General features: G+C 48.8%; 7 protein-coding genes, 2 non-coding genes and 1 pseudogene across 9 annotated transcripts; 5 read left to right on the forward strand and 5 right to left on the reverse strand.

Moving 5' to 3' along the window:
• Nucleotides 1–11114: 11114 nt before the first annotated feature.
• TRNAS-CGA (transfer RNA serine (anticodon CGA)) lies at nt 11115–11196 on the reverse strand. The gene has a single exon. It is a non-coding gene; the product is annotated as a tRNA-Ser (tRNA).
• A 2710-nt stretch (nt 11197–13906) lies between these two features.
• LOC142183090 (uncharacterized) lies at nt 13907–14596 on the forward strand. The gene has a single exon (XM_075258000.1). It carries the CDS (start codon nt 13907–13909, stop codon nt 14594–14596), a length of 690 nt encoding a protein of 229 aa, XP_075114101.1.
• A 1925-nt stretch (nt 14597–16521) lies between these two features.
• On the reverse strand, nt 16522–16991 carry LOC142183419 (histone H2B type 1-O-like). Its single transcript, XM_075258501.1, has one exon. It carries the CDS (start codon nt 16971–16973, stop codon nt 16593–16595), a length of 381 nt encoding a protein of 126 aa, XP_075114602.1. The 5' UTR covers nt 16974–16991; the 3' UTR covers nt 16522–16592.
• Nucleotides 16992–17478: 487 nt separating this feature from the next.
• LOC142183541 (histone H3) lies at nt 17479–17978 on the forward strand. Its single transcript, XM_075258665.1, has one exon. The coding sequence runs from the start codon at nt 17479–17481 to the stop codon at nt 17887–17889; it is 411 nt and encodes a 136-aa protein (XP_075114766.1). The 3' UTR covers nt 17890–17978.
• Nucleotides 17979–19310: 1332 nt separating this feature from the next.
• Nucleotides 19311–19837, reverse strand: LOC142183250 (histone H2A type 2-B). The gene has a single exon (XM_075258276.1). The coding sequence runs from the start codon at nt 19807–19809 to the stop codon at nt 19417–19419; it is 393 nt and encodes a 130-aa protein (XP_075114377.1). The 5' UTR covers nt 19810–19837; the 3' UTR covers nt 19311–19416.
• A 278-nt stretch (nt 19838–20115) lies between these two features.
• LOC142183446 (histone H2B type 1-O-like) lies at nt 20116–20675 on the forward strand. The gene has a single exon (XM_075258533.1). The coding sequence runs from the start codon at nt 20139–20141 to the stop codon at nt 20517–20519; it is 381 nt and encodes a 126-aa protein (XP_075114634.1). The 5' UTR covers nt 20116–20138; the 3' UTR covers nt 20520–20675.
• A 5518-nt stretch (nt 20676–26193) lies between these two features.
• On the forward strand, nt 26194–26637 carry LOC142183454 (histone H2A type 1). Its single transcript, XM_075258544.1, has one exon. The coding sequence runs from the start codon at nt 26195–26197 to the stop codon at nt 26585–26587; it is 393 nt and encodes a 130-aa protein (XP_075114645.1). The 5' UTR covers nt 26194; the 3' UTR covers nt 26588–26637.
• Nucleotides 26638–27310: 673 nt separating this feature from the next.
• LOC142183543 (histone H3) lies at nt 27311–27857 on the reverse strand. The gene has a single exon (XM_075258667.1). It carries the CDS (start codon nt 27800–27802, stop codon nt 27392–27394), a length of 411 nt encoding a protein of 136 aa, XP_075114768.1. The 5' UTR covers nt 27803–27857; the 3' UTR covers nt 27311–27391.
• A 12652-nt stretch (nt 27858–40509) lies between these two features.
• Nucleotides 40510–40615, forward strand: LOC142183622 (U6 spliceosomal RNA). The gene has a single exon (XR_012711783.1). It is a non-coding gene; the product is annotated as a U6 spliceosomal RNA (small nuclear RNA).
• Nucleotides 40616–46226: 5611 nt separating this feature from the next.
• On the reverse strand, nt 46227–50070 carry LOC142219212 (E3 ubiquitin-protein ligase Mdm2-like; annotated as a pseudogene).
• Nucleotides 50071–70273: the final 20203 nt, after the last annotated feature.

A 70273-nucleotide genomic window follows, 5' to 3' on the forward strand; every position in this document is an offset into this window, starting at 1 on the left:
ATAGTGAGGTGCCACAGTTGCCATCAGGTCCGGGAAGGCGGGAGTTTCAACAAGCCGGAACGCCAACCTCTCCTGGGCCAGCAGTTTAGCGATGTTGGCGTTCTAGGCTTGCGTGGGTGGGTGGTTAGCGGTGTATTTCTGCCGGCGCTCCAATGTCTGAGAGATGGTGGGTTGTTGTAAAGAAGCGCCTGATGGTGCCTTTGATGGTGCAGGAGAAGGAGATAAGACAGAAACAGGAGAGGATGAAGGAGAAGTCAACAAAGTGGCGGAGGCAAATGAAGTGATGTCCTGGCTCGTCCTCTGGAGTGCATCGCCAGCACTGTGAGCAGAGGCAGTGGCATGAACGGCGGGCGACGTTTGTCCTGCCGTTGCTGCCTGCCACTGATTCCAGTGCTTGGATTCCAAATGACGGTGCATTGAAGTGGTGGACAGGTTGCTCTTCTCAGGGCCCCTACTCGATTTCGAGAGGCAAATTGTGTAGACGACACTATATCTGTCCTCGGCGCATTCCTTGAAAAAACTCTACACCTTCGAGAAACGTGCCCTCGATGGGGGAGTTTTTCTGGGCTGGGTACAAAAGGGAACATCTTCGGACATTCCGGGTCTGGCCTGGCTTCGGCAAAGCTGTTGACCTCTGCCTCTAGCTACCCTTTTTGGTGCTGCACCTGCCTCAACATCCACACTACTTTCCCAGCTTGACATCCGCCTTGTCCAGGTGGGGTCGGTGTCCTCGTCGTCCACCACCTCCTCTTCCAACTCCTGTCTCGCCTCCTCCTCCTGCACAATGCGCATGTCAACTGGCTGCCCTGACAGCAACTGCATCTCATCGTCGTCGATGAGGGTGGGTTGCTGGTCATCCGCCACCAAATCAACCGGAGATGGAGGAGACTCTAGTGTTTGAGCATCTGGACACAGATACTCGTCTGTTAGGTCCGTGGAATCGCGAAATGGAGGGGCAGGTTGCGGTACAGTCAAAGGAAGGGAGAACAGCTCTGGGGAGCAGGGACAGTTGGGGTTATTGTTCTGGGAAGATTGATAATTTTGGGTGGAAGGAGGACAAGACTGTTGGGTAAGAGGAGGTAGAGGCTGACTGGCTGGTGGACAATGTGCTTTAAGCGTTATCCGACAGCCATTGCAAGACCTGTTCCTGGTTCTCGGGCCTACTAAGGCTACTAAGGTTAATGTTGAACTTTTGTGCAAAGTGCAGAACTTAGGGCCCGCCTGATGTTAAGGGACACACGCTGGTACAAGGCTCAACTCACCCTAAGTGCCAAAAACACTGCTGGTGCAAGGCTCTACTCATGCCAAGGGCCTCAATCTCTGCTGGTAGCTCAGCTTAAGGTCCTGTAACTTTGTTTGGAAGGGCTCATGTTAAGGGCTAGAAAAGTGAATTTTGGAAGGTCTTACCACATCACACACACACACACACACACACACACACACACACACTCAAAATGACAGTTAAGGGTGAGGGCTTTTGGATTTTCCATTGTCTATTCCATCCGTGGTTGTCATGGGTAACATGATTTAAAGGGGTGGTTGTTACTGTTTGTTGAGCTTAAATTGGGGTTTGTGTTCATCCATTTGGGGAGTAAAGAAGGTTTCCAGGTATTTTCCCACTTTGATAGAGGTTTTTTGGAATGTGGAAAGTGTGTAGTTGTTATGTGATGGACTGTGATGTTGGAGAAATAGAGGGTCTTTGTTGTGTTAGATGCCCCCAGACATGCTTCCCCTGCTGTCCCAGTGTCATTCCAGAGGTGTTGGCATCATTTCCTGGGGTGTCATAGTGGACTTGGTGACCCTCCAGACACGGATTTGGGTTTCCCCCTTAACGAGTATATGTTCCCCATAGACTATAATGGGGTTCGAAACCCATTCGAACACACGAACAGTGAGCGGCTGTTCGAATCGAATTTCGAACCTCGAACATTTTAGTGTTCGCTCATCTCTAGTGATGGCTCATAAGGTTTTGTTTGTGTAATGACAGTAACCTCTATTACAAAAGTGTCTGAATACTGTATAAGCAATGCCGCCCCTGCTACCTCTTGTGTCACCCCCTCTACCTCATAGATTGTAAGCTCTTGTGAGCAGGGCCCTCAGTCCCATTGTGTGAAATGACGTTCTTTGTTATGTATCTGTCTGTATTTGAACCCTACAAAATGTACAGTGCTGCGGAATATGTTGGCGATATATAAATAAAATTTATTATTATTATTATTATTATTATTATTATTATTATTATTATTATTATTATTATTATTATTATTATTATTATTATTCAAGAGGATTAAGGCAGACAAGGCTGGAGGATCCGATGGGATAAGCACAAGAGTTCTTAAAATGTGCAGTGACCAGCTGTGTGGTATTATTACGCAATATGTACAATATGAGTCTAAAGCTGGGAGTGGTACCTCAACGGTGGAAAACATCTTGTGTGGTACCAGTCCCAAAGAAACCCAACCCAATGGTCTACAATGACTACCGACCTGTAGCACTGACATCCCAATTGATGAAGGTCCTAGAGAGACTGGTCCTGACACACCTACGCCCCCTAGTGTGCTCCGCTGTGGACCCTCTCCAGTTTGCCTATCGGCCAGGCATTGGGGTAGATGACGCCATCATCCACCTTCTTCACAAAGCTCTCTCTCACCTGGAGAAACCCGGGGACACTGTGAGAATATTGTTCTTTGATTTCTCCAGTGCGTTCAACACCATTCAGCCAGGGCTACTGAGGGAGAAGTTGAACCTTGCTGGTGTGGACAATCACCTGTCCAACTGGACCCTAGACTACCTGACAACCTGCCCTCAGTATGTGAGAGCCCGGGACTGTGTGTCTGACACTGTGATCTGTAGTACGGGGGCACCACAAGGTCCAGTTCTTGCCCCATTTCTCTTCGCACGGTACACTGCTGACTTCAGGCACAACTCATCCAGCTGTTACTTACAGAAGTCCTCCGATGACTCTGCTATAGTCGGCCTTATCACTGATGGCGACGATACGGAATACAGAGACTTAAACCTGGACTTTGTTGAATGGTGCCAGCGGAACCAGCTCAGGATTAATGCTGGGAAGACCAAGGAGATGGTGGTGGACTTTGGGAAACGGAGGAGTGCTCCGACCCCGGTGGAGATCCAGGGGACATGCATTGAGATAGTCAGGACCTATAAGTATCTGGGTGTGCTCCTCAATAATAAACTAGACTGGGCTGATCACCTGGAGGCGCTGCACAGAAAGGGCCACAGCAGACTCCACCTGCTCAGGAGGCTGAGGGCCGGGAGTCCAGGGGCCACTTCTTAGGGCTTTCTTCAACTCTGTGGTTGCTTCAGCCATCTTTTTCGGTGTGGCCTGCTGGGGGTGCAGTCCATCAACCAGGGACAGAAACAGACGTGACAGGCTGATCAGGAGGGCCAACTCTGTCCTGGGGAGCCCCCTGGACCCAGTACAGGTGGTGGGTGACAGAAGGATACTGTCTGTGGTGACCTACATGCGGGAGAACAAATCCCACCCCATGTATGGGACCTTGATGGGACTTGGCAGCACTGTAATTGACCGTCTGCTTCACCCCTATTGCAGGTCCTTCCTTCCAACCGCGACCAGGCTGTATAATCTACATCAAACCAAGCGAAGACACTCCGCACAGACAACTAAATGACTATGAATGTCCTCCTTCTTTCTTCTCTGTTCCTTAGCTGCTATGGACTCCTAGCAGCGCCGCACCTCCCATGAGGCGACCTGAAGCGACCGCTTCAGGCGGCGCTATGTCAGGGCCCCAGGGAGGGCAGCATTTTGCCTTACCTAAACCAGTCCAGGACAAGCTGTCCTGTCCTTCGCCTCGGGCGGTGAAAGGGGCAGGTTCACCCCTGACTCCTAGTATATCTTTCTCAGCATATGTGTGTCTACTTGTGTAATATATTACTGTGTATTATCCTGTATCTGTATTACTTTGCAGCTGTAACATACTGACATTTCCCCACTGTGGGACTATCAAAGGATTATCTTATCTTATCTTTGCTAAAAATGGCAGCTGATCTCTTTGAAGAATTCCTTGGCCCGAAAAGAACCTCATCCATTCGCATCGAACGCATCCACAGAGCATTATGGCCCAAACCCCAACAGGGTGAACCGCCCAGAGATGGACTTTTAGCGTATCCCGACGCAGCGGCTATTTTTGCAGCAGCTAGAAGTTGTCCTTCTATTCAACTAAGGGAGGGGGAGGTCTCTATATATCAGGACCCGGCTCCGTCAATCCTGGCCAAACGGTGCACGGTGCGCCCTCTTCTGGAATGTCTGAGGTCCAAGAGTATCCAATACGCATGGCTTTATCCGTTTGGGCTAGCCGTTAACTATAATGTGATCTGTAGTACGGGGCCACCACAAGGTACAGTTCTCGCCCCATTTCTCTTCACACTGTACACTGCTGACTTTAGGCTCAACTCATCCAGCTGTTACTTACAGAAGTACTCCGATGACTCTGCTATAGTCGGCCTTATCACTGATGGCGGCGATAGGGAATACAGAGACTTAAAGAGGACCTTTCACCACTTTTGGGCACATGCAGTGTCATATACTGCCAGAAAGCCGACAGTGCGCTGAGTTCAGCGCACTGTCAGCTTTCCCGATCTGTGCCCGGTGTAAAGAGCTTACGGTGCCGGTACTGTAGTGCTCTATGGTCAGAAGGGCGTTTCTGACCATTAGCCAGAGACGTCCTTCTGCCTGGCGGCGCCAATCGCGCTGTACTGTGGAGCAGGGAGGAACGCCCCCTCCCTCTGCTCACACAGCTCGTCCATAGACGAGCATTATCAGGAGAGGGAGGGGGCGTTCCTCCCCGCTCCACAGTACAGCGCGATTGGCGCCGCGAGGCAGAAGGACGTCTCTGGCTAATGGTCAGAAACGCCCTTCTGACCATAGAGCACTACGGTACCGGCACCGTAACTCAGCGCACTGTCGGCTTTCTGGCAGTATATGACACTGCATGTGCCCAAAAGTGGTAAAAGGTCCTCTTTAAATATAATCCTTTAATAGTCCCACAATGGGGAAATTTCAGTGATAGAAGTTTCAAAGATGGCACAGTAGTATATAACAAGAGAGAAAAACACATTCAAGCTCATGACAGATAGAGAAATACTAGGAATCATAGCAACTAAAAAAAAAAGAAACACAGGCACACTGCAGGATCATTTAGTTCTCTGTGTGAACGCCACAGGACATTCCATTTGATTTATAGTTGCTAATTCATAGTCCTAGTTTGCTTAGTTAGAGGATTCTTGAAGATACAGAGAAAAAGAGTGAAAATGGAAAGATAAAGGTTGCTGTCAGCTTGGAGCTCTGTAATCGAGGCAGCCACTAAAGGCGGCGCCAGGGCCCAAGTCCTTAAATCAGGACTTTTTAGACTGGTGCCAGCACAACCACCTCAGGATTAATGCTGGAAAGACCAAGAAGATGGTGGCGGACTTTAGTAAGCAGAGAAATGCTCAGATCCCCGGTGGAGATCCAAGGGACAGGCATTGAGATAGTCAGGACCTATACGTACCTGGGTGAGCTCCTCAATAATAAACTCGATTGGGCTGATCACCTGGAGGCGCTGCACAGAAAGGGTCACAGCAGGCTCTACCTGCTCAGGAGGCCGACGGCCTTCGGAGTCCAGGGGACACTACTTAGGGCCTTCTTTGACTCTGTGGTTGCTTCAGCCATCTTTTTCGGTGTGGCCTGCTGGGAGAGCAGTATATCAGCCAGGGACAGAAATAGACTTCACAGGCTGATCAGAAAGGCCAGCTCTGTCCTGGGGCGCCCCCCTCGACCTAGTACAGGTAGTGGGTGACAGAAGGACACTGTCCGTGGCGAGCTCCATGCTGGAGAACAACTCCCACCCCATGTATGGGACCTTAATGGCACTTAGCAGCACTGTAAGTGACCGTCTGCTTCACCCCAAGCGTTAGAAGGAGCTCTAAATGATCTGATTTGGCTTGCCTGAGTCAATGGCTGCTCCGGTCATAAATCTTTTATCTGTCATGATTTCTAACGATTGCCTTATTGCCTGGTAGGCACAGCTCAGGTTATAACACTTTTGCAGTACTGACTCCTCCACCTTCATTTCCTCTTTAGCTCCCATGAGGTACCCGTTTCCTTTGCATAGACTTAAGTAAGGTGGAGCGAGGGGTCGCTATGGCTGTTCTAGTTATAGTACAAGCCTCACATAAATGACAGTACAGTGCGTTCTGCTAATCTGACACCCAGTAGCCCTGAAGTCTGGATGGTCTAGGGTAACAGAATATACCTGATGGCGTGTTTCGGGATAGGCATAGGGAAAGTCAGACTCTTCAGATGAACAACGAGTGATTATGAAGATAATCTTGTTTCCCTTAGTCCTAACAGCGGCACAATGTGGGGTATTTCTGCCCCTGTGTGCTGGTAGGACAGGCGGATATTTAATTAGCCAATCAAATGCGTGGCAGGCCCTATAAGAGGGCACAAGAACCTCCCCTCTGCGTGTAAATACAAAAGTACCTCCATTACATTTATATACAGTTTTATACATAAGATATGATTCCCAGGGTGGGAAATCTTGTGCCGCTGTTAGGACTAAGGGAAACAAGATTATCTTCATAATCACTCGTTCCCTGTCGTCCTCAACAGCGGCACAATGTGGGGATATAGCAAGCAGGTCCCCAAGATGGGTGGGACAAACCCATGACCGATCTTAAACTGGTCTGGGCAAAGGCAGTGGAATCTGCCACTTGGTCCTTCAGTCGGTAATGCCGAATGAAGGTGGATTCAGATGCCCAAGAGGCAGCTGCATATATTTGGTCCACAGACAAAGCACTTCTTTCCCCGAGAAGTGGACACTGCCCTGGTTGAATGGGCATGAAGGAAAGATGGAGCCGACAGCCCTTGGGCTGGGATATTGTAGCTTTGGCGGCTTTGGCGCCCTTGTTTTTCCCCGTGTAGCTGACCAACAGGTTTTCAGTCCACCTAAAGGGGCGAGTGCGCTGCAAGTAGATCTGCAGGCATCTAACCACATCCAGCTTGTGCCATCTTTCTTCTTCAGCAGAAGAAGGGAACGGAAAAAATACTGGAAGGGAAATCAGTTGGTTCCTGTTTACAGCAGATGGCACCTTGGGACGAAACCCAGGGAGGAACCTAAGCTGTACATGGTCAGAGAAAAAGGTGGTATATGGCTCCTCAGCGGACAAAGCTTGTAGTTCACTAACGCGTTTGGCAGGTGTGACTGCCAATAGCAGCGCCATTTTGCCGGTTAGCGACTTGAGGGAGACCTCTTCCAGAGGTTCAAATGGCTGGCCACATAGGGCGTTCAGGACCGGAATAAGGTCCCATTGGTGGACAGGGGTGTTTACCACCGGTCTCAGCCTAGTTGCCCCTTTAATAAAGGTGCTCACTAAAGGATCCTGAGACAAACGCCCCCCAGATAGGCGGACAGGGCCGCTACGTGTACCTTGAGTGTGGCCGCAGCAAGACCTCTGTCTAGTCCGTCTTGAAGGAAGTCCAGGATCGCCTCCGTAGGGGGATCGGTGGAGTCCACTTGATGCTGCAGACACCAGGCATTAAAGATGTTACCTATTCGACGGTAGTTCCTGTTAGTCGAATCTGCTCTGGCGCTGGATAGGGTCTTCAAGACGGCTTGTGACAGTCCTCTATTTCTCAATAGGGACTGGTCAACCTCCAGGCTGTCAGGTTGAGTCTCCTCAGATCCTGGCATCTCAGCTCTCCTTGGGTTACCAGGTCTGGGAGTGGGGGAAGCCTCCAATATATGCCCTGACTCATTTGTATGAGCTGAGCAAACCAAGCCCTTTTTGGCCAGAACGGGATTATGGCTATTCCCGAGGCTTGGTCCTGTCTTATTTTTATCAATACCTTCGGTATGATTGGAATTGGAGGGAATATGTAAAACAGCCTGAACCTCCATGGGATGGACAGGGCATCCACCGCCAAGGGATTGTCCTCCTGGTACAGAGAGCAGAAGGTCCCCACCTTGGCGTTGAGTCGGGTAGCCATAAGATCGACCTCCGGGAGACCCCATCTCTGGACGATCTGTTGAAATACGTCTGGATTGAGAGACCATTCTCCTGATACGGTAATACCCTGACTCAGCTGATCCGCTACTATGTTCAGGGAGCCCTTTATGTGAACAGCGGATAACTGGACCAGATTCTTCTCCGCCTAGGCAAATATGAGATTTGTCTCTCTCAGCAAGGTTGGTGACCTGGTGCCCCCTTGTTTGTTTATATAGACTACCACCGTCATATTGTCTGACCGGTTTTTGACAGACTTGCCTTTCAATTCTGGGGCAAAGTGTACTAGGGCCAGGTACACTGCTCTGAGTTCCTTGAGATTGGATGACCCCAGCTCCGGACATCTCCATCATCCTTGTACAGTTTTGTCTTGACAATGGGCTCCCCATCCCCACTGGGATGCATCTGTTGTCAACAGGGTCCACACTGTCGGGACCGTGGACCTTCCGTCTTTCAGGTGTATCCACCATCTGAGGGAAAGACGGGTAGCGGGAGAAAGGCAGATCTTCTTGTGCAATCCCCGTGGAGACCTGTTCCAGGTTCTCAACACTTCCATCTGCAGGGGACGCAAATGCCATAAAGTCCAAGGCACCGCCCTGGCCGAGGATGACATCAGGCCCAGGACTCTCATGGCGGTCCGGATGGTTACCTGCCGAGTGCGCAATAGGAATCGTGCACTGGCTTGGATTCTTTCCTTCCTTGGACTGGAGAGGAAGATCTGCATCGCTTCTGAATCCACTATAAATCCGAGGAATTTTCTTCAGGTGGATGGAACGATTTCGGACTTCTCCCAATTGATAATCCTAACTCCTGTAGGAAGTTGATGGCAAGGTTGAGCTGCTGGAGGAGAGCAGCAGGAGACTGAGCTTTCAGTAGCCAGTCGTCTAGATAAGGGACGATGAAAAGACCCTGAAGTCTGAGGGCCGCGGCGACCGGAGAAATCACCTTGGTGAATACCAGTGGGGCGGATGTGCCGAATGGCAGAGCTGTGAATTGATAGTGCTCCCTGTGGCCGGCCATAGCGACGGCAATCCTGAGGAACTTCCTGTGGAAATGAGCAATGGGGACATGTAGATAGGCGTCCTTCAAATCGAGGTTAACCATCACCTCTCCTGGCTGAAGAAACACAGCCACGGAATCCACGGTTTCCATTCGAAATGACCTCTTCCTGATAAACCGATTGAGGTACCTCAGATCTATTATCATCCTCCAGCCCCCGGTGACCTTGGGGACCAGAAAGACGGGGGAGTAGACTCCCAGACCGAGGTCTGAGGCTGGTACCTTCTCCAGGGCGCCCTTGGTAACATATTCGGCAACCAAGGCTTCTAGACTGGCCTGCTGAGAAGGTGGAAGAGTTTGGGTGGAAACGAACCGATCTGGAGGTGGAAGATGAAAGTCGATGTGATACCCGTGTTGTATGATCTTCAACACCCATGGGTCTTGGATATGGGTGAACCATGCTCTGGAAAAGGAGGAAAGACGTCCTCCCAGGAAGGGGGGCCACAGGGAGCTGCCCCACGTCAAAACTCAGGCTTCCTCTTGGTGTCCTCCTTGGAAGCGCCACGACCAGCTCCCCTAGGGCGATATCTAAAACGCCGTTGTTGGGAAGGGCGTCTATAATTAGAGGAAGAACCTCTGCCTCTAGAGGGAGCACGTCTGCCCCTGGATGCTTGAGGTAGGGACCTTCCCCTACCTTCAGCTAATCCCTCCATAATGGCATCTAAGCTTTGGCCAGACACCCTTCCCGGCTCAAAGGGGAGAGCACAGAGTGCTGCTTTAGACGCAAAATCTGCCCGCCAAGGCTTTAGCCAAAGGGGTCTACGGGCCGCAGTAGACAACGCCATAGATTTGGCGGAGATTTTTAATTGATGGCAGGAGGATTCCGCCAAATAATCTGCAGCCCTATGAACTCTTTTCATAGAGGCCAGAATCTCATCTCTGTCTACGCCCAAGTCTATATCCCGCTCCAAGGCGGCTAAGCGGTTGCGCAAAAAGTCACCAACCATAGAGGAGGCTATGGCCACAGAGGCTTGCGCGGAGGAAGCTGAGTAGACCTTCTTCAGAACGGAGTCCGCCCTACGATCCAGAGGGTCCTGAAGATTTGAACCATCTTCCAAGGGCACCAGGGTTCTGCGGGACAGCTTTGCTACGGCCAAATCCACCTTCGGGGGAGGCCCCCAGGAATCCCACTGGGTAGTGTTAATAGGAAACAAACTCTTGAAGATCCTGGAAAGCGAATGTCCTTTCTCTGGCTGTTTCCACTGCTGCGCCATAAGGTCGGTCAGCGTGGCGTCCGCATGGAAGGCAATATGTCCCCCAGAGGCAGACGTGGAGGCTTCCCCGTCAACATCTCGGCCCACTGTAGACCGGATGGACTTCAGCAGCCTGCCCGTTTGTTCATAATGGAACGCAGTTCTGCTGGAATAACTGAGTCGTCCTCGGAGGAATCATCCTCTGCCACCCGCAGGTGTTACAAGGGGGGGGGGGGGGGGGAGAGACGAGGAACGGAGCTCAGAGCATGGTCTCCTGGTGAGCTGAGACAAGGTGCAATGGATCCCTTTGAGGGAATCATCCTGCAAAACAAAAAGGAGAGTACAAGCAAGGGAAAAACTATTTACCCAAGCGATGCCCAACCTCACCATCTCCTTGACCCATGCCATCATATCTCTGGGAGAGGGCTCCACAGGTGGAGGACCTCTGCACCCGCGACAACGGGCCCACTCATAGCCTGAAAATAGGCAAGTTATAGGACCAGTAGTACCCCGCAGGGCACAACCTTTCAAGCCGCTACCTACCATCAGGGAGCGGTGTGTCGCAATCGAAGCAGGAAAGATGTTTCCTCTTGGAAGAGGTTTTCCTCCTACCATCCCCAGGAGGGGTAGTAGAGGATGACATATCCTACAGAGAGAGATAATAGACCATGCAACACTGTCACCATGACATCATACCAGCTTTTAAAAAAAGGGTAAATCTTACCAGGTCCTGTAGACCGGACAGAGAGGTGACTTGGCGCCCAACGTGCGACCCGAACCCACGACCTTGAGATTAAGAGTCTCATGCTCTACCGACTGAGCTAGCCGGGCTGGCGCTGTGAACAGGATCTGAACCTGTGCGGGGAGACCCCATTGGATTTCGAGTCCAAAACCTTAACCACTCGGCCATCACAGCCGGTTCCCAATAAAGTTTGCAAACTGGAAAAGAGTTCAAGATCAATGAACACCACAATCGCACGCCTTCAGCAGATACTGCAGGGAGGTCTCTGACACCAGGCCAGCCAGCCTCTTAATTCTGGCCGGCTGGAAGTGGGCGGAGCCACAATCAAAGCAGGTGAGGCAACCTGCCCAGACAACTAACCCTGTAATCAGGGGTCTGCAAAGATATACATTCCCCCCCACCAAGAGGCCCTTAACACGGGCACTTACCCCCACATCTCCCCGTCTTTTCCGGCCTTTAATAAGGCCTGAATCTTCCCTGAGTGAGCGGCCGCCAGCGCCAGGCCGTTGCCATGGCGCTATGATACTTCCGGCGAAACCGGAAATGCGCGCTTACAGCGGCCGGCGGGGAACAGGATACACAACAGTGTGGTTCCACCCGCCGGCAGTCCACGCGGCCACCAGAGGCGGCATGCGGAGTCCCCGGACTCTCACCAAAATGTCAGGTAAGTCACAAGGAGCAGGGGAAGCGGAGGAGAGGGGGGGCAGGGGGGATAGAGGGGGGTAGCCACACATGGCTAACAAGCACCTTCTCCCCGCAGGGCACAGAAGGTGACAAGAAGAAAACAACCGCTCAGGAGGTGAGTGATCCTGCTGAGCTTCTCAAAGAGGACACAAGTCCTCCCACCTGTCCTCTATCCACACAGGACAGAAAAAAACACGCAGAGGGGAGGTTCTTGTGCCCTCTTATAGGGCCTGCCACGCATTTGATTGGCTAATTAAATATCCGCCTGTCCTACCAGCACACAGGGGCAGAAATACCCCACATTGTGCCGCTGTTGAGGACGACAGGGAACTTGGCTTATAACCACTAGTCTGCTGCCATGTTGGAATTGGTGCCTGTCCCCGGGGCTCTTGCTGTCCACTTTGGCTTATCTGTCTATTGGTGATGGTATGAACTATGTAGAGAATATCACATTGTCCTAAGGAGTATCACAGGATACAGCCCATACCATTGAATCCTCCTGCACCATGTGATGGTACCCAACAGCCCTGCCACTGCGAATGATACATCCTGTCACTGTTTTATGTCCACTAGTTTCAGGGCATGTCTGGCTGAGTAGGGGCAGTGCTGGGAGCTGTGACCACATGTGGCACAATAAGATAGACAGGAGCAAAGATCATATCTGTCTGAATATGGAAATAAAATCAATCAGACCTTTTTCTAGCCTGGCAGAGATTGTCAGCAGGATGTAGTTCTATCGATCTCCAGGCTAATAAGCCGCCCCTCCGATCCATCTGACCCTGAAATCATGGACCTCATCAGTTTATAAAGGGCTCTCAGCTCTGCCCTCTTCCTGGAATCTTCCACCACTGACCCGACCACCTAATGTCCCGCATTAAGCCCAGAGAGAGAGAAATCATACATCTTTTGTGAATACGCCATAACTCCCGGGAATAAAACATATCGGTGTAATGTGCCTAACAAGAGATCCCAAATGCTTTGAGAAGTCGGGGTACGCCAGACCTGCAGCTTCAATGATACTCCATTCCCAGATGCAACCCTTGGGGACACTTGGCCAATATCCAGCATATTTTAGGGTTCCTACATAGTTAGGGTTTCTGGATCATCTGCTGGCGTCTGGATGGTCATAAAAACATAAATATGGCGGAAATGTCATTGATGTCATCATATTTTATTTCCAGTTTTTGGGCAGTCACGCTTTCACACTGACACCTGGAGCTGCTACTTCTGACTGCAATCCCCACACAACGACTTGCTGTATGGCCGTGTGTCTATCTGTAATGTGTCTTACTGTGCTGTTGGTTGTGGATTGTAATTGCCATACAGATCGCACAGGGTCTAAACTGACACATTGAAGCAAAGACAAACTTTTCAATAGTTCATGATGGTAGTGATTGTCAGGTTTGGATCACTATCACCTTGTATGCATCCCATCCTATATAATACGTGTAACTGCAGGAGACTGAAATCACCTCCAGCCATCATCCCATCCTACACGCCTCTGTGCAGACAGCTGTATATACACAATGTCCCCGCTTTTCTATTCTGCCCGGTGTATAGACATTGCTGCAGGGCAGAGCCCCATGAGAAGCGGCCCCCCTGTCTGCAGTATATATATATATATATGTATCTATCTGATGTGAGGACAGGGAGCCGGCAGTGAGCGGAGCCGCCGCCTGTGTTACCCTCCCCGGCTCTCAGCAGCTCCAGCTTGTCCCCGCATCGTACAATCAGCTTCCTGTAGCATAGAGCTTGTGGTAAAGATCCCGGGGATGGTGACAAGCGCCGGGAATAGAAGGGGGCAGCTCCCGCAGCGGTTTCATCTTCCTGCATAGATAGTGATGGACAGATGTGGGGGTGCTATGGCGGAAATCCCGGGGCCTCCTCTCCGCACCACCCCCGCACCTCCGCCAGTGACGGCCAGGGACTGTTAGGGAGGATGTCGGGGAGTGGGGAGACACGAAGAATGGAAGCTCTCCTGTCCGGTTCTAGCCGGTAATGGGCTCTGATCCCGGGCAGGGAAGCACACGGGGAGAGCGGAGCTTGACTCTGGCCCTGTGCTGAGTGACAGCCAATAGGAGGTGAGGCCGAGGCCGCTCAGCAGCCAATCAGTGCGCACCGCTGTGAATATAAGAGGCGGCGGCTGCTCCGGCCCCAGTGTTTTCCCGTCTAGGAAAGGAATTAGAGCTCGATTCGTATCATGGCAGAAACCGCGCCCGCCGCCGCCGCCGCCGCTCCCCCTCCCGCCGAACCGGCCGCCAAATCCAAGAAGCAGCCGAAGAAAGCAGCCGCAGGGGGCGCCAAGAAGAGCAAGAAATCCTCCGGTCCCACCGTGTCCGAGCTGATCGTCAAAGCCGTGTCCGCCTCCAAGGAGCGCAGTGGGGTGTCTGTGGCCGCCCTGAAGAAGGTGCTGGCTGCTGGCGGCTACGATACAGACAAGAACCGCAGCCGTGTCAAGCTGGGCCTTAAGGCTCTGGTGACCAAGGGAACCCTGATCCAGGTGAAAGGCAGCGGCGCCTCCGGCTCCTTCAAGCTGAACAAGAAGCAGGCGGAGAGTAAGGACAAGGCGGCCAAGAAGAAGCCTGCAGCGGCCAAGCCCAAGAAAGCTGCCGCCAAGAAGCCCGCGGCTAAGTCTCCTAAGAAGGCGCCGACCGCGGCCAAGAGCCCGAAGAAAGCCAAGAAGCCTGCCGCGGCCGCCAAGAAAGCGGCCAAGAGCCCCAAGAAGCCGAAGGCGGCTCCTAAAGCCAAGAAGGTGACGAAGAGCCCGGCTAAGAAGGCGGCCAAGCCCAAAGCTGCCAAGAGTCCGGCTAAGAAGGCGGCCAAGCCCAAAGCTGCCAAGAGTCCGGCTAAGAAGGCTGCTAAAGCCAAGAAGCCCGCGGCTAAGAAATAAGCCCGAGCAGCCCTGTACTTGTCCCACAAAGGCTCTTCTCAGAGCCACCACCTTGTCCCGGCAGAGCTGTATCATCGCTATCTCCCTAGCCAGCGGGGGCGTCATATTAACGGCAATCCTATGACCAGGGCTCCATTCCCGTATCCGCACCGACACATGAGCGGTCACTACAGGGTAACATCCCCGCAGGTTTCTCCAGGTGACCGGTCCAGCGGGGTAGTAATGAGGACTAAAAGCTGAGGCCGCTGAGGGTTTATAGGGGCAGTAATCCAGTAGATTGGCCGCGCATCCTCCTCGTTACTGGCGGGGGCCTCTGTCTGGATAAGGGGGGAGGAGGAGGAGGAATTGTCAGTATGTCTGAGCTACACAATCCCTGCAGTCCCGAATGCAGCCTGATGCCGGGGGTCGCTGCGGTGTACGGCGGGCGGCTGTGTGCGTGCTTGTGGTAGGGGGACAAACGATACACAATGCCAGGTCTGTATCAGATCAGCGGGGAACGAGCCTGGACGCCCGGGAGGCTGTACTGGGAGAGAAGGGGATGAGGCTGGGTGACAAGCGCTCTCAGGGGAGCCCCCGCCTGACACTACTCGTTCCTACACAGGCTGAGGAGGGGGCTCCCCTGAGAGCTCTTGTCACCCAGCCTCATCCCCTTCTCCCCCAGTACAACCTCCCGGCGTCCAGGCTCGTTCTCCCCTGAGAGCGCACACCGTTATTTCGGGGTCACTTCTGGACCCAGAAACTCGGATCTTTGCTGCCTCCTGTTCAGCGTGTTCTCTTGTATTTATAACGCACTGTCTGTGCTGCAGCTGAATGACTTGTCTGGGGGAGCTCCGGCTCCCAGCAGTAGGTTTGTGATGACACTGGGGCGGGTGGAGAAGGCCGGCAGACATCCATTGTCTCCGGGGCCGAGCTGAGAGCGGCAGCAGGGACAGGGAGAGGCGGCGAGAACTGTAGGATATGAGCGGGAAAGCTCCGAATCACTAACGGGTGAAAGTTCTGCCAATCAGAGGAGGAAAGCGTGGGAGGGGGAGTGGCTTCAGGACACGCCCCAGAATTGCGTCATCATAGCAGGGTTCTCCTTCTGGTCCGACCACTCTCTATATAAAAAGGCGGCTGTGCGGAGGGACGCTTATTCTAGTCTGTCAGCAGCAGCACAGAAGATGTCCGGTCGCGGTAAAGGAGGGAAAGGTCTCGGCAAGGGCGGTGCCAAGCGGCACAGGAAGGTGCTCCGGGATAACATCCAGGGCATCACCAAGCCTGCCATCCGCCGTCTAGCTCGCAGAGGAGGCGTCAAGCGCATCTCCGGTCTCATCTATGAGGAAACTCGCGGTGTCCTGAAAGTCTTCCTGGAGAACGTCATCCGTGACGCCGTCACCTACACCGAGCACGCCAAGAGGAAGACCGTCACCGCCATGGACGTGGTGTACGCGCTCAAGCGCCAGGGCCGCACTCTCTACGGCTTCGGAGGTTAATTCCGCCGCTCCCCGACTCTCTACTTCATAACCCAAAGGCTCTTCTCAGAGCCGCCACATCCTCCTGAGAACAGAGCTGTCCCCGCCACCCACCTCTCCTCTGCCCTCTAGGGCTGGAGCTGTCGCTGCGGCTACTGTAGGAATACCGGAGAGCGTTGAGATAAACGCTCCTAAGCTTCAGGGAACGTGTGAACAAATGCATAAATCTTAGAGCGTTCCCGTCGCTGTACAGTGTGCACTGCCTAAAGTTTCTCCTTTACTTTGCCGGTGTGCGCAGATATACACACACACACGAGATAGATACGAGGTTATCAGGCGGATAAGTTCCTTCGCCTTGAGGATAATACAAACAGTGCGGTGTAACGTCCATAAATACAATGACAAAACGGATCGGGATAAATAAAGCCTCTGGTCCGGGGAATAAACACCAGAAATGAAGGGCTCAGCAGCTCTAGTGTGGAAGGTGTGGGGGGGCTCTTAGAAGAGCCTTTGGGGTGATAGTACAGAGCAGGTGATGGAGCCGATTACTTGGCGCTGGTGTACTTGGTGACGGCCTTGGTGCCCTCGGACACGGCGTGCTTGGCCAACTCTCCGGGCAGCAGCAGGCGCACGGCGGTCTGGATCTCACGGGAGGTGATGGTGGAGCGCTTGTTGTAGTGAGCCAGGCGGGAGGCTTCTCCTGCGATGCGCTCAAAGACGTCGTTGACGAAGGAATTCATGATGCTCATGGCCTTGGAAGAAATGCCGGTGTCGGGGTGGACCTGCTTCAGCACCTTGTACACGTAGATGGCATAGCTCTCCCTCCTGGCCCTCTTACGCTTCTTGCCGTCCTTCTTCTGGGCCTTGGTCACGGCTTTCTTGGAGCCCTTCTTGGGCGCTGGGGCAGACTTGGCGGGATCAGGCATGGTATAACACGGAGATCTCTTTCACACGAGAATGAGAGAAAGTAATGTCTGTGCTCCTCCCAGCGCAGCCCTATTTATAGGCGGGCTATGCAAATGAGCGCCGCTGTCTGCGCTCTGTTCTACTGGACCAGCAAGTCATGTGACCAGTGCCAGCATCATAATCCCCGCCCTCCGCAGCTGATTGGCGCTTCCACCAGGTTTGAATTTCCCTCCGTTTCTCTCCTCAGGTTTACAGGTTCTAATCGCCTCGTTATGTTGCGGGGGGGAACGCCACAGATTGTCCCCTGTGTAGCCTGATGCATGCCGGCGGGGGCTGTACAGCGCCGTGCTGCACGGGGTCTGGGGGAGGGGCATGAGCGCTAATGCTGGACTGTAGAAATAAACCAATGAGATGGAGGGGGCGGGCTTTCCATGAGCCAATGAGGACGAGCCCCGGCTGTATAAATATGTCGCTCTTTCCGCTCCTCAGCTCATATCACCGCTGTGTAACGTCTATACAGAAGCGATGGCAAGAACCAAGCAGACCGCCCGCAAATCCACCGGAGGGAAAGCTCCCCGCAAGCAGCTGGCCACTAAGGCCGCCAGGAAGAGCGCTCCCGCCACCGGCGGAGTGAAGAAGCCTCACCGCTACCGCCCTGGTACAGTCGCTCTGCGTGAAATCCGCCGCTACCAGAAGTCCACCGAGCTGCTGATCCGTAAGCTTCCCTTCCAGCGCCTGGTCCGAGAGATCGCCCAGGACTTCAAGACGGATCTCCGCTTCCAGAGCTCCGCCGTCATGGCCCTGCAGGAAGCTAGCGAGGCTTACCTGGTCGGGCTCTTTGAGGACACCAACCTGTGCGCCATCCACGCCAAGAGGGTCACCATCATGCCCAAAGACATCCAGCTGGCCCGCAGGATTCGTGGGGAGAGGGCTTAAATCTGCCCAGGCACCGTCTGACAACACAAAGGCTCTTCTCAGAGCCACCAAATCCTCCCTCAGACGAGCTGTAGCCGTTGTCTTTCTCCTCTCGGGAGGGGAGAAGAGAAGCCTTCACTGGCTGCTAATAGAGAGGTTACCCTTTCCCTTACAGTCACTGAGTTAGCGATACCTCGTCTCCCTCCTTTGTATGTATAACAGGCACATATGTAACTGCAGCGCCCTCTACAGTAACCTGAGCGCCGCCCCCACTGACTGCTGACTCAATCTTACTTCGCATCAGCAGCAGTGGAGGATGTAATAGACAGGCGGAGGCTTGAAATTCGTGTCCTTTCTCCCTTTGCACCACCTGACGTTGCCGGTTTTCGCGGTCACTGAATGAATGGGAATCTACGATTGAGCGGGAAGATAGACAAAGGTTCGCCCGGATCAGCCCTTTAACGCCCGTTTCATCGGTACTTCTAAACCTGCCACCGTGGGCTGTGCCCTGGCGGGGAGAGAGGATTAGGATGAGCACAGCCATTACTATCCCTAACTGACCCTGCGCCCGCACCACATCTCCCTCCCTCCCTCCTCTCCGTCGCTAGTATGTGCCTACTCCGCGCATCTCTCCCTAGCGCCTTCTACAATGACCTGAGCGCCGCTGAATCTTCTTCAGTTGGGGAGGGTTTGAAATTCGCGCCCATTCTCTCTGCACCACGTGACGCTGCCGGCTCTCGCGCGGGTTGTAACGGTCACTGAATGGGAATTGCAAAACCACCAACCGTGTGAGCGGGGAGATAGACAAAGGTTCACCCGGAGGAGCCCGTTTCATCGGCACTTCTAAGCCTGCCACCGTGAGCTGTGCCCTGGCGGGGAGAGAGGATTAGGATGAGCACAGCCATTACTATCCCTAACTGACAAGACCCTGCGCCCGCAACCACATCTCCCTCCCTCCCTCCTCTCCGTACCTAGTATATGCCTACTCCGCACATCCTTCTACAATAACCTGAGCGCCGCCCCAGTCCGCTGCTGAATCTTCTTCAGTTGGAGAGGGCTCAGCTCTGGGGAGGTTTTGAAATTCGCGCCCCTTCTCTCTGCGCCACGTGACGCTGCCGGCTCTCGCGCGGGTTGTAACGGTCACTGCGACTGAGCGGGAATTTCAAAACCACCAACCGTGTGAGCGGGGAGAAAAGACAAAGCGTCACCCGGAGGAGCCGGCGCTCACCTCAGCTTTGTATCAGCGCCCGTCCGTTATATCTAAGCTCCGCTTATACTACCTGCCAGGGAAAAGAGCATTAGCAGATTACCACCAGCCCGACCTGACACAAAACCCCGCGCCCGCACCACATCTCCCTACAGAGTGAATCCTCCTCCCGCTCAGTCACCCCACGGTGCTTCCCTGTAAGGGCCGCCGGTCGGGCCAGGAGTTGGCTTCAGAATAGACGGACAGCCCGTATTGTAGACAGGAGGCAGCTCTGCTGTAGACAAGGTGGTGGCTCTTAGAAGAGCCTTTGCTTGTATAGACGGATGGGGTGGGAGCGGCGCTCACTTGCTCTTGCTGGGCTTGCTGCTCTCGGTCTTCTTGGGCAGCAGCACGGCCTGGATGTTGGGCAGGACGCCTCCCTGGGCGATGGTCACGCCACCCAGCAGTTTGTTCAGCTCCTCGTCATTGCGCACGGCCAGCTGCAGGTGACGGGGGATGATGCGGGTCTTCTTGTTGTCCCGTGCAGCATTACCAGCCAACTCCAGGATCTCAGCGGTCAGATACTCCAGTACGGCCGCCAGGTAGACGGGAGCACCGGCACCAACCCTCTCGGCGTAGTTGCCCTTGCGGAGAAGCCTGTGCACACGACCGACGGGGAACTGAAGCCCCGCCCGGGATGAGCGGGTCTTGGCCTTAGCACGAGCTTTGCCTCCTTGCTTGCCGCGTCCAGACATGGTTCGTGGATCGTCAGTTACTGTAATGTAACAGAGAATATCCTGCCCTGTACCGGCTCCTCCTGCCTTATATATATAGTTCTGCCCCGCCCTCCTGCAACTCTCATTGGACACATCTCAAGCCGCCAATAGAGGCCAGATTTGTGGAACCACCAATAAGCTTCAGCAGGCGGGGCTTGCAAAAGTCACATGATTTGCTGGTCCAGTAGAACAGCGCACAGACAGCGGCGCTCATTTGCATAGCCCGCCTATAAATAGGGCTGCGCTGGGAGGAGCACAGACATTACTTTCTCTCATTCTCGTGTGGGAAAAGATCGCCGTGTTATACCATGCCTGATCCCGCCAAGTCTGCCCCAGCGCCCAAGAAGGGCTCCAAGAAAGCCGTGACCAAGGCCCAGAAGAAGGACGGCAAGAAGCGTAAGAGGGCCAGGAAGGAGAGCTATGCCATCTACGTGTACAAGGTGCTGAAGCAGGTCCACCCCGACACCGGTATCTCCTCCAAGGCCATGGTCGTCATGAATTCCTTCGTCAACGACATCTTCGAGCGCATCGCAGGAGAAGCCTCCCGCCTGGCTCACTACAACAAGCGCTCCACCATCACCTCCCGGGAGATCCAGACCGCCGTGCGCCTGCTGCTGCCCGGAGAGTTGGCCAAGCACGCCGTGTCCGAGGGTACCAAGGCCGTCACCAAGTACACCAGCGCCAAGTAATCGGCTCCATCACCTGCTCTGTACTATCACCCCAAAGGCTCTTCTAAGAGCCCCCCACCCCTTCCACACTAGAGCTGCTGAGCCCTCCATTTCTGGCTTCTTGCTGCTGCTGCTGCACGTGTTTCTACCCAGAACCTTTCTTTCCAGCTATTTTCTTGTACTTGCTAGACTTACTATACACCCAAAGAGAAGCTCTAATCTCCGGCTTGCTACATTGACATCTCTACGAGGTGCAGTGCTCTCTGCACGCACCTGCGATTGGAGGGTTAAACTAAGCTGCTACTTATCGGCCCGAGCTGCCGGCAGGGGGGGTTACACTGCAGAGCCGCAGTAGGACTACTTCTAGGGACCTGTTCACAAAGCTTAGATTCCGAAGGTTTGGAGCGTTTTCTTCTTCTACTCTCTCCAGTATTCCAGCAGTGATGACATTACAGCCTACAGGAGGCGTCTGCAGCCCCAGACCTACAAGGCAGAGGAGAGGTGGGTGGCGGGGACAGCTCTGTTCTCAGGAGGATGTGGCGGCTCTGAGAAGAGCCTTTGGGTTATGTAGTAGAGAGTCGGGGAGCGGCGGAATTAGCCTCCGAAGCCGTAGAGAGTGCGGCCCTGGCGCTTGAGCGCGTACACCACGTCCATGGCGGTGACGGTCTTCCTCTTGGCGTGCTCGGTGTAGGTGACGGCGTCACGGATGACGTTCTCCAGGAAGACTTTCAGGACACCGCGAGTTTCCTCATAGATGAGACCGGAGATGCGCTTGACGCCTCCTCTGCGAGCTAGACGGCGGATGGCAGGCTTGGTGATGCCCTGGATGTTATCCCGGAGCACCTTCCTGTGCCGCTTGGCACCGCCCTTGCCGAGACCTTTCCCTCCTTTACCGCGACCGGACATCTTCTGTGCTGCTGACAGACTAGAATAAGCGTCCCTCCGCACAGCCGCCTTTTAGATAGAGAGTGGTCGGACCAGAAGGAGAACCCTGCTTTGATGACGTAATTCTTCGGCGTGACTCCTACAAGCCCCTCCTCTGTCTCGCGCTGATTGGCTGACATAAGACAATGGATCACTTTGAATTTCCCGCTCATTCTCCCATTGCCGAGGGTCAGCGGTCAGCGGCTCCTTCTAGCCGGCCTACTAGATAACATGCAGGGCGCTGTTCTCACTGCTCCAGACCTTCTTCTCTGTCAATAGGACTATTGCATTCCGGAGCCGCACCCCCTCCTCCCCGGATCTAATTCTTCTCCCGGCTGCGGTATCTCCTCTCTGCCCCCTATGGGCATCCTTGTGTAATCGCCGCGAGGCTGCAGTTATAGTGAACCCCGGGTGCGGGCTGTGCAGTTCCACGCTGATCCAGATGGGGGCGCGGGGAACAAACGGCACAGCTCGGGAGACCCTGTATATACGGATCCCAGCCAGCAGGTGGCGCACAGATACTACATAGGACGGTTACCGGGGCTCTAATTCTGTCGTTAGACGATCGTCTTTAACCCTTTCCCGCCAATGGCATTTTTTGTTTTTTTCGTTTTTGACTCCCCTCCTTCTAAACCCCATAACTATTTTATTTCTCCGCTCCCAGAGCCATATGAGGTCTTAATTTTTGTGGGACAAATGTTTCTTCCTGATGCCACCATTAATTATTCTATATAATATACTGGGAAGCAGGAAAAACCATCAGAATGGGGTGGATTTGAAGAAAAAATGCATTTCTGTGACTTTCTTACGGGCTTTGGTTTTACGGCGTTCACTGTGCAGCCAAAATGATCTGTCCCCTGTATTCTGTGTTTCGGTACGGTTCCAGGGATACCAAATTTATACGGTTTTATTTAAATTTCGACCCCTTAAAAAAAAAATCCAAGACTGTGTTTTATTTTGTTTTTTCTAAAAGTCGCCATATTCCGACAGCCGTAACTTTTTTATACGTCCGTGTACAGGGATGTGTAGGGCGTCTTTTTTTGCGGGGTCGGGTGTACTCTTTAGTTCTACCATTTTCGGGAAATGTTATTGCTTTGATCACTTTTTATTCAAATTTTTATCAGAATCCCACCCCATGCATGGGACCTTGATGGGACTTGGCAGCACTGTAATTGACCGTCTGCTTCACCCCAAGTGTGAGAAGAAGCTATCGCAGGTCCTTCCTTCCGACCGCGACCAGGCTGTATAATCTACATCAAACCAAGCGAAGAGCACTCTGCGCAGAGAACTAAATGACTATGAATGTCCTCCTTCTTTCTTCTCTGTTCCTTAGCTGCTATGGACTCCTAGTATATCTTTCTCAGCATATGTGTGTCTACTTCTGTAATATATTACTGTGTATTATCCTGTATCTGTATTACTATGCAGCTGAAACATACTGAAATTTCCCCACTGTGGGACTATTAAAGGATTATCTTATCTCTTATCTTATCTTATACTCCCTGTGTGTATACACTAGCTAGGCCAGTCCTGTTATAGTCCTTATTATATAATCCACAAGATACAGGTATTTCTGTGAGTATCTGTATTCTGCCCTTTACTTACAATAGACAGAGTAGGCCGTTCCGTGATTGGCTATATTTCAACACGTGACCTTCCGACAATGAAGTAGTCGACAACATACTATGTTAAAACCCATAAGAAGTAGGCATTTTTGTGATTGGCTACATTCAATCTATTTATTATAGATAAAGTAGGCCGCTTTGTGATTGGCCACATCTTAACACGTGACTTTTTGATAATGAAGCAGTAGATAATTCCATCATGTTAAAACCCATAAGAAGTAGGCATCTCTGTGATTGGCCAGTTTATCTCTATATACATCATGGATGAAAGTAGGCCACTCCATGATTGGCCATATGATATCATGTGACCTTTGTTAAACTACTTAGTGGCCATCCACAGTAAAAACCCATAGGGAATAGGCGACCCTGTGATTGGCTACAGTCATCTTCATATACAACGTGGACAAAAGGAGGCTGTCATGGGATTGGCTACATAACAACATGTGACCCTCTGACAATCTAGTAGTGGGCATTCCACTATGGCAAGACTCATAGGAAGTAGGCAAATCTGTGATTGGCTGGTTCTACTCTTTATACACTATGGGCTAAGGTAGGCCAGTCTGCTATTGGCCACATAACAACATGTGATCTTTTGCAAACTAAGCACAAGCACCCTTCTATAGTAAAAATCCATAGAAAATAGGCAACTCTGTGATTGGCTACAGTCACTCCTATATACACTATGGACAAAAGTAGGCTGTCTTGGGATTGGCTATATAACAACACATGATCGATCTTGCTCTTGGATACATAAGTTCTCCTTCAGGTCCGATGCCATTTCCCATGTCACTTAAATAGTAGGCAGTCCCCCTATTGGCTGTTAGGACCTTCATAGACTATAGTGGGATATGTAGGCTCACATATGTGCCGTGGTTATAGAAGATGTCTGAGTGAGCAATCATATTTGTCCACATGTTTTCTTTCAAGTCCGCCATCGATATAACATAGGGGCGGAGCTTAAGATGGGCCGCTCTATTCTGATTGGCTCCAAACTTTAAAAGCACACGGCCACATCTATACAGTATTTTTCTATTAACATACATCCCTATTTTATAAACTAGCCACTATATATATATATATATATATATATATATATATATATATATATATATATATATATATATATATATATATATATATACAGAAACATAACTTATTCATTACACATTGATCATTTCAGTATCATTTTAAACATTTTAATTACAAATGCTGCCGGCCATGTTTTCAGTAAAATGTCATTCTTTTATTATTGTTTCTGACTATTTGATTGTGATCATTATTGCTATTACTTTATTATATGTTTGTTTTGTGTTTTTCTGGATGGGAAATGTGACAATGTAGAGTGGCTGGATTCTTGCTCCGTGTCGGTGTCGTCTCTCCGCACACGCATGTAATATGACCATATTGACTTATGAACTCTTCTGGCAAATTTTGCATCCTGGAAAGAGATAAATTAGGATATATAATTAGGAAAGAAAGATAAGCAATTTTGTTATTGAAAACTTTATTTCTGTTTGTTCTTTATCTTCTTTTCTCTGACTGGTGACCACTTCCGCTATTATGCAGTAGGCAGGTACTTCCGGACATATGCACATCCTAGTTCTTTTAGTATATAAGTTCTCATTGAAGAGTTGCCAACATGCCATGATTAAGGTGCTTCGGCACTGAAACGCGTCGGCGTTAAACACTACCACCTCTGTACATGGACTACATTACTCTGAGATGTCCGAATTTTTAATGTGAAAAATAAAAGCGAAGTTTTAATCTAATCTCCCGACACAAGAGTTCTGGCTGCTGGATCCTTTTTTCTTTACTGCATCATTGCGGCTCCGACCGGAGGGAGTCTTTTACCTGACAATCCGTGAGGACTCTCCAGGAGAACACCGGAAATATGGAACTGGAAGGCAACAATTTTTCTCTTTTCATTTTGGACACTGCTCAAAAACTATCTTACTATTAAGGGGCTGAATGCATACCATATTTGTTTGCAGTCCTGTTATACTCCCTGCGTGTATACACTAGCTGGGCCAGTCCCGTTATACTCCCTGCGTGTATACACTAGCTGGGCCAGTCCCGTTATACTCCCTGTGTGTATACACTAGCTGGGCCAGTCCCGTTATACTCCCTGTGTGTATACACTAGCTGGGCCGGTCCCGTTATACTCCCTGTGTGTATACACTAGCTGGGCCAGTCCCGTTATACTCCCCGCGTGTATACACTAGCTGGTCCAGTCCCGTTATACTGCCTGTGTGTATACACTAGCTGGGCCAGTCCCGTTATACTCCCTGTGTGTATACACTAGCTGGGCCGGTCCCGTCACACTCCCTGCGTGTATACACTAGCTGGGCCAGTCCCGTTATACTCCCCGCGTGTATACACTAGCTGGGCCAGTCCCGTTATACTCCCTGTGTGTATACACTAGCTGGGCCAGTCCCGTTACGCTCCCTGCGTGTATACACTAGCTAGGCCAGTCCCGTTGGCGCCTAAATCTGACAATCCTCATTCTATACACTAGCGGACCTGAAAGAGAACAAGGACAGTGGAGTCGTCTCCTATTGGCTGAAGCCATCTATCTCGGCGCTGATTGGCTGACCTCACAACTGTTCGGCATTTGGAATGTCCCGCTTATTGTACGTGACCGGCTCACACACGTAACAATCGTACAGCGCGTGTCTTATCCCGATATATTGTGATAGGTTTGCGCATGTCACTGATGCAGATTGTCAGCTTTGGCGGCCACATACAGCTCAGTGTGAATTAGGCCATAGATCTGTAGCCTCGGTCACTATAACGAGCAGTAAATACCGGATAAATCTGGACTAGAGGCGCCGAAACACAAGCGGGAGTTCTGGCGGGATCCCCTCACCATTCATTCAATGGAATTTCAAATAGACAACGCAATGACGTCACCGGCGTCTTCATGAAGGCGGAGCCAGCTGATCCTAAATGTCCAATCCTGTAAGTGCTCGGCGATTACGTCACAACAACGATGTTCCTCCTGATTGGTGCTATTTCAATGCCATAGAGCCTCATTGATTGGCTTGGATAACAACCAATCACTGGCGCCGGCTGCTTGTCCTTGCGGGTATAAATGAGGAGGCGGCCTAAGCGCTGGAGCTTCACGGAGATTCACTCGTAGGAAGAAGGATGTCTGGACGCGGCAAGCAAGGAGGCAAAACCCGCGCTAAGGCCAAGACTCGCTCATCCCGGGCGGGACTTCAGTTCCCCGTCGGTCGTGTGCACAGGCTTCTCCGCAAGGGCAACTACGCCGAGAGGGTTGGTGCTGGTGCTCCCGTCTACCTGGCGGCCGTACTGGAGTATCTGACCGCTGAGATCCTGGAGTTGGCTGGTAATGCTGCACGGGACAACAAGAAGACCCGCATCATCCCCCGTCACCTGCAGCTGGCCGTGCGCAATGACGAGGAGCTGAACAAACTGCTGGGTGGCGTGACCATCGCCCAGGGAGGCGTCCTGCCCAACATCCAGGCCGTGCTGCTGCCCAAGAAGACCGAGAGCAGCAAGCCCAGCAAGAGCAAGTGAGCGCCGCTCCCACCCCATCCGTCTATACAAGCAAAGGCTCTTCTAAGAGCCACCACCTTGTCTACAGCAGAGCTGCCTCCCGTCTACAATACGGGCTGTCCGTCTATTCTGAAGCCAGACCGGCGGCCCTTACAGGGAAGCACCGTGGGGTGACTGAGCGGGAGGAGGATTCACTCTGTAGGGAGATGTGGTGCGGGCGCGGGGTTTTGTGTCAGGTCGGGCTGGTGGTAATACTCTCCGCCGGGGCAGGTTTAGGAGAAGCTGCGATGAAACGGTATGTGAAGGGCTGATACAAAGCTTCTACCGCAGGATCCGGCGCTCACCTCCGCTTTATCTCCTCTCACACGGTTGGTGATTTTGAAAATCGCCGATTTCTATTCTGTGACCGTTACAAGCAGCGCGAGAGCCGGCAGCGTCACGTGGTGCAGAGGGAGAAAGCGCGCGAATTTCAAACACTCAATAACGCTCAGCATTTCCCCTCATGACACTGTCAGTTACATCCTCCGCTCCTCAGAAGGGAGACTGAGCGGAAGAGTCAGCAACACATCGGGGCAGCAGCGGTGAGGTTACTGTAGAGGGCGCTGCAGATAGATATGTATCATTATATATAAGGGAGGGAGGGAGCGAGACCCGGTGCCGCTACTCAGTGACTGTAAGGGAAAGGGTAACCTCTCTATTAGCAGCCAGTGAAGGCTTCTCTTCTCCCCTCCCGAGAGGAGAAAGACAACGGCTACAGCTCGTCTGAGGGAGGATTTGGTGGCTCTGAGAAGAGCCTTTGTGTTGTCAGACGGTGCCTGGGCAGATTTAAGCCCTCTCCCCACGAATCCTGCGGGCCAGCTGGATGTCTTTGGGCATGATGGTGACCCTCTTGGCGTGGATGGCGCACAGGTTGGTGTCCTCAAAGAGCCCGACCAGGTAAGCTTCGCTAGCTTCCTGCAGGGCCATGACGGCGGAGCTCTGGAAGCGGAGATCCGTCTTGAAGTCCTGGGCGATCTCTCGGACCAGGCGCTGGAAGGGAAGCTTACGGATCAGCAGCTCGGTGGACTTCTGGTAGCGGCGGATTTCACGCAGAGCGACTGTACCAGGGCGGTAGCGGTGAGGCTTCTTCACTCCGCCGGTGGCGGGAGCGCTCTTCCTGGCGGCCTTAGTGGCCAGCTGCTTGCGGGGAGCTTTCCCTCCGGTGGATTTGCGGGCGGTCTGCTTGGTTCTGGCCATCGCTTCTGTATAGACGTTACACAGCGGTGATATGAGCTGAGGAGCGGAAAGAGCGACATATTTATACAGCCGGGGCTCGTCCTCATTGGCTCATGGAAAGCCCGCCCCCTCCATCCCATTGGCCCAGGATTAGCTCTCATGCCCCTCCCCCTGCCCGAGCCCTGATCCTGTGCCGGGGAGTCACCTCTGCACTGCCGGCCTCACATCGCATCACAGCCGCAGCTTGTATCCTGGTGTGTATGTGTGTGCGGTACCGCTGGCTATGTGACCAGTCAGTGCGGCCAATAAGTGGCGCCATATCACCCCCGTGTGGCCACTGCAGAGAACCGCACACTCCGAATAAGAACCGCAACCGGATCCAACTGCTGAACAAGAGGGAAACACGATCCCAATGCGGAACAGCGGCATTGCATGGCTAGAACCGCTTTGGGGTAACGCCCTGGTCTGCACGCTGGTAATAGCCGCGAGGCTGCCGCTTCTGTCATGTGGACTGCAGCAGTCTATGAATAGTGAACCCCGGGTGCGGGCTGTGCAGTTCCACGCTGATCCAGATGGGGGCGCGGGGAACAAACGGCACAGCTCGGGAGACCCTGTATATACGGATCCCAGCCAGCAGGTGGCGCACAGATACTACATAGGACGGTTACCGTGTGTGTGTGTGTGGGGGGGGGGGTTCTGTAGTTTTTTTTCTTGTATATGTTGCTGTTGTGCTTTCATACACAAGGTGGCGCCTCAGCCTTCTATTGGTTTCTAGTGGGTCCTCAGAGCCATAGCACAGGCTCACAGCAGCACATTTGTATTGCAGCTCTGGCCTTGACTGGAGTCTGAAAAGACTTCGGGCTAAAGGGCGAGTTCACACAGAGTTTTTTTTGCAGGCTGCCTCTGACTTCAATGGGAGCCAATTGCTTTTTTTCTAGGCTAGCGAGATGCCCTATCCTGCCGCAGCGCGGGGCCGCTCTCTTCTAGGCGGAATGTGGCTCCTCCGTGTGAATATACCCTAACAGTGACTGACTGGAGCAGAGGGATAGAAGAGCCCACAAGAGCTTCCAATGTATGAAGGAAGGGGAGAGATCCAGTGGCTGAGGGGAGAGGCTGCTCACATGGCGCTGTGGTGGGGCAGTGTTATTGCAGGCTGAAGGCTTTCGGCTGAGCGCTGCACTGGGAGACTCTTGTCCTCCTGACACAGGACTCCCCTGACTTGCTGTTGCTCTCCCACTCACTCAGAAGAAGATCCTGGCCAATTGCCTTATTCACAGCCCGACCCTCGGTGCCCTATTGACGACCTTTCACATACATACCTGTGATAGGATGGGAAGATAGGAGGGAATAAAAGCTCTGATCTGCCCTCAACACTCAAATCATTGAAACCTCAAGGCAAAAACTATTGAAGAAAAAACCTCCAGCTCGCCCCCTGAAGATGTCTGATCCTCTGTAGTATCCTAATTCCATGAAAGACACTGCTGTGGATGGAGCCCGTGACAGGGCAGAGAGCTTTGTGCTCCTTCCCCGGGAGCTGTGGGCGCAATGTGATGACATCACTCACATCGCACTTGCAGCTCCCTGAACAGTCCATGAGAAGAGACTGCACAGAGCGGCAGGGGAGCGAGGAGAGGAAACTTTCAGTGTCTTATTATGTTAGACTGGGGGCAGATGAAGGGGGCATTAAACTCGGGGAAGATTAAGTGGCCATTAAATTGAGGGAGATGAAGTGGAACATTAAACAGGGAGGGGGGGTCAGATCATGCTGGGACAGTGACATTAATCCGGGGACAGCTGGTTTGGGATATTAAACTGGGGGCAATAATAATGATTTTCCCTTTGCAAATACAAGTAAGGTCACTTTGCATTTAATGGACTGATGTCACATTGGCCTTGTGAAGGCTCCCGGCCCATCATTCTATTTCTTCTATTGCAGGCTACGCTAGGTAGTCTGCAATAGAAGAGCCGGTATTTTGCAATGCATTAGCATTAGAGATGAGCGAACAGCATTCAATCGAATATCAGGCTGCTTCTATTTCTTCTATTGCAGGATACGCTAGGTAGTCTGGGATCCATGTCAGCATGCGATATGCACGAGCTGACTTTTTCCCATAGGAATGCATTGGCCAGCGTTGATTGGCCGAATGCCATACTGTCAGGATACGGAGTCGCGGCGGTCTCCTTGCTGCGCGGCGTCTCCCTGGGAGACGTGTTAGGAGTTCTATTGGGTGTGCTTATGTAATGTCCCGGTACTGCTAGTCCAATTCCCTCTAATGCAGACCGAGATAGCATGGACATTTTCATATAAGGTAAATATTTTCCTCCCCCTTCATTCCTTCTATATATTTCTATTCTTCCAGAGCCAGCACACAGGGGGTCTATTAATGCGCCATCTTGTGGATGTTTTTGTGAACTGCACCTGCCTATACTTTGCCATTGTAATTTGAGTTGTAACTGTAAAGGGAGTGTCCATTATGATTAGCTGACCTCCAGGACCAATGAGGCTCCCTTGACTGGCCTGGAGGGAGAGTTGAGTGACCACCCTCTCTAGAGGGGGTTGGGGACGTTTTTGGCTGATGTCTTTTGTGTGGGGCTACAAGTGTAGACACAGCTGTGAGACAGAGCACATGGAGCATGGATAATGGCTTCCGACTTATCAGGGTGCACCAAGCAGAGATGTCTTCTTCCCTATCTTCAAGGCCCTTCTCAGAGAGCGTTTTCCTCTTAAGCTCTAATCTTACAAGTGCTGAAGTTGATGGACCTGGTTATCCATACATCTGGGACCCCCCACGTATATCTCTATCCAAGTAAGTCTTTGGGACAAATCTATATTTAAAGAAGCCCATAGCTAGTCTGGCAGAAATTGAGAATCTCCCGCTGCTAAGAAAAATTGTATTTGTTCTTCTACATACGTGTACCCAGTTTGTTGAGGACTAACCCCCTGGATACAGGCCATCTTTACAAGTATATACAAGTTAACTGCCAAGCAACCACTATCCAAAGCATTCTGCCCCATCCTCTGCTAATTGGACACTACCTGCAAAGATCGCTGTATTGTATGTGAAGAAGTCCTCCATATGTACATGTGTATTACTTTGTCCTGCTAGTAAAAAGAAAAGCAACGATTACCCCCGAAGCCTGGTTGTCTGTTGTCATTGTCAGATATCACGCAGGGGAGGGTAGTCGGGGACATCAAAAAGGGAAATTTTGTGCACATTCGGGACCCAGGGACTCCCTGCAAGCCGGCCACATCTGATATATTACCGTGATACCAGCCCTGGCCCTCCTGAGTGTTGCAAACCCCTTTTTGTGGCGTCACGAACAGGATTGTGCCTCTGTGCCTGCCTAAAGACTGTATGTTGCTTCTGGAGAACTACTGCTCCAAGACTAACCGATACTCTCTACAAAGTGGGGGTGAAAGCATTCTGCCTCTGTGCCTGCCTAAAGACTGTGTTGTTGTATGCCATGCTGTGTGACTGCATATTCCACCATTTTGGATTGACTAGCTTCTTGAGCAATTCAGCAGGAGTAAACTCCCCCCACCAAACTTCCCCCAGGTGCCAAAACTGGGTGTCGCCATCTCTATCCAACACTGAATCCAAATCCATCCCAGCTGTAACAAGACTCCAACTTCCCTGCCCCCAATTCTTTTTGCAAAGACTCCTTATCTCTTCAAGGATCAAAGTGATCATCCTGCCTGCAGCTCCTGCTCATCACTTCTGCCAGAACCTCCACTGCCATTGTCTGCTGTTACCTGCCATTCCTGGGATACAGATAAGTGCATTTTATAAAGTGACTTTGTATTTGCTGAGATTTGCATTTCATAAAAGAGACAGAAGCCTTATTATTTTACTTAAAGAGACAGTATCCTAATTTTTTCAAAAATGTCTACATCGCCTCGAGATGCCCTGTCTGGCGCAGATAACACTACAACCTCATCCTCCAGTTCTCCTGCACCTCAGGAGACAGCTACCATCTCTGCTTCAACTCCTGTTATAGCGACAGGCTTGCCTTTCTTTATAGGACCCTCCAGTCTTCCAAGTTACAGAGGGGATCCTCATACCCTTGCTCAGTTTCAGGAAAAGATATTGCGTACTCTTGAACTTGTATCACTTTCTCCCAAGCAACAGGTACAGCTTCTCTTAGGACAACTTGAAGGTCCAGCTGCTGAGGAAGTTCGTTCCTGGCCACCGACAGAAAAGACCACCGTTGACCAGGTCCTCACGCGTCTGAGAAAAGAATTCGAAGTCCAATCACCAACTGAGGTTCGTCTTAAATTCTATGACAGACGTCAGAGACCAGGTGAGACCCTCAGAGACTATGCACTTGCCCTCCAGTCAGCATATAGGGCTCTGCGCCAAGTTGACAACATTGATCCTACTGCTGCAGAAAGCATTATTACAGACAGGTTCATAGAAGGTGTGGACTCACGACTAATACAGAGTCAACTCCGCATGCTATCAGCCCAAAATCCAGACATGTCTTTTCTAGATTTTAAGACTTTGGCCCTACGAATAGTGGGAACTGATTCACCTTGTGCTAATTATTACTCTGCCACATATTCCCCAGACCTGGCTGGTGGAATCTCCGCTGCATCTCCATTACCTCCTATTGTGCCCATGCAGGCCACTCAGACTGTACAGGCTCCTACTCCTGCCACTATGCCCTCTACCACCGATGTTCTTGCTCAGGTAGTGGAATCTCTTTGCCAAGCCCTAAAGGAATTAAAAGGCCAGTCTGCATCATGTGAGCCCTCTTTATCTAGAACATTGCCTGCAGAGCCTCACTCTAGCCGCCCAAGTCCTGATAGGCTTCCTCCTGACCGGTCTTCACCACGTGAACGTCCTTATTGTACTTACTGTGAGCGTGTTGGGCATTACAAATACCAGTGCTTTAAGTTAAACGGGACACCACCGAGGCCAAGGGCCGCCCCTCGGGAGGTGAATCCAAAGGCCCAGGGGGACAATCGCCATGGACATCCAGATTCGTCTCCAAGTGCCCGTACACAACTATTTGGATTGAGGGTGTACCATTAGAAGCTTTAGTGGACACTGGGTCACAAGTAACAACTATTGGGCAACAAGCCTTTGAGAAATATTGGGACTCTGACATACTAAATTCTGTGGGCAAAGCGAAGTTACGTTTGATTGCAAGTAATGGTCAGCCTATATCCCAACTAGGTTACTGGGAACCTACCATTCGTATTGGTGATCGTGAATTACCACGACAAGGTGTAATTGTTACAGAGTCTCAGGGAATGGCTACACCAGTGGTATTAGGCATGAATGTTATGCGTCATGTATTCACTGAATTGCTAGATGCTTTGCATGCTTCTCTCCCTACTGCTACTCTTTCTTACAGGCAAGCTGTACAACGTACCATCAAAGTGCTCTGTGCCCAGCAGAAGTTTGCTAACCGTAATGGTGAAATCTGTCGTGTCCGTATCCAGGATGCCAGACCCGTCACTCTGACTCCTAACAGTGAGACTCTCATCTGGTGCCGAGTCCGTCCAGGCATTAACAACGAAGATTACGAAGCTCTTCTTGATCCTATTCAGATTGAAGGACAGCCGCTGGTGAAAGCCGCCAGAAGCATCGTCACCGTCTCCAACGGTAAAGTACCAGTACGGCTAGTCAACCTAAGTGATGCACCTATTGAATTGCACAAGTTTAAGTCAGTTGCTCAACTGTATCAGCTCAATTCAGAAGACATCCTAGATGATGAAGCACTTGCTTATCAAAAGTCAATTCATGTCCCTGCCGGAGGTACTCACAAACCTACTACCTTCTGGTGGAATGAACTCAACATTGGGGATGCGAATACCCCTAGGGAACACATCAATGGTGTCATCAAAGTTGCGAAACGGCACAGCCAAGCTTTCAGCAAGCATCCACTTGATTTTGGGAAAACCTCTTTGATCCAGCATAAAATCAACACAGGTGATCATCCTCCTTTCAAGGAAAGATACCGTCCAATCCCTCCTGCTAACTACCAGCAAGTAAAGAAGCTGATAAAGGAGATGAAAGACACCAAAGTCATCCAAGAAAGTCAAAGTCCTTGGGCAGCACCTATCGTTTTGGTAAGAAAGAAGGATGGTAACATCAGATTCTGTGTTGACTACAGAAGACTGAACGACATCACACATAAAGATGCCTATCCTCTTCCACGGATTGAAGAATCCCTCACTGCTCTTGGTTCAGCTGCATACTTCTCAACTCTCGACCTAACCAGTGGCTACTGGCAGGTCCCCATGGCTCCTGAGGATAGAGAAAAGACAGCTTTTACCACCCCGATGGGACTTTATGAGTTTAATAGCATGCCTTTTGGGTTGTGCAATGCCCCAGCAACATTCCAGCGACTCATGGAGAGATGTCTTGGCCACCTCAACTTCCAGAGTGTTTTGCTGTATCTCGATGATGTTGTTGTGTATTCTCGCACTTATGAAGACCATCTGAACAACCTAGCAGAAGTGTTCCAGGTTCTTATTGAACACGGCCTGAAGATAAAACCTTCAAAATGCCACCTGCTAAAACCAAAGGTCAATTACTTAGGTCATGTAGTCAGTGCTGAAGGTATCCAGCCTGATCCTGACAAGATCTCTGCTGTCAAAGACTGGGAAACTCCAAAGACAGTAAAGGAAGTCAGAAGTTTTCTAGGATTCGCGGGCTACTACCGCCGCTTTATACCTCACTTTGCACAGGTAGCGGAACCACTGACAGAATTGCTACGTGGTTGTCCTAAAGAAAACTCAAACAGAAGACTCCTAATTGATTGGTCTGAAAGACAAGAAACTGCATTCCAGACTTTGAAAGCCTTATTGACTTCTCCTCCAATTCTGGCTTATCCTGACTACAGCCATCCTTTCCGTCTCTATACAGATGCCAGCTATCAAGGCCTAGGAGCTGTACTGTCACAAGTCCAGGACAACAAAGAGAGAGTCATCGCTTATGCCAGCCGAAGCTTGAGAGGTGCTGAGAAGAACGATCACAATTACAGTTCGTTCAAGTTAGAGCTGCTTGGTGTTGTGTGGGCCGTCACAGAGAAATTCAAAGACTACCTTGCGGCTACACCATTTACCGTTTACACAGACAACAATCCTCTAGCTCACCTAAACACAGCACGGCTAGGTGCTCTCGAACAGAGATGGGCTTCCAGATTGGCGAACTATTGTTTCGACCTCAAATACCGCAGTGGTAAGACCAACGTAAACGCTGATGCTTTATCCCGTTTGCCTATAGGAGAAGAACCTCCTGAAGAAGACATGTGGGAAGATGTTGAGATGCCTCCCTTCTATCAGAAGTTTGCTACGCAGAACGTCATTGCTGCTACACAGCCTGAAGAAGGTCCTCAAGAGAAATCTGACCCACTTCAAGAACTATCTAGATGGCAAACCCTCCAGAAAGAATCTCGTGTCATAGGTGAAATCTATGATTACCTAATCACTGGAAGAATACCTGTCAGACTCAGAAGACGGTATACGGATACTGAGCTCAAACGCCTATGGAGGCAGCGCAAAAGACTTTTCATCCAGAAAGGCTTGATTCTGCGCAACACCTTAGATCCTGTTTCCGGTGAGAGGTTGCACCAAATTCTCATTCCTAGGCGGGATGCCAAGATCATTCTTGATGCCTACCACGATCAATCTGGACACTTTGGAGTGCAGAAAACTGAAGCCACCATACGCCAACGCTTCTATTGGATTGGAATGCGTGCTGACATTGAGAGTTGGTGTAGTGAATGTCCAGCCTGCAACCTTACAAAGACTGGTAAGAAGGATGCTAGAGCACCACTACATCCCATCCATACTCAGAGACCAAACGAACTAGTTGCTCTTGACCATGTGAAGTTAGCCCCGACTCGTTCAGGCTACTCATATGCCCTTACCATGGTGGACCACTACTCCAAGTGGGTTGTCGTTGTGCCAGTTAAAGACCTCACCGCACGTACCACAGCCATCACATTCTACCGCGAATATGTGAGACACTACGGGTGTCCTGAAGCAGTCCTAACTGACAGAGGACCTGCATTCGAGTCACAGCTTTTCCAAGAACTATGCCAGTTCCATGAATGCAAAAAGCTGAGAACAACTGCCTACCATCCCCAAGGGAATGGACTTTGTGAGAAGGTTAACCAGATCTTCATCAACATGCTGAGAACAGCATCTTTCACCAAACAAGCAGAATGGCCTCAACTACTTGATGAATTAGTGGAGATCTACAATAACACTACCCACTGTTCTACAGGCTATTCACCATACTTCTTAATGTTTGGAAGACAAGGTCAACTTCCAAAAGACCGTGCTTTAGGAATTCAGATACCAGATGTGATCAACCCTCTGCCAAAGACTGATTGGGTTCTAGAACATCAGCGCCGAATGCAAGAAGCGCAAGAGATAGTCGACTGTCGCATGAAGGAAGCTCACAGACGACAAGAAGAGAACTACAACCAAAGAGCTAATGCTACACCTTTACACATTGGTGACAAAGTATGGTTAAAGAAGTACCACAGAACTGGAAAACTTGATTCTCTTTGGGAAGCGGAGCCCTACACCATTACAGCCATTCCCTATCCAGAGTCCGATGTTTATGAAGTAAAGAAACCAGGCATGGCTCCACAAACAGTGCATCGGAACCGCATCAAATTGTGCACCAGAGAGGACTCACTGAGGATGTCAGCACCACCACAAGCTACAACTGTCTACCAACCAGTTCCTGTGATGGCAACTCCTCCAAGACTGCCTTCTGTAGATGAATCGATCTTTAGATCTCAATTTCTTATCCCCAGCTGTTACCAGTTTGTTCCTGTTCCAGTTCCTATCCCGACTCATGTTCCGGTTCCAATTGTTGCCCCGGAACCAACACAAGATGAAATTCCGGACTCCAGTGTTGCTGCTCCTGAACCAACACAAGATGGAATTCCGGACTCCAGTGTTGCTGCTCCTGAATCAACACAAGATGAAATTCCGGACTCCAGTGTTGCTGCTCCTGAATCAACACAAGATGAAATTCCGGACTCCAGTGTTGCTGCTCCAATTGCTGCTCCTGAACCAGCACAAGATGGAGTTCCAGTTTCCAGTGTTCCTACGCAAGTAGAAGACCAAGTGCTGAGGCGATCAGAGCGAAGTACCAAGGGAACTCCCCCAGCTCGCTATAGAGACTGAGCAACCATATCCTTTCATATATATATATATATATATACTTTGCCTCTTTCATATACCTATGTTCTTATTAATTAGTTAGTTAGCAACCGTTTAAGCCTCCATACCTGGGTAATCCCAAGCATTTTGTTATGTTCTTGTTTTGCATTACATATTTCTCTACAGCCTATGGACTACTGAGGACTGTATTTGTGCCACATAGTGCCTACCCTGAGCCTTTCCATGGACAATGCCCTATTGCTGAAAGAGACTCTACCCACCTATTGGCATTATGTTTCTACTGTTTATTATGTTTTGGTTTTGCATATAATCACGGAGTATCGTTCTTGTACATAAGTCATGTCACATTGTTGTTTGCCATTATTCTGTTTATTGTTTCTCAGGTATCCAGCCCTACTACCTGTGCGCATCCCATCTCTCTAGGTTCCTCCGCGCTAGTTAGTCGCCGAGGACGGCTCTTTTCTTAGTGGGGGTGTATGTAATGTCCCGGTACTGCTAGTCCAATTCCCTCTAATGCAGACCGAGATAGCATGGACATTTTCATATAAGGTAAATATTTTCCTCCCCCTTCATTCCTTCTATATATTTCTATTCTTCCAGAGCCAGCACACAGGGGGTCTATTAATGCGCCATCTTGTGGATGTTTTTGTGAACTGCACCTGCCTATACTTTGCCATTGTAATTTGAGTTGTAACTGTAAAGGGAGTGTCCATTATGATTAGCTGACCTCCAGGACCAATGAGGCTCCCTTGACTGGCCTGGAGGGAGAGTTGAGTGACCACCCTCTCTAGAGGGGGTTGGGGACGTTTTTGGCTGATGTCTTTTGTGTGGGGCTACAAGTGTAGACACAGCTGTGAGACAGAGCACATGGAGCATGGATAATGGCTTCCGACTTATCAGGGTGCACCAAGCAGAGATGTCTTCTTCCCTATCTTCAAGGCCCTTCTCAGAGAGCGTTTTCCTCTTAAGCTCTAATCTTACAAGTGCTGAAGTTGATGGACCTGGTTATCCATACATCTGGGACCCCCCACGTATATCTCTATCCAAGTAAGTCTTTGGGACAAATCTATATTTAAAGAAGCCCATAGCTAGTCTGGCAGAAATTGAGAATCTCCCGCTGCTAAGAAAAATTGTATTTGTTCTTCTACATACGTGTACCCAGTTTGTTGAGGACTAACCCCCTGGATACAGGCCATCTTTACAAGTATATACAAGTTAACTGCCAAGCAACCACTATCCAAAGCATTCTGCCCCATCCTCTGCTAATTGGACACTACCTGCAAAGATCGCTGTATTGTATGTGAAGAAGTCCTCCATATGTACATGTGTATTACTTTGTCCTGCTAGTAAAAAGAAAAGCAACGATTACCCCCGAAGCCTGGTTGTCTGTTGTCATTGTCAGATATCACGCAGGGGAGGGTAGTCGGGGACATCAAAAAGGGAAATTTTGTGCACATTCGGGACCCAGGGACTCCCTGCAAGCCGGCCACATCTGATATATTACCGTGATACCAGCCCTGGCCCTCCTGAGTGTTGCACTTAGGTCATTAAGGGTTAATCTTTTCCTTGCCTTCAGTCTCCATGTCATTAGCCATCAGGTGTTTTCTCTGCTGCTATTTAAACCCCACCCAGGCATGGATCCTTGCCAGCCATTCACTTTGGGTTTCCTGGTCCCCCTGCTCAGTCTGTTTCCCTGTCTGTTTGTATTCGGTCTGTTCTCTTGGTTTATTTACCTGGCTTGTATTTTTGACTATCCCTTGTCTTTTGATTCGGTACCTTTATTATATCTCCTGGCTTGACCTCTTGCTCGTCTGACCTCGCCTTCTCTTCTGTGTCTTGCTGGGACTTGTGGTCCTCCCTGGTTCCATGCTGTTTAGTCTTTTGTTTTGCATTGCAGTTACACTGTGCTTTCTGTTTAGGGGTGACCCCTGTAACTCCAGTCCCTAGGACTTTCAGGGACTCCTCTCCCCTTATCCTAGCCGCCGGATAGAAGGTTAGGAGCCGTGGTAGGCGCACTTCAATTAGGAAGTGCATTGGTCTGCCTCATCTCAGATATTACAGCATAGTTATAGCTGCAGGGCCTGCGACCCCTTTTGTCCTTAGCTGCACAGTGTTGCTTTCCCAGCTGTGTCGTTTTGCACTGCCTGACCCCGACTCCAATCCTTACAGTGGCTATTTGCCACAAGTTTTTGGATACGCTCACTGAACACTTAGATCTTCTCCAGGAGGCGGTAGTGGCCCTTTCCTCTTTGCTGGGACTATCTGGGCTGACCTTTTTAGCTAGGCCTAAAACTCTGAAGTCACGGGCAGAAAAAAACTCTCCTTTCCTGGAGGTGTCTGGAGCACCAGGCCTCATCTTCCTGCTGTTTTCAGCATTTTTTCCCTACTTTTGTGGTTCCACCTCTCGCTCTGGAGGACAGGCTTCCCGGGACTCTTGATCAAATTAGCTATTAGCTAATGAAAGCTCATTTCATTAGGAGCTGCCTGGCAGTTCCTGCAGCTAGTTCTCCAGGCCCTCCACTTCCTTGCCATCTCTTGCTCTCCTTCCTAGAGCTTTTGGCTTGGCAGCGTAGACGGTGCCTGTGTCCGAGAAATGGTATATACGGTTATACCATAGTTCAATTTGTCTCCTTCCCCCCGCTCGAGCGGCCGTTGTTTCTCTAGGCCGTCTTCATTCTACCATAGCAGGGAGTCATCGTCCCCGTTCCCACTTCTTTCCTTCAGACTAGCCTCTGTCCCCCTCAGTATTTACCAAAGTGATGGCAGTTCTCATGGCCCTCCTCTGTTTCACAGGTGGCACCATGATTCCATTCTAGGATGGCCTGCTGGTGAAAGCCGCCTCCAAGTCAGACAAACTGACCAGCTTGCGCATTACCTTGGACCTTTCTTTGCAGATTCAGCTGGCTTATCAATGTGGAAAGCCTTGTTTCAAGCATTCTGAACATAAGGAGTTCCTGGGCATGATCCTCTACATGAACCAGGGCAAGGTCCTCCTCCAAGATTCTCTCTTTGGTCCGGTGTGTTCAGCTTTCGGAGGAAGTGTACATGCACGCTTCTATTCTGCATGTGGGTCCAGGGCACGATAATCTCGACCTTCATGGTCATTCCTTTCACTCAGTTCCATTCGTGTCCTCTGTAGTTGGCGATTTCTGGGCGCTGGGACAGTTCTTCGGCCTCTCCAGTCCACCTGATTCTTCTGCTTTTTCAGGTTCATGAAAGCTCTTTTAGTGGCTTTCCTCCAAAGGAATATCTCAGGGAAAGCCCTTCCGTTTGTAGGTGATTTTTCACAGATGCTAGCCTCTTAGGCTGTGGAGCAATCCTTGGTGCCTTGACCATTCATGGCCTGTGGTCCTAGGCAGAGTCCTCCCACCAAATCAACCTGCTAGAGCTGAGGGCCATCTTCTTAGCCCTATGTCAATGGACCTATCTCCTCCAAGGATATCCAGTTAGTCCAGTCTGACTTCTCCACCGTGGTGGTCTACTTGAACCTTCAAGGGGGCACCAGAAGCCGGATAGTTTTGTTATGGAGGCCTCCCATTGTCTTTGGGCAGAATGCCACGTTCCAACTCTCATGCTCCTTTCGTCAGCACATTAACTAAAATTGGAATGATACAGAGAAGATTATCTTGGCCCTTTGTTAGGATGACTCAAAATTTTGCGGAGCGTTCCATAACTCAGTGGTCCACTTTCCAGACGTGGACAATAGGCAGGTTTTTTTTGTGTGTTTTTATTTTGTTGTTTTTTAAATCATCTGTGTTTCTGTTGGGGTATGCCCACCGCTGTGACCTTCGCCTCCAGTCTAAACCACAAGATTACCCTGCTATGCTGCCAGGTCTCTGATCCTCATCCATTGCCACCGACACTCCCATCATTCCCTGGTCAGACTTTTGCCTTCTGTACCTGTTCCATTCTCTTCCTCTTCTCCCTCGTGTCCTCGAGACTCAAGACCGAGGAGGTTCCAGCCATCCTGGTGGTGCTAGATTGGCCCTGATATGCAGATCTCATGTACCTGCTGGCAGACGCTCCTTGGCTTCTTCCTCTGCAGGAATTTCTCCATTCTTTTTTTCCCAGGATCCTGGCCTTCCCTCCAATCTGGTCTGGGTCGTCTTTCCTTAAGGACAGTGTTCTGTTCTCTTGGAACCATGGGATCTTAACCTCGTCCTCAAGGTAGTTCAGGCTCCCCTCTTTGAGCCTTTGTGGATATTCCTCTCCACCTCCTGTTTGGGAAGGTGCTTTCCTGGTGGCTATTTTCTCTATTTGTAGGGTCTGTGGGCTGGCTGTCTCTTTTTATGGCATCCTCCCCTTCTGGTTATCCACAGGGATAATTTTATCCTCCGTCCACCACAGTTTTCCTATCTAAGGAAGTCTCCTCTTCCACGTGAATGTCCCCTTCCTGCCTGGCTCTTGTCCAGGCAAATTGAGGTCTATTTGTCTCGCACCCATCCTTCTGAAGTTCAAATGCTTTGTTTGCCCTCCTTGAGGGTCCTCAGAAGGGTTTGCCTGTTTCCAAGGTTTCCTTTTTCTATGGATTTGGTCTGTCATTAGAGAAGCTTATTGGGTAAAGCTCTGCCCTTCCACGCTACAGCACATTCCATGAGAGCTGTTGGAGTTCCCTGGGCTGTTTGGCATCAGGCTACTGCTGTCCACATCTGCAAGGCTGTCACCTGTTTTTTTTTCCATACATACCTTTTCAAAATTTTTACAAGATCCGCTCTCTGGCTTGTGCCAATGCTGGGTGACAGTTTTTGCAAGCAGCTGTGTGCTAGCTATTTCGCATGGCTGTGTATTTCCCACCCTCTGGGACTGCTTTGTGACACCCCACTGTGTCCCCCACTGAAAATTAGGCGAGAGAGAGGGATTTTTGTACTCGCCGTAAAATCCTTTTCTCAACGTTTTCACCGGGGCACACAGATCCCACCCAGGTTATAACATTTGTTCCAGTCAGATTGGTTCTTTTTGGGTTCAGGACATGTTTGTTGCTGTTCCATTACTACTGCGGTACAACTACTTAGCACAGTGTCTGTGAGAGCGGTATTGCCCGGAGGCGGAGCCAGCAGACTTTCTATTCCCCTTGTGTGAAGTCTCCCATTAACCAGGCTAATGCCCACTGTGTCCTCCGGTGAAAACGTTGAGAAAAGGATTTTACAGTGAGTACAAGAGTTCCTCTTTTTGGGAGTTTGATATCTATGATCTATTTGTAAGACATGTGACGTTGCGATCACATATGTTACATGGCCTGCTTGAAGCTCTGCCCCATTCATGTGTATGTATAGTGACATTGCCCGGTATTGCAACTCAGTCCCAAAGTACAGCACTGCCTAGTATTTGTGTAAGAAGCCCTAGTGCTCATCCAAAAGTCCATGTTCGCTTCAAAGAGTGAATTGTGTGGAACCTCTGTGACACTCAGGAGGGCCAGGGCTGGTATCACGGGTAATATATCAGATGTGGCCGGCTTTCAGGGGGTCCCTGGGTCCCAAATGTGCACAAAATCTCAACTCTCTTAAACTTGTATATACTTGTAAAGATGGCCTGTATCCAGGGGGTTAGTCCTCAACAAACTGGGTACACGTATGTAGAAGAGCAATTACAATTTGTCAGCAGCGGGAGACCCTTGAATTCTGCCAGACTAGCTATGGGCTTCTTAAATATAAATTTGTCCCAAAGACTTACTTGAATAGAGAGATACGTGTGAGGTTCCCAGATGTATGGATAAGCAGGTCCGTAAGCTTTAGTGCTTGTAGGCTTGGAGCTCCAGAGGAAAACACTCTCTGAGGAGAGTCTTTAGTACAGAGGAAAAGACATTTCTGTTTGGAGTGCCCTGAGACTTGGCTGACATTTTCAGCTTCCCATGTGTTCGATGGCTCCATACCAAGACCCAGCCAAAAGGTCCCCAACCCCCCTAGAGGGGGCTGTAACTCCTCCTCCTCCAGGCCAGTCAAGGGAGCTTGATTGGTCCTGAAGGTCACCTGCTCATAATGGACACACCTTCACATTGGCAACTCAAATTACAATGGCAAGTATAGGCAGGTGTAGTTCACAAAAACATCCACAAGATGGCGCATTAATAGACCCCCTGTGTGCTGGCTCTGGTAATATATAGAAGGAATGAAGGGGGAGGAAACTCTTTACCTTATATGCAAATGTCCATACCATCTCGGTCTGCAAGGACTATTAAAGGGAATGGGACGAGCAGTACCGGGACATTACACCTCCATCTGATACCTTAGGATAGGTCCTCAATATCAAAGTGTGGATAAACACTCTTAAAGGGGCTCTATCATTGGGAAAAGTCATGTTTTAACTAAGCACTTCCTTGCATAGGCTTTAGAAAGGCTATTCCATACCTACCTTTTGTATGTAAATTGCCTCAGTGATTTTTATTCATATGCTAATTAGCCTCTTGGTGCACCCCGGAAGTCTCATTGTGCACCCTCGGCCTATTCTTTCCTATCTATATGTATAGCACAGGCTGCTGCCGCTGACCTCCTGCTTGCACACACAGATAGGAGAGAATAGCAGAGAGGAGGCTGCTGGGAACTTCCTGTTCTGGCTGGAAGCTAATTAGCATATGAATAACAACGGACGTATACAAAAGCCACTGAGGCGATTTACATACAAAAGGTAGGTGTGGACCAGCATTTCTAAAGGCTATGCAAGGATGTGCTTAGTCGGAATGATAGCGCCCCCTTACCGGATTCTATGAGGATGTCCTCCTCCTATAAAGGGCCGCCTATTTATTACATGCAGATTTACCAGGACCCCATTATGTCTTCATGGCCTAGAAATAAGATCCAATTCTCATTTCCTTTCTTTCAGGACTTTATTGAATAGAAGACTTACAAGCCATTATAGTTACGTTTGTTTTGTCTCCATCATCATGTCAGGGGAACAAGAAGAAGAGAAAAGATTTTACTTGTTTTATCCTTTATTTAAGGTATTAAGGGTCACCCAGTCTCTGCCAATGTAGATGGGCACTGGTCTTGGCCATCATGGACACAAAAATCTTCAAGCTGTGATTTTCATCTGGTTTCTGCTGCCCAGCAAATAATAGATTTCTAAAACTGCTCCATAACATTGAAGCCGGGCTGTGCGTTACTGCACGGTGTGAACGCAACATCCTCCTTGTTTTTTTACCTTGGTAAGATATTTTTTCTACTTTTAAAGGAGCTTTATTTTGATGAGTTGGCAGAGTGATTTTATTTGTTTTTGTGCCGGGGGATCATGGCGTATTGATATGATAGTGTGTGGCGGGAAGATTCGCCGTTACTTTGTACCAAGAACAGTTCAGCTGGGAGGGAAATAAAAGGCGGATTCTGCATTTTGTCACAACATTTTATTTATTTTGGAACCAAAAAAAGCAAAATTGCCTCACAGCTCAAGCAGTGGCCATAGACAGGAATCTATGTGTGCCCGGAAAACCTCCTCGGCTAGGAGCGAACGAAATGGGAAAACAAAAAGAATATTTTCAGCAACACAAAAGAAACCAACAATTCTATAAAACTTTTCCTGCTATTAGTAAGGGGAACAAGCCCTGAAATGCAGAAGCAGCCCAACAGGTGGCGTATTTTTGTCTTCACTTTCATGTTGTTGTTTTTTTTTTGTGTGTATGTTTATGTGTATATGTATGAGTGTATGTATGTATGTATGTATGTGCACATTCACACACACACACACACACACACACTCATATACTGACACAGAAGACATCATCAAAACTGTGAAAACTAGCCAGAACAAATCCTAGAAACCAGGTAGCCAATGAGCCTAGGACCAGGGGTGCCCAATACGTCGATCGCCATCTATCAGTCGATCGCGAAGGACATATGGGTCGATGGCGGGATCAGTGTCTGCTTTCTGACAGTGCAGGCTGAGAATGGTCTCGGGACACTGGCAGGCCGGGGCCTTGCACTCGTTGGAAGTCAGGGCTGGGGCGCCCCCGCCTGCCGGTGTCCGGAGAGGATTCTCCGCCTGCGCTGTCAGAAAGCAGACACCGGAGAGCTGTCTCCTGCTCTCACGCTCCGCCCTGCCCACAAGAAATGGAGAGTAGATCTTATCCATTGGTAAGTTTCTAAAGTAGCTCACATGCTCACAAAGTGTCAGCACCCCTGGCCTAGACTTCAGCTACTGGCAAACATTTTCAGTCAGCTTTTATTGATTTTTAGGGCACTCAGTTGTCTCAGCAACCTTTACCAATGTGAAGTATAACAACCTGCTTATAGCGGGGTCACAAACATTTGCAGGCATGAATTAGACACCTTTGCCGATGGCTGAAGCCCAATGATGAGATCTGCTTTGTGATGGCTGTATGCAGTGTTTCTATGTATCCCCCTAATAGGAAAGCAATGTATCCCCAATGTTCACCCAGGACCAGCAGCGCATTCACACACGTGGGGGAGGGGGCCTAATACATAGCCTCCTAAAGAGCAGCTGCCCCCTTCTGCCTGGCACTTGGTGTTCCTATGGTCACACCAGTGCTGATCACACATTGTAAGGATAGACACTAAGTTAGCTTTAGGAAAAAAGACTCATTAAGGCCGGGGCCCCACGGGTCGGAAACGCCACGGAGAGCATAAAACGCTCACGGCCGGACACTTTTGAATGTCTTTTCTGTCTCCTGCCCTGTTTTGCGCAGGAAACAGAAACCTGCAAAACGGAGTCCCGGGCGCAGATGTGAACGAGCCCTTTGGCTAAGGCAGCACACAGCAAAATGTAGCCCAAAAAACGCCATGGAATAAAAGCAGCAAAAACAATCCCAAAGATGCCTGCGCCTTTCACTACTTTTCTGCTGTGTTTTGCATTTGTGCCTACCCTCATAAGTCTAGGGGGAAAACGCAACATTTTATTTCAGCGAAGTGGGGATGAGATGAAATATAATCTCCAGCACTTTGTTGGGACAGTAAAATACAGCATTTGTTTTGCCATTATGTGTCCACAACGAAAAAGAAAACTGCATTTGGACAAGGTCTGGTTTGAGCCTTCATGTACCTAGAACTTTCTACTAAAGTCTATGAGGGCCTAGACTGGTGCCGGTGACTCCTACACACTGAAGCCATTGGTCTACTGGAGATCAGATAGTAATGTCTGCCCTATATACATGTTACCTATTTACAGATGTGCAAATGCTTCAATAAGCCAGTGTAGTAGAAACATTTGGGAAGACATTTTGGCTTCCTTCAAGTCAAGTGAGAACTTAAGATTCGGATCGTCCTTTCCCCACCATCCACCTAGAGACCAAGCAGTTCAATTCTTTTTTCTTGCATTTTCATGAAGGGTCCTTGGACGTGAATTGGCCTGACTTTTAGCTGACATAGGTTAATACGATCATCTGAATTGGCTGCCTGCAAACAGGGCAAGGTTTGTTTCTCTTCTTCAGTTTTGTTGCACATGGAAAACATGCCATGAGATGCCCGCTTCTGCCATGTACAATGCATCCATTCTTTGGCCTAGTCAGGCAGATTACACATGGTGCAATGCTAGAAAGTGGGAGACTCTGTTCTGAACGTTCATTGTGAGCTGCTTCCACTTCTCTGTATTCTTCCTGACTACAAGATGCAACGCTCCCAGATGTGGAAGGCTGAGAGAAGTCCTCCGTTTCCCGGGATTCACAGCTTTCTATTGGCTCATCCTGTTTTTTAGTGACATCACAATCTTGCAGCTCTTGTGTGTGTTTGGTTTTTTTTGCCATCTGGGACATCAATGCCTTCATCTTGGGAATCCTCCATCTCTTTTCTTTTTAAAGCCTTAGTCTTCTCAGTTTTGTCTGGAAGCCGATCTTTACCAAGAGACCGACATCTTTTACAATGTCTTGCAATAGGAGGATTCATCTCATCACATTGTGAACATTTCCAGGAATCTTGTAATGACATTTAGAAAAACATATTGAAGTTACAATATTCCTGCAAAACAGGAATTCCTTATAAATAGGAGATTGGTGTAATCCTACTAACCCACCCAATAAAGATTGTGCTGTAAAACAAAGCCCAAAAAACAAGGAAAGAATTGCAGATTTGTCCCCCATCCCCTCCTTGACAAACACATGGGGTAAAGGGGGTGTCCATGATTTTCTATTTCTGGCCTAACCTTAGGATGGCGCTACAGTATCAGATAGGTCGGGGGTCCAACATCCAGCAGGCACACGGATAATGGTGGGCGCTAGAAGCAGATGCTTCTATACACTGTGCAGTGGTTATTACAGATGAGCCAACAGTGAAATATTTGAGATTCGATATTCGTTTCCAGTAGAGCCTCAATATTCGACTTCTCGATCGAATATCGAATCCCATTATAGTCTATGGGGAAAATGTCTGTTTCAGGGGAATCCACTATTCGACTAAAGGAGAGTCACCAAGTCCAGGAGTAGCAGGAGGAGAGTGTTTAGGAGGAGCGCTGTGCAGGTAAAGCGCACGGACTTCATTATAGTCTATGGGGTCCGTGCGCTTTACCTGCTCAGCGCTTGCGTTGCGCTGACAAAAGGAAATCTCCCTCGTAACCGCAAGCTGCCAGCTCTACCAACTAGCAAAGATAAACCTGCGACAAATCAACGCTGGTTCAGCAGCAGGCTCGTCCTTGCTAGTCAGGAGAGCTGGCAGCTTGCTGTTACGAGGGAGCTTACTTTTTCTCATAGGAATGAATTGGCCAGCGTTGATTAGCCAGTGTACAGCATTCGGCCAATCAACGCTGGTTCTGCCGGAGGCTCGTCTGTGAGGAGGCGGAGTCTAAGATCGGCCACAATGGAGACTGCTGTGGTCCGACCTCAGACTCCGCCTCCTCACAGACGAGCCGGCTGCAGAACCAGTGTTGATTTGCTGAATGCTACACACTGTATATACTGTATAGCATTCGGCCAATCAACGCTGGTTCTGAATGGAATATTTACTGCGAATAGCTCATAGTATTGGATGGAGTAGGAGTATTTGGAATCCCGTAGTAATCCATCCAATACCTACTCGATGGAATACTACTCGCTCATCTCTAGTGGTTCTGCATTTTCAGCTCCACTCCCAGTAATGAAAAGAGAGCTTTCTAATCCACTGCATGGACCCCAAAATGAGAGAAATGAAATACAACTCTCCCAAACAAGCCGTCTACACAGAGAGAAAAAAAGGAAAGGTTATGGTTGTTAGAAGAAAATGGCCGCAGAATAAAAAAGGGTTAAAACGGAATGTCCTTCTTTTTGTGAGGGAGCTCGGCATAGTCACACTTACAGCAATGTCAGAAATGTCCGTATCCTCATCACACGAGTCTCCGGATTCTTCAGCTTGGTATATGGTCACCTGATAAAGCCAAGAGCAGAGAAGAAAACCTCCATGTTACCAATGGGAAGAGGATTTCTAGGATCAGGTCAGAGGTAAAAGCTGCCTTAGCTGTACTGCCCTATGGAAATATTGTGGCCCAAAATACAGCAGCAGTAAAGCTGTGGCGGCACAAATATCTGCCAATAGGAAATCCCTACCAATATCTGGCTGAGAACACTCCCTTCCCTTTATGCAGATGCCCAGCTTTGTCACCTTCATGGTTTCCCTCCTCTGCATGCAAGTCAATACACATAGAAAGCGATTCCATAGTTGTGGACAACAAAAGTGATGTCTGCCATATGAGTGTCAGCCAGAAGGAGCAATTATCTAATGTGTATAGAGGTGTCCCAGCTCCCCCTCCCCCCACACTGACAAACAAGTGGCCCCGTCTGTTCTTCTAAAGGGAGAGAAGTCGGGAATGGCTACTTGTCTCTTGCACTTTACCATCATTTACTTTGGTAAGCAATGCAAAAAACTAGTGGCCTGATATCTAGTTACTATGAGAAGTGTGCACTAAGGCCTGGCTCACATCTCCGGGGCTATTAGGGGTTAATGCTGACTGTATCGGGGCTAGGCCTCGGCCCCAGGGTCTATTGGCCACTCATGCTCATTGCTTAGGGCTTTCTATCTGCGCTTTTTCACAGAAGCCACCTTGGATAAAACCTGCCACAACTTTAGATTGCTACAAATACACAATATACAGAATGATTTCTCCCCCGGGGCTGAGAATAAGAGCATATAGGACACATATAGGGGATGTATAGGACAGATATAAGGGATGTATAGGACACATATAGGGGATTTATAGGACAGATATAGGGTATGTATAGGATACATATAGGACCTGCTCCATAGTTTTCAGCTCTTCAATTTGGCCCAGATACACAGCCACAAAAAGAATGGCTGTATATATGGGTCCATAGAAATATATAGGTCTGTACTTTATCCGCAGTTGTAGATAAAGAGTCTGGTCATGTGCATTGCAGGTTACAACTCAATGTGCCTCATATTAATAGCAATTAACCCCATCATGTCCCTCACATTAACCCCCTGTGTGCTTTACTTAAGGGACACTGATATGTGAGACATATGGAGGTAATAAGTGAACATCTTCATTATATAGCTCCTTTATTAGTACCTCCATATGTCTCACATATCAGTAACCCTTATGTGAGCCACACAGGGGTTAATGTGAGGGACATGATGGGGTAACTGCTATTAATGTGAGGCACATGGAGTTACTAACACTAAAGTAATAACCCCGAATGCCTGACAGTAATAAGAATAGTCAGTAACACACACGTACCTGGGGTTGTGTTTGCTGTCACTTTGCTCCCCGGTGCTTCCTCTCCTCCTCAGGGCTGCAGACGGCAGGAGCTCCTCCTCACATGTAACAGCAGCTCCAGGGAGCCCTTATCCTGTGCAGTGAGAGGCTCACCTCTGATTGGTGGCAGGGGACGCTCTCTCTCTCAATTTAGTGTATGAAGGTTGGGGACCGTGCCAGCAAAATCTGCCTCGCGTGCCAGGGGTTGCCGACCCTGCTATAAGAACACAAAACGTGTCCGTGCCTGCTAATCTTCTTCTAGGTTACAGTATGGGCTCCAATATCCCAGATCAGGGAATTCTATCTCCCTGCATTCTGCAGTTTCTCCACTAGAGACCGCTCTGTTCCTGTATTTGGGCAGAATTTGATTCCGTATTCATTGCACAAAATTTTCATAGACTGAAACCCCCCTATGTCCCGAATCTGCTATAAATGGCTGACAGGTGCAGGTCTCACCTCTAGGACCCTCTTCTATTTGGAGAAGGAAATCATTTGCACTGACCACAGTCTCCATACAGTTCAATGGAAATATCCAAAGGATAGGTCATCAGTATTTGATCAGTGGGTGGTAACCTATCTATCTGCAGGGTTGGGTTTGGTATGTTGGTTTTTGGCGACAGACTTCCTTTAACCCTTTCCCGACATCCACCGTCCTATCCTGCTTTACGCAGTAGATAACCGGCGCTAATGTCTGCGATCGGTCCCTGGATTGATCGGAGACATTAACTCCTCCGGCGCCACGGTCAAAGGCGCCGGAAGCGCCATTTTCCCAGCGGTGCATGGGCGCTGCCATTTTGCCAGTGATCGCCGGCGCCTAGAGCATGCTCCAGGGCCGACGTCATTTTTTCATGACAGCCGGGAGCCTTGTAAAGGCCGGTCTGCTTTCTCTTTCTTTTGCAGGCTGGTCTATGCAGCCTGCAAAAGAAAGGATGATTTTTTGCAATGCATTAGCATTGTAATGCATTACATTAGTGATCAGACCCCCTGGGGTTCAAGACCCCTGGGGGGTCTAATAAATACAAAATAAAAATATATAAAAAAATATATAAAAATTATTGTCCGGACCACGTGGAAGGAGCCACCGAGGATTGCAGTAACGGCATCAATCTAGGGTCACCAAGTCCCAAAGCCGGGGCGGACAGGAGGCACCCACCGGAGCAGCCTCCGGCAGAAGATCCCGGAACACCTGCCAATTGAAGCGCGATAAAGCATCAGCCAACACATTCTCACGACCAGGGATATGGCGGGCACGGAACCAAATATTCAGACTAAGACACTTGAGCACCAAGTGGCGGAGGAGGGACAGGACTGGAGGAGAGGACGAAGACAAAGAATTGATGGCGTGTACCACACTTACGTTGTCCGTCCAGAAGCGAATCCTGCAGTCCCTGAACTGTTGACCCCACAACTCAACCGCCACCACTATGGGAAAGAGTTCAAGGAGCGCAAGATTCCGACACAAACCGGCCTCGCTCCAGGCCAGGCGCCAAAACCCTTGCTGCCAGACGCGTCAGTGAACAAGTTTAAATCCGCATTGGTAACCTCAGACTGCTGCCACATGGCCCTGCCATTAAAATTAATCAAAAATTCCCACCAAACCAATAGATCAGATTTCAGCTGCCGGGTAATGCGGATCCTGTGAGAGGGAAGGCGGGCCCCACGAGTAGCAAGTGAGAGACGCCTAGAAAAAACCCTCCCCATGGGCATGACCCGGCAGGCGAAAACCAGGGAACCGAGTAAAGACTGAAGCTGCCTAAGGGACACTTTTTCAACCGCTAAAAAACCCTGCACCAATCCCAAAAGCTTATCCAGCTTGTCCGCTGGCAACCGGAAGCACATCGACAATGTGTCGAACTCTATGCCTAAAAAGGAAAGACACTGCGTAGGACCCTGTTTTGTCCGCCGCCACCGGAACACCGAAAAGAGCGCATTGTCAGCTTTCCGGCAGTATATAGAACTGCCTGTGGGCAAAATGGTGAAAGGTCCTCTTTAAGGGCCACAACCAGGCTACTCTCGTCTGCCATACCTCGAGGGATGAAGAAGTTTCTCTCGCAGGTGCAGTTTCAAGAGGAAGATGGCCGCGCCGGCTGCCCCTTAAGAGGAGCCGGAGCGTACCATCTCAAGACACGCCCACAAATAGAAGGAGGGGGGAGAAAGAAAGAGAAAGGGAAAGAGGGAAAGGATACAAAGAGACAAAGTACAGATATTTAAGACGAAACCAAGGGAAGGAAGACAGGAGAAAGCAAAGGCATGAGCTTTAACAGGGTTGAGGGAGAAGGGACAAGGTACCTTTATTTGTGACCCACCGTCTGAAATTGCCCGCTCTACAAATCTATAAAAATATTTTTCCTGTACGGTAAACGCCGTAGTGGGAAAAATAGTCAAAAGTGCCAAACCGCCATTTTTTTTCACTGTTTTGATTCTGATAAAAATTTGAATAAAAAGTGATCAAAGCAAAAGCAATTCCCCAAAATGGTAGAACTAAAAAGTACACCCGGCCCCGCAAAAAAAGACGCCCTATGCATCCCCGTACACTGACGTATAAAAAAGTTACGGCTGTCAGAATATGGCGACTTTTAGAAAAAAAAAAAAATTAACACAATTTTGGATTTTTTTTAAGGGGTTAAAATGTAAATAAAACCATATAAATTTGGTATCACCGGAATCGTAACGAAACACAGAATACAGGGGACAGGTCATTTTGGCTGCACAGTGAACGCCATAAAACCGAAGCCCATAAGAAAGTCGCAGAAATGCATTTTTTCTTCAAATCCACCCCATTCTGAATGTTTTTCCAGCTTCCCAGTACATTATACAGAATAATTAACCCCTTCCCACAAACCGCCGTACTATTACTGTGGATGCATGGTGCGCACACAGAAACTGTGTGCGCACCATGCACTGCGGGTGTCAGCCGTAATACACGGCTGACAATGCCCCGTAACACCCGCGGTCGGAACCGGGTCCGATTGCGGGTGTTAACCCCTGATATGCCGGCAGTCAACATGACCACCGGCACCTCCGGAGTTTCGTTTTAAAATGGTGCCGATCGGCACCCCCCGCGCCAGTTTCGGGGGGTGCCGGTGCTCGTAGGGGGCAGCCTGGGGTCTGATCAGTGACCCCGGGTCTGCCCCATCACTTACCCCCTTCACGTACCTGGTTCATCCTGCCTAAAAAGGAAGCTGTCAGCCTGTGCGTCTACACAGGCTGACAGCTTCCTATACACTGCAATACACGTGTAACACGTGTATTGCAGCGTATATGTAGTGAAGCGGTGATCAGCCGATCACTGCTTCAATCCCCCATGGGGACAGAAAAAAAAAGTTGGAAAAAAGTAAAAATAAAAAAGTTTAAATAAGTTTAAAATAAATTATAAATAAATAAAGCCCCCAAAATCCCTTTTTCCCAATATACAGTCCTATAAAAAAGTTTGGGCACCCCTATTAATCTTAATCATTTTTAGTTTTAAATATTTTGGTATTTGCAACAGCCATTTCAGTTTGATATATCTAATAACTGATGGACACAGTAATATTTCAGGATTGAAATGAGGTTTATTGTACTAACAGAAAATGTGCAATATGCATTAAACCAAAATTTGACCAGTGCAAAAGTATGGGCACCTCAACAGAAAAGTGACATTAATATTTAGTAGATCCTCCTTTTGCAAAGATAACAGCCTCTAGTCGCTTCCTGTAGCTTTTAATCAGTTCCTGGATCCTGGATGAAGGGATTTTGGACCATTTCTTTCTACAAAACAATTCAAGTTCAGTTAAGTTAGATGGTCGCCGAGCATGGACAGCCCGCTTCAAATCATCCCACAGATGTTCAATGATATTCAGGTCTGGGGACTGGGATGGCCATTCCAGAACACTGTAATTGTTCCTCTGCATGAATGCCTGAGGATTTGGAGCGGTGTTTTGGATCATTGTCTTGCTGAAATATCCATCCCCGGCGTAACTTCAACTTCGTCACTGATTCTTGTACATTATTCTCAAGAATCTGCTGATACTGAGTGGAATCCATGCGACCCTCAACTTTAACAAGATTCCCGGTGCCGGCATTGGCCACACAGCCCCAAAGCATGATGGAACCTCCACCAAATTTTACAGTGGGTAGCATGTGTTTTTCTTGGAATGCTGTTTCTTTTTGGACGCCATGCATAACACCTTTTTTTATAACCAAAAAAACTCAATCTTTGTTTCCAAAATGAAGTTGGCTTCTCCAAATGTGCTTTTTCATACCTCAGGTGACTCTGTTTGTGGCGTACGTGCAGAAACGGCTTCTTTCTCATCACTCTCCCATACAGCTTCTCCTTGTGCAAAGTGTGCTGTATAGTTGACCGATGCACAGTGACACCATCTGCAGCAAGATGATGCTGCAGCTCTTTGGAGGTGGTCTGTGGATTGTCCTTGACTGTTCTCACCATTCTTCTTCTCTGCCTTTCTGATATTTTTCTTGGCCTGCCACTTTTGGGCTTAACAAGAACTGTCCCTGTGGTCTTCCATTTCCTTACTATGTTCCTCACAGTGGAAACGGACAGGTTAAATCTCTGAGACAACGTTTTGTATCCTTCCCCTGAACAACTATGTTGAACAATCTTTGTTTTCAGATCATTTGAGAGCGGGCTGTCCATGTTCGGCGACCATCAAACTTAACTGAACTTGAATTGTTTTGTAGAAAGAAATGGTCCAAAATCCCTTCATCCAGGATCCAGGAACTGATTAAAAGCTACAGGAAGCGACTAGAGGCTGTTATCTTTGCAAAAGGAGGATGTACTAAATATTAATGTCACTTTTCTGTTGAGGTGCCAATATTTTTGAACCGGTCAAATTTTGGTTTAATGCATATTGCGCATTTTCTGTTAGTACAATAAACCTCATTTCAATCCTGAAATATTACTGTGTCCATCAGTTATTAGATATATCAAACTGAAATGGCTGTTGCAAACACCAAAATATTTAGAACTAAAAATGATTAAGATTAATAGGGGTGCCCAAACTTTTTCATAGGACTGTAATTTTGGCGGTTTGACTATCTGTATGTAATGCACATCATTTCAAACTTTATAAAATGCATATTTTTCAAAATTTCCACCAAATTTCAAATTTTTTCATAATTAAACACAAAACATATCAACCAAAATTTACCACTAACATGAAGTACAATGTGTTACGAAAAAACAATCTTAAAATCACTTTGGTAAGTTAAAGCGTTCCAAAGTTATTGCCACATAAAGTGACACATGTCAATTTTGAAAAATCGAGCTTGGTCAGGAAGTCAAAAAGTGCCATCGGCGGGAAGGGGTTAACGGCGGCATCAGGAAGAAAAATTTGTCCTGCAAAGATTAAGACCTCATATGGCGGGAAGGGGTTAAAACATTTGTCCCAGACCCCGGTATAATGGACACTGATGACTTACACTCCCCAGGAGACGTCATCACTATCAGATTGCACCAATCTGCAGATTCACCTCCCAGAAGCCAAAAAACATAAAGTATATACGGCAGGAAGCGGCTCTGTACCTATCCATGTGAATGGGGACAAAGCAGCAGTGGCCCAGTGCCAGCTCTACAGTGTACGTGTCTATACACCGGGCGGGGGAGGGGAGTTATCAGCACTATATACACCCCCGGTATCACCACCGCTCACACCCCGCAGATTTCTTACTGTCAGACTTTGTATCTTTCTGTCTGTATCTGACCCCTACACATTGTACAGCGCTGCGGAATATGTTGGCGCTATAGAAATAACCTGTATTATTATTATTATTATTATTATTATTATTATTATTATTATTATTATTAGGCTATTTCCTATACAAGCTGTGGGGCGGCTCATGCTCGGTGTCATGCTTACTACAGCTCAGGCTGCGGCCTAGTACAGGACAGCAGGGGCTCATCAGAATCTCAGGACTGGTCACATCATGAGATCACAGTGTCACACTTCCATCACTCGGCTTGTCACAGTCATTCCATGGAAACCAGGACCAGTAAGGCGGCCATTTTCAGCCCACAAGATCAAGCAATCGCTCCATCAAGATCTCCAGTACTGAGGTGTCCTGCTTGTGAGGAGGGAGGAGGAGGGAGAAGTCTGTCCAGGAACAGCCGAGCCTTGACCAGAAGGACGTCACAGTTACTGCAGGATTTAGGAGGAGCAGGAAGTCTCCATTTGTGTCTGGAGGATCCATGCAAGACAGGTGAGAGCTGGGGTAGAGGTCACCTGTCCCCTCACTGGGTTACCCAGGGCTCAGTTGGGCGGCCCATGGATTATATTGGGGGCAGTCTAATGACTTCTGCCCCTGTAGCCATGACAGTGGGGTGCGGGCGGGTAATTATTAGGGGGAGCGAGAGAGGCCGTCCTCAGGACCTTAGTGGTCCTCAGAGGGGGAGCATCGGTCAGGGCCACTGTCCTGCTTATTGGGCAACAAAGGGGAACAGGAAGGAGGGAATGGGGGCAATTACCAATATGTGAGCCTGGGTCTGTCACTGTATATGGAGGGGGCACATGTATATCACTGTATGGGGGTATATGTCTGTCATTATATATATATGGGTACATGGGTCTGTCACTGTATATGGAGGGGACACATGTATATCACTGTATGGGGGTATATGTCTGCCATTATATATATATATGGGTACATGGGTCTGTCACTGTATATGGAGGGGGCACATGTATATCACTGTATGGGGGTATATGTCTGCCATTATATATATATGGGTACATGGGTCTGTCACTGTATATGGAGGGGGCACATGTATATCACTGTATGGGGGTATATGTCTGCCATTATATATATAGGTACATGGGTCTGTCACTGTATATGGAGGGGGCACATGTATATCACTGTATGGGGGGATATGTCTGCCATTATATATATGGGTACATGGGTCTGTCACTGTATATGGAGGGGGCACATGTATATCACTGTATAGGGGTATATGTCTGCCATTATATATATATATGGGTACATGGCTCTGTCACTGTATATGGAGGGGGCACATGTATATCACTGTATGGGGTATATGTCTGCCATTATATATATGGGTACATGGGTCTGTCACTGTATATGGAGGGGGCACCTGTATATCACTGTATGGGGGGATATGTCTGCCATTATATATATATGGGTACATGGGTCTGTCACTGTATATGGAGGGGGCACATGTATATCACTGTATGGGGTATATGTCTGCCATTATATATATGGATACATGGGTCTGTCACTATATATGGAGGGGGCACATGTATATCACTGTATGGCGGTATATGTCTGCCATTATATATATGGGTACATGGGTCTGTCACTGTATATGGAGGGGGCACCTGTATATCACTGTATGGCGGTATATGTCTGCCATTATATATATGGGTACATGGGTCTGTCACTGTATATGGAGGGGGCACATGTATATCACTGTATGGGGGGATATGTCTGCCATTATATATATGGGTACATGGGTCTGTCACTATATATGGAGGGGGCACATGTATATCACTGTATGGGGGGATATGTCTGCCATTATATATATGGGTACATGGGTCTGTCACTGTATATGGAGGGGGCACATGTATATCACTGTATGGGGGATATGTCTGCCATTATATATATGGGTACATGGGTCTGTCACTGTATATGGAGGCGGCACATGTATATCACTGTATGGGGGTATATGTCTGCCATTATATATATGGGTACATGGGTCTGTCACTGTATATGGAGGGGGCACCTGTATATCACTGTATGGTGGTATATGTCTGCCATTATATATATGGGTACATGGGTCTGTCACTGTATATGGAGGGGGCACCTGTATATCACTGTATGGGGGTATATGTCTGCCATTATATATATGGGTACATGGGTCTGTCACTGTATATGGAGGGGGCACCTGTATATCACTGTGTAGGGGTATATGTCTGCCATTATATATATATATGGGTACATGGGTCTGTCACTGTATATGGAGGCGGCACATGTATATCACTGTATGGGGGTATATGTCTGCCATTATATATATATGGGTACATGGGTCTGTCACTGTATATGGAGGGGGCACCTGTATATCACTGTATGGTGGTATATGTCTGCCATTATATATATGGGTATATGGGTCTGTCACTGTATATGGAGGGGGCACCTGTATATCACTTTATGGCGGTATATATCTGCCATTATATATATATGGGTACATATGTTTCTCATTGTATATGGTGATTTGTGGATATCACTATATATGAGCATGGATCTGTCATTGTCTGTTTGTTCTGCACATTAGGGCATTGACACTGTATATGGGGACATATATACTGTATATATATATATATATATATATATATATATATATATATATATATATATATGAGTTTTGATGAGCGAACGGTGTTCATTCAAATTGATATTCAATCGAATATCAGGCCGTTCGAGGTGTTCGATTCCAATCGAACACCACGTGGCAAACTCTCTAAAAATTTGATTCCCCTCCCACCTTCCCTGGCACGTTTTTTGCACCAATAACTGCGCAGGGGAGGTGGGACAGGAACTACGACAACGGAGGCAGTGAAAAAAAAATCGGAAAAAGGAATTGGCGGCCTGAAACAGATAACCTCCAATTTAGACGAATGGTGGATTTACCATTCGACTAATTTGGGACTGTGAACTATGTGACTGTGAGACAGGGACAGATGTACAGGCAGGTGTAGCAGTCAGTAGTAGCCCCTATTGTCTTAACAGTGGTGTTTTGCTGCCATCTACTGGTGTGAAGAAATATAGCCTGGGACTGTACTACTGTGAGACAATAATCACCCTGTTCTGTTTGGTAAATGGTGCGGTCCAGAGGAAGTGACGTGAGCAGCGTGGTGTGGGCCCAGAGTGTGTGCTGTGAGGACCTGTGAGAGGCCATTGCTGCTGTAGGCCATAGTAGAAGGCCTGAAACACTGCAGAGACTGACTGGAGAAAGCGGCAGTGTTGTGGAGATTGTTCTGGAGACTAAAGCCGGACTGTGCCTTGGACTTTGTTCAGACCTTCACCCAAGACAGAAGCAAGACAGAGTCTGCTGAGTTCCTGGACAGGCCTGCATCGAGGGAGCACCACAGAGAGCTGAGAGAGACTGTATAAACCCGGTACCGTACAAGTATCTCAGGGACAGCTAGGGCCAGTTTATAGCGTGCGTTATCCTCATACTGTTATATGTAACTTAGTTTTATTTTGTTGATTCCTTCCCATTTTCCATAAGTAAATTGTGTTATATACCTGCCAGTGTGCGTCTGTCTCCTAGTCGCGGATCCTTGTTACCTGCTGGCCCGGACTTACACAGGGTTAGCTAGGGATTACCTTTATTTAGGGGGGTGTCACTCACCCAGCTCTTTGGGGCTCTATCTTGTCGGGACCCCTGTCAGCTTGCGATATGCACGAGCTGACTTTTTCCCATAGGGATACATTGACAAGTGTTGATTGGCCGAATGCCCGTACAGTGGCCAATCAACGCTGGTCAATGCATTCCTATGGCTCGGAACTACTAAAGGAATAGCTGAGCTGAGCGTGTTAGTACTACTAAGGAATAGCTGAGCTGAGCGTGTTAGTACTACTAAGGAATAGCTGAGCTGAGCGTGTTAGTACTACTAAGGAATAGCTGAGCTGAGCGTGTTAGTACTACTAAGGAATAGCTGAGCTGAGCGTGTTAGTACTACTAAGGAATAGCTGAGCTGAGCGTGTTAGTACTACTAAGGAATAGCTGAGCTGAGCGTGTTAGTACTACTAAGGAATAGCTGAGCTGAGCGTGTTAGTACTACTAAGGAATAGCTGAGCTGAGCGTGTTAGTACTACTAAGGAATAGCTGAGCGTGTTAGTACTACTAAGGAATAGCTGAGCTGAGCGTGTTAGTACTACTAAGGAATAGCTGAGCTGAGCGTGTTAGTACTACTAAGGAATAGCTGAGCGTGTTAGTACTACTAAGGAATAGCTGAGCTGAGCGTGTTAGTACTACTAAGGAATAGCTGAGCGTGTTAGTACTACTAAGGAATAGCTGAGCTGAGCGTGTTAGTACTACTAAGGAATAGCCAGCTGAGTGTGTTAGTACTACTAAGGAATAGCTGAGCTGAGCGTGTTAGTACTACTAAGGAATAGCCAGCTGAGTGTGTTAGTACTACTAAGGAATAGCTGAGCTGAGCGTGTTAGTACTACTAAGGAATAGCTGAGCTGAGCGTGTTAGTACTACTAAGGAATAGCCAGCTGAGCGTGTTAGTACTACTAAGGAATAGCTGAGCTGAGCGTGTTAGTACTACTAAGGAATAGCCAGCTGAGTGTGTTAGTACTACTAAGGAATAGCTGACTTGATCGTGTTAGTACTACTAAGGAATAGCTGACTTGATCGTGTTAGTACTACTAAGGAATAGCTGAGCTGAGCGTGTTAGTACTACTAAGGAATAGCCAGCTGAGTGTGTTAGTACTACTAAGGAATAGCTGAGCTGAGCGTGTTAGTACTACTAAGGAATAGCCAGCTGAGTGTGTTAGTACTACTAAGGAATAGCTGAGCTGAGTGTGTTAGTACTACTAAGGAATAGCTGAGCTGAGCGTGTTAGTACTACTAAGGAATAGCTGAGCTGAGCGTGTTAGTACTACTAAGGAATAGCCAGCTGAGTGTGTTAGTACTACTAAGGAATAGCTGAGCTGAGCGTGTTAGTACTACTAAGGAATAGCTGAGCTGAGCGTGTTAGTACTACTAAGGAATAGCTGAGCGTGTTAGTACTACTAAGGAATAGCTGAGCTGAGCGTGTTAGTACTACTAAGGAATAGCTGAGCGTGTTAGTACTACTAAGGAATAGCTGAGCTGAGCGTGTTAGTACTACTAAGGAATAGCCAGCTGAGTGTGTTAGTACTACTAAGGAATAGCTGAGCTGAGCGTGTTAGTACTACTAAGGAATAGCCAGCTGAGTGTGTTAGTACTACTAAGGAATAGCCAGCTGAGCGTGTTAGTACTACTAAGGAATAGCTGACTTGATCGTGTTAGTACTACTAAGGAATAGCTGAGCTGAGCGTGTTAGTACTACTAAGGAATAGCTGGGCTGAGCGTGTTAGTACTACTAAGGAATAGCTGAGCTGAGCGTGTTAGTACTACTAAGGAATAGCTGAGCTGAGCGTGTTAGTACTACTAAGGAATAGCTGAGCTGAGCGTGTTAGTACTACTAAGGAATAGCCAGCTGAGTGTGTTAGTACTACTAAGGAATAGCTGAGCTGAGTGTGTTAGTACTACTAAGGAATAGCTGAGCTGAGCGTGTTAGTACTACTAAGGAATAGCTGAGCTGAGTGTGTTAGTACTACTAAGGAATAGCTGAGCTGAGTGTGTTAGTACTACTAAGGAATAGCCAGCTGAGCGTGTTAGTACTACTAAGGAATAGCCAGCTGAGCGTGTTAGTACTACTAAGGAATAGCCAGCTGAGTGTGTTAGTACTACTAAGGAATAGCCAGCTGAGTGTGTTAGTACTACTAAGGAATAGCCAGCTGAGCGTGTTAGTACTACTAAGGAATAGCTGAGCTGAGCGTGTTAGTACTACTAAGGAATAGCTGAGCTGAGCGTGTTAGTACTACTAAGGAATAGCTGAGCGTGTTAGTACTACTAAGGAATAGCTGAGCTGAGCGTGTTAGTACTACTAAGGAATAGCTGAGCTGAGCGTGTTAGTACTACTAAGGAATAGCTGAGCTGAGCGTGTTAGTACTACTAAGGAATAGCCAGCTGAGTGTGTTAGTACTACTAAGGAATAGCTGAGCTGAGCGTGTTAGTACTACTAAGGAATAGCTGAGCTGAGCGTGTTAGTACTACTAAGGAATAGCCAGCTGAGTGTGTTAGTACTACTAAGGAATAGCTGAGCTGAGTGTGTTAGTACTACTAAGGAATAGCTGAGCTGAGCGTGTTAGTACTACTAAGGAATAGCCAGCTGAGTGTGTTAGTACTACTAAGGAATAGCTGAGCTGAGCGTGTTAGTACTACTAAGGAATAGCCAGCTGAGTGTGTTAGTACTACTAAGGAATAGCTGACTTGATCGTGTTAGTACTACTAAGGAATAGCTGAGCTGAGCGTGTTAGTACTACTAAGGAATAGCCAGCTGAGTGTGTTAGTACTACTAAGGAATAGCTGAGCTGAGTGTGTTAGTACTACTAAGGAATAGCTGAGCTGAGCGTGTTAGTACTACTAAGGAATAGCTGAGCTGAGCGTGTTAGTACTACTAAGGAATAGCCAGCTGAGTGTGTTAGTACTACTAAGGAATAGCTGAGCTGAGCGTGTTAGTACTACTAAGGAATAGCTGAGCTGAGCGTGTTAGTACTACTAAGGAATAGCCAGCTGAGTGTGTTAGTACTACTAAGGAATAGCTGAGCTGAGTGTGTTAGTACTACTAAGGAATAGCTGAGCGTGTTAGTACTACTAAGGAATAGCCAGCTGAGTGTGTTAGTACTACTAAGGAATAGCTGAGCTGAGCGTGTTAGTACTACTAAGGAATAGCTGAGCTGAGCGTGTTAGTACTACTAAGGAATAGCTGAGCTGAGCGTGTTAGTACTACTAAGGAATAGCCAGCTGAGCGTGTTAGTACTACTAAGGAATAGCTGACTTGATCGTGTTAGTACTACTAAGGAATAGCTGAGCTGAGCGTGTTAGTACTACTAAGGAATAGCCAGCTGAGTGTGTTAGTACTACTAAGGAATAGCTGACTTGATCGTGTTAGTACTACTAAGGAATAGCTGAGCTGAGTGTGTTAGTACTACTAAGGAATAGCTGAGCTGAGTGTGTTAGTACTACTAAGGAATAGCTGAGCTGAGCGTGTTAGTACTACTAAGGAATAGCTGAGCTGAGCGTGTTAGTACTACTAAGGAATAGCCAGCTGAGCGTGTTAGTACTACTAAGGAATAGCTGAGCTGAGCGTGTTAGTACTACTAAGGAATAGCCAGCTGAGTGTGTTAGTACTACTAAGGAATAGCCAGCTGAGCGTGTTAGTACTACTAAGGAATAGCTGAGCTTAGTGTGTTAGTACTACTAAGGAATAGCCAGCTGAGTGTGCAGTGTGGGAGATTATCCTATAAACTACACAGTATGTACCCCATGCTGTGTAGTAATTAACCCCCTCCCCCCAGGGTCCACTTACCTGCAACTCTTTGCTCTTGGCCCACTTTGGTCCATGGTCCCGGTTTCAGAGTGCTCTGCCCCCCTCTCCCCAACTATTATTATAGAGAAGGCGGGGCTTCTCTATAATACTAGTCGGGAGAGGGACGGGGCTTAAGAGAGTCTCCCTGCCCAGTACCCGCCCACACTCTCCTAAGCCCCGCCTTCTCTATAATAATAGTTGGGGAGAGGGGGGCAGGGCGCCCTGAAACCGGAACCATGGATTGAAGTGGACCAAGAGCAAAGAGCTGCAGGTAAGCAGACACCGGTGGGGGTGGGGGGGAGGGGTTAATCACTACACAGCGTGGGGTACATGCTGTGTAGTGAATAGAATAGTTGTTACAATCCCAACTCTGCTTACTCAACAAACAGTAGTGTCCGATACTACAAACTCAGCTCGGCTATACCGATAAACTGAGCGTGTAGTGTCCGATGTAGGTGAGCTGAGTGTGTAGGAGATGTAGGAGAGCTGGCAGATATACAGCAGACTAATACACTCAGCTCTGCTCACATCGGCCAGCTCTGCTACATCTCTGGTGTAGCAGCTCTGCACTACACCCAACCAACCCTCCATCTACTCCTCCTGTCACACATATCTCGTGTGTAGCAGAGCTCAGTGCACACTCAGCTCTACTACATCTCTACAACAGAGTGTAGAGATGTAGGAGAGCTGAGTGTGTGCTGAGCTATGTTACACCAGAGATGTGTGTGACAGGAGGAATAGCCAAGCTGAGCGCACGGCCAGCTCTGCTTCATTTCACCATAGGTATGCATTGACCAGCATTGATTGGCCAGTGTACAGCATTCGGCCAATCAACGCTGGTTCTGCCGGAGGAGGCGGAGTCTAAAATCGGACCAGAATGGAAACTGCTGTGGACGGCTCTTAGACTCCGCCTCTTCAGGCAGAACCAGCATTGATTGGCCGAATGTCGTAGACTGGCCAATCAACGCTGGTCAATGCATTCCTATGGGATCAGCTCCGGCATATCGCAAGCTGACAGGGATCTCGAGATAATAAAGGTACTTGATGCCCCCAGACATGCTCCCCCTGCTGGCCCAGTTGCATTGCAGAGGTGTTGGCATCATTTCCTGGGGTGTCTTAGTGGACTTGGTGACTCTCCTGAGTGGAATGGTGGGATCCCCTGTAGCCAAGCATTTTCTCCCATAGACTATAATGGGGTTCGATATTCGTTCAAATAGTCCAATATTGAGCGGCTATTCGAAACGAATATCGAATCTCGAACATTTTACTGTTTGCTCATCTCTATATATGAGTATCTGATTCTCACTACACACAAGGACATGTGGATATCACTGTATTTAGTGGCAAGTATCTGTCATTGTATATATGGTGACATGTTCCTGTATACGGGGGATGTGTCTGATATTGTATATGGCTGTTTGTAGGTGAATATTGATGGTATAAATGTAGTAGCTTTAAGCTCCGGGGCCCCAATGTAAAATCTGCAACGGCTCAGTGGTGATCTATATTTACAAGGATTTGTTTCTTAATACAAGACAGAGGCCCCCTGCAGGTTTGGGGGCCTGTATGATGTTACAACCTCTCTACAGATATGCCCCCTGGTGGTCATGTATATGAGGACATGTGACAATAAATCATTGCATATGTGAATTGTTACTCTATAGAGGGACCTATTATATATCAGTGTATATTAGGGGTGTTGTTGGTGTATTTCGGTATGGTAAGGCCGGCCTCCAGCCAATGTCCCTTTGGTAGCCCTGACATGACATCATGCCCTCTTATGGCCTCCATATAGTATAGTGTCCCCCTTGTAGCCCCCGTAGTATAATGCCCTCCTCATAGTGGCCCCCACAGTTTAATGTCCCCTTCAATCTGGCCCCTGCACAGGTTAGTATCCCCCTTAATATGTCCCTCACATTGTAATGTGCCCCTTACTACGCCCCCCAGAGGACGCAGATGAGATGTAGCCAGAATAGACCTCCGGACGTTCTCCCTGAATCCTGGATAATTGGGAGGTATATCCCTGTATATGGAGGGCCATGTATATGAGAGCATGGGGAGGTCACTGAGCAGTATATGGAGATTGCTGCTGTATATATCCAACATCATACACCATATCATAATCAACACAAGACAGAGAGAAATAGCAATAAATGTATATGGGAATTTATATTGATGTACACAGACCCGAAAAAGGGAGAAAACAGCACCAAAACAGGACCAAGTATGAATATAGTCCAATACTAATATGTGACATATGATATATGAACCTCTATTGCTGTCCATTGAGCGATCCAAAGGTAATAAAAGGGTAAACAGGAGCACAATGTGAATATGGTCCAATGTGTATATATTATATCCCATCAAGTATTAACCTGGAGAAGCTTCCAAAAATGTTATATGGCACAAGGCTGATCTGGTCTCCATTACAGATACTGCAGTGGGGGCAGGAGCCGAAAGCTGCACCTCTGGTTGTCCTCCTACAGGTATGTGACCAACCAAGTGACAAGAGGTAGGTGACTCTTTACTATAACTTTATTGACTATTTTTAACATGAAAACGTAACGTGCCCCCCCAACTGGATTCACCATTATCACGGGTGCTGAGCCCCCCCGCCTATGGACTCATACGATTTTTTCCCACCCCCATAACGCGCACACTAAAACGGATTATTTATTTTGCAATGCACCAGCCCTCCGCTGCTTACTGAGGTAGAGCTCAGTCCCTCGGTCCTATCATGCCCCGGTGACTATATCTCTGCCCCCTGTCCCAGTCCTAACTAGACGCTGCCATTGGCACCTCAATGAGGCTCTACTTACATCACCCACTCCCTAAACTACAGTACGGGTGCCCCTGACTACTTTATGGAGAATGGGGAGTCCGCGGCTTCAGGTGCTGTTCTGTAGGAGGCTTATAGTACAGTCATGCGGGGACACTACATTACATTGTCGCTGCGACTCAGAAAGGAGAGGACAGATAGAGGCCAAGCATTGTTACCCCACAATCAGAGCCTTACCTCTCGTCTTGTGAATCGGCCCTCCTTAGCTGTGCCCACCAGTTAGTGGCAGCTCCAGCAGATTGGAGGGACTTGGCGACCCATACGGCCCAGCGTCTCCTCCACTACACGCCAGCGACATCCTTCTTGTCATCTTCTCTAGTCTGTTGTCTCTCTGTCTCTCAATTTATCATTTGTTACTGGAGAAACTTTCACAATGTTGTAATTATTTTGTAACTGTTTATCTCTCCTAATATTAAAACTTTCAGGGTTAGTTCACACCGAGTTCTGCGTTTACATATTCCGTCGCGGCTGCTCCAGATTAGGCCCAAACGAATGGGCCGGAGCCTCGCCAACGACAGCTCGCTTATTTTTCCGCTACTAGCTACTCAATAGGAGACATTTTTGGCAGCAGATTTTGAGGCAGATTCCACATCAATTTCCGCTGTCAAAAGACCCCATGTGAACTAGCCCTTATAAAAGTTATTGTTGAAAAAAGAATTATACCCGAATATGGACCATAGAAAGGTCAAAAATGCATGATGTCCAAAGAGGCCTAAAAAGGATGGTGCCCTAGAGAGGCAAAACACATTGAGACCTTAAAGGGTCAAAAAATTGGAGCCCTAAAAGGACAAAAAAGAAAAGTCCATAAAAATGGTGCCCAAAAGAGGCCTAAGAAAAGGTGCCCGAGTGAGGACTAAAAAGGTGCCCGAGTGAGGACCAAAGAAATAATGCCTGATTGAGTACCACATAAATGGTGCCCGAGTGAGGACAAAGATGGTGCCCAAAAGAGGCCTAATAAAAGGTACCGGAGTGAGGACCAAAAAGGTGCCCGACTGAGGACCAACGATGGTGCCCAAAAGAGGCCTAATAAAAGGTGCCCGAGTGAGGACCGAAAACGGTACCCGAGTGAGGACCAGAGAAACGATGCCCAATTGAGTACCACATAAATGGTGCCCGAGTGAGGACCAAAAAGGTGCCCGAGTGAGGACCAAAGATGGTGCCCAAAATAGGCCTAATAAAAGGTGCCCGAGTGAGGACCAAAAACGGTGCCCGAGTGAGGACCAGAGAAATGATGCCCAATTGAGTACCACATAAATGGTGCCCGAGTGAGGACCAAAAAGGTGCCCGAGTGAGGACCAAAGATGGTGCCCAAAAGAGGCCTAATAAAAGGTGCCCGAGTGAGGACCAAAAACGGTGCCCGAGTGAGGACCAGAGAAATGATGCCCAATTGAGTACCACATAAATGGTGCCCGAATGAGGACCAAAAAGGTGCCCGAGTGAGGACCAAAGATGGTGCCCAAAAGAGGCCTAATAAAAGGTGCCCGAGTGAGGACCAAAAACGGTGCCCGAGTGAGAACCAGAGAAATGATGCCCAATTGAGTACCACATAAATGGTGCCCGAATGAGGACCAAAAAGGTGCCCGATTGAGGACCAAAGATGGTGCCCAAAAGAGGCCTAATAAAAGGTGCCCGAGTGAGGATCAAAAAGGTACCTGAGTGAGGACCAACGAAATGATGCCTGATTGAATACCACATAAATGGTGCCCGAGTGAGGACCAAAGATGGTGCCCAAAAGAGGCCTAATAAAAGGTGCCCGAGTGAGGACCGAAAACAGTGCCTGAGTGAGGACCAGAGAAATGATGCCTGATTGAGTACCACATAAATGGTGCCCGAGTGAGGACCAGAAAGGTGCCCGAGTGAGGACCAAAGATGGTGCCCAAAAGAGGCCTAATAAAAGGTGCCTGACTGAGGACCAAAAAGGTGCTTGAGTGAGGACCAACAAAATGATGCCTGATTGAGTACCACATAAATGGTGCCCGAGTGAGGACCAAAAAGGTGCCCGAGTGAGGACCAAAGATAAGGTGCCTGAGTGAGGACCAAGAACGGTGCCTGAGTGAGGACCAACAAAATGATGCCTGATTGAATACCACATAAATGGTGCCTGAGTGAGGACCAAAAAGGTGCCCGAGTGAGGACCAAAGATGGTGCCCAAAAGAGGCCTAATAAAAGGTGCCCGAGTGAGGACCGAAAACAGTGCCCGAGTGAGGACCAGAGAAATGATGCCTGATTGAGTACCACATAAATGGTGCCCGAGTGAGGACCAAAAAGGTGCCTGAGTGAGGACCAAAGATGGTGCCCAAAAGAGGCCTAATAAAAGGTTCCTGACTGAGGACCAAAAAGGTGCCTAAGTGAGGACCAACAAAATGATGCCTGATTGAGTACCACATAAATGGTGCCCGAGTGAGGACCAAAAAGGTGCCCGAGTAAAGACCAAAGATAAGGTGCCTGAGTGAGGACCGAGAACGGTGCCCGAGTGAGGACCAGAGAAATGATGCCCGATTAAGTACCACATAAATGGTGCCCGAGTGAGGACCAAAAAGGTGCCCGAGTGAGGACCAAAGATGGTGCTCAAAAGAGGCCTAATAAAAGGTGCCCGAGGGAGGACCGAAAACGGTGCAAGAGTGAGGACCAGAGAAATGATGCCCGATTGAGTATCACATAAATGGTGCCCGAGTGAGGACCAAAAAGGTGCCTGAGTGAGGACCAAAGATGGTGCTCAAAAGAGGCCTAATAAAAGGTTCCTGAGTGAGGACCGAGAACGGTGCCCGAGTGAGGACAAGAGAAATGATGCCCGATTGAGTACCACATAAATGGTGCCCGAGTGAGGACCAAAAAGGTGCCCGAGTGAGGACCAAAGATGGTACTCAAAAGAGGCCTAGTAAAAGGTGCTCGAGTGAGGACCGAAAACGGTGCCCGAGTGAGGACCAGAGAAATGATGCCCGATTGAGTACCACATAAATGGTGCCCGAGTGAGGACCAAAAAGGTGCCCGAGTGAGGACCAAAGATGGTGCTCAAAAGAGGCCTAACAAAAGGTGCCCGAGTGAGGACCGAAAACGGTGCAAGAGTGAGGACCAGAGAAATGATGCCCGATTGAGTACCACATAAATGGTGCTCGAGTGAGGACCAAAAAGGTGCCCGAGTGAGGACCAAAGATGGTGCCCAAAAGAGACCTAATAAAAGGTGCCCGATTGAGGACCAGAGAAATGATGCCCAATTGAGTACCACATAAATGGTGCCCGAGTGAGGACCAAAAAGGTGCCCGAGTGAGGACCAAAGATGGTGCCCAAAAGAGGCCTAATAAAAGGTGCCCGAGTGAGGACCGAAAACGGTGCCCGAGTGAGGACCAGATAAATGATGCCCGATTGAGTACCACATAAATGGTGCCCGAGTGAGGACCAAAAAGGTGCCCGAGTGAGGACCAAAGATGGTGCCCAAAATAGGCCTAATAAAAGGTGCCCGAGTGAGGACCGAAAACGGTGCCCGAGTGAGGACCAAAGATGGTTCCCAAAAGAGGCCTAATAAAAGGTGCCCGAGTGAGGACCAGAGAAATGATGCCCAATTGAGTACCACATAAATGGTGCCTGAGTGAGGACCAAAAAGGTGCCCGAGTGAGGACCAAAGATGGTGCCCAAAAGAGGCCTAATAAAAAATGCCCGAGTGAGGACCGAAAACGGTGCCCGAGTGAGGACCAGAGAAATGATGCCCAATTGAGTACCACATAAATGGTGCCCGAATGAGGACCAAAAAGGTGCCCGAGTGAGGACCAAAGATGGTGCCGAAAAGAGGCCTAATAAAAGGTGCCCGAGTGAGGATCAAAAAGGTGCCTGAGTGAGGACCAACGAAATGATGCCTGATTGAATACCACATAAATGGTGCCCGAGTGAGGACCAAAAAGGTGCCCGAGTGAGGACCAAAGATGGTGCCCAAAAGAGGCATAATAAAAGGTGCCCGAGTGAAGACCGAAAACAGTGCCCGAGTGAGGACCAGAGAAATGATGCCTGATTGAGTACCACATAAATGGTGCCCGAGTGAGGACCAAAAAGGTTCCCGAGTGAGGACCAAAGATGGTGCCCAAAAGAGGCCTAATAAAAGGTGCCTGACTGAGGACCAAAAAGATGCCTGAGTGAGGACCAAAGATGGTGCTCAAAAGAGGCCTAATAAAAGGTGCCCGAGGGAGGACCGAAAACGGTGCAAGAGTGAGGACCAGAGAAATGATGCCCGATTGAGTATCACATAAATAGTGCCCAAGTGAGGACCAAAAAGGTGCCCGAGTGAGGACCAAAGATGGTGCCCAAAAGAGGCCTAATAAAAGGTGCCTGAGTGAGGACCACATAAATGGTGCCTGAGTGAGGACCAAAAAGGTGCCTGAGTGAGGACCAAAGATGGTGCTCAAAAGAGGCCTAATAAAAGGTGCCTGAGTGAGGACCGAGAACGGTGCCCGAGTGAGGACCAGAGAAATGATGCCCGATTGAGTACCACATAAATGGTGCCCGAGTGAGGAACAAAAAGGTGCCCGAGTGAATTCCAAAGATGGTGCTCAAAAGAGGCCTAGTAAAAGGTGCCCGAGTGAGGACCGAAAACGGTGCCCGAGTGAGGACCCCAGAAATGATGCCCGATTAAGTACCACATAAATGGTGCCCGAGTGAGGACCAAAAAGGTGCCCGAGTGAGGACCAAAGATGGTGCTCAAAAGAGGCCTAACAAAAGGTGCCCGAGTGAGGACCGAAAACGGTGCAAGAGTG

Source organism: Leptodactylus fuscus, chromosome 10 (genome assembly GCF_031893055.1).
Source record: "Leptodactylus fuscus isolate aLepFus1 chromosome 10, aLepFus1.hap2, whole genome shotgun sequence".
NCBI lineage: Eukaryota > Metazoa > Chordata > Amphibia > Anura > Leptodactylidae > Leptodactylus > Leptodactylus fuscus.

Bases quoted from the DNA above. Each gene is read 5' to 3' on its own strand.
- LOC142183090 (XM_075258000.1), top strand. From the start codon at position 13,907: ATGGCAGAAACCGCGCCCGCCGCCGCCGCCGCCGCTCCCCCTCCCGCC.
- LOC142183419 (XM_075258501.1), bottom strand. From the start codon at position 16,973: ATGCCTGATCCCGCCAAGTCTGCCCCAGCGCCCAAGAAGGGCTCCAAG.
- LOC142183541 (XM_075258665.1), top strand. From the start codon at position 17,479: ATGGCAAGAACCAAGCAGACCGCCCGCAAATCCACCGGAGGGAAAGCT.
- LOC142183250 (XM_075258276.1), bottom strand. From the start codon at position 19,809: ATGTCTGGACGCGGCAAGCAAGGAGGCAAAGCTCGTGCTAAGGCCAAG.
- LOC142183446 (XM_075258533.1), top strand. From the start codon at position 20,139: ATGCCTGATCCCGCCAAGTCTGCCCCAGCGCCCAAGAAGGGCTCCAAG.
- LOC142183454 (XM_075258544.1), top strand. From the start codon at position 26,195: ATGTCTGGACGCGGCAAGCAAGGAGGCAAAACCCGCGCTAAGGCCAAG.
- LOC142183543 (XM_075258667.1), bottom strand. From the start codon at position 27,802: ATGGCCAGAACCAAGCAGACCGCCCGCAAATCCACCGGAGGGAAAGCT.